This window comes from Drosophila eugracilis, unplaced genomic scaffold (genome assembly GCF_018153835.1).
Source record: "Drosophila eugracilis isolate 14026-0451.02 unplaced genomic scaffold, ASM1815383v1 contig_1497, whole genome shotgun sequence".
In the NCBI taxonomy this organism is placed as follows: Eukaryota; Metazoa; Arthropoda; class Insecta; order Diptera; family Drosophilidae; genus Drosophila; species Drosophila eugracilis.
The window spans coordinates 259,908-323,555 of NW_024572310.1; the positions used below are offsets into that span (position 1 = coordinate 259,908).

The window sequence follows — 63,648 nt, forward strand, 5'->3', positions numbered from 1 at the left end:
ATTGCATCGTTTCCAGATCTTGCAGCTCCTCTTTTCGCCACAGGGAATTTTTTGTTGTCGCAAAAATAGCAAGTGGCCAGTCCGATTGATAAAAATTGATAATGTTTATTTCGGATATATATAAAGGTAAATTAAAGAAACAAAGGTTTTGTATTTTAATATTTATTGAAATATTTTTTTTGTGAAACAGATCTTGTCACAAGTAGTCTCAACTTCAAAATGAATTGAATGCAAATATATATGTTTCATTTATTTTGAACTACTTTTAAAAAAATTCAGAATGTTGTATGTATTGTTTAAAGCACAAACACCACCTTTGACATGATTTTTACAATAGGGAAATCTGTTTCCTCTAAACCGGTTTAATGACGGACAATGTATGTCCTCGACATTAATTAAATGGTGGTTTCCAAAAAACGATTGTAGAAAACGTTTCTTTTCCATTCCCTTACAGATAATTTGTTTTCCAATAGTTATTGCCTTAAGATATCGTCGCGTTTGCGCAAAACTTTCGCCTCTATCGTTGCAACAAATTTTATGATGCTTTTTTGTTAACCAGCTTGCAGTGGTTTGAGATTTTGTATTTAATAAAGTGATATCATAAGGTGGTTCTATAATAAAACTATTATTCAAGTTTGGTTCCTTTTCAACTACTATTCCAATTTCTTTAAGAATAAATTTATTGTTATTGTGTCCCTTGTCCTTATTTCGGGTTAACGTAGGTCATCTCAAATGCGACTTAAAGATTGAACAAACTAAATCCCACATGTGCCCTGATACCATTGTAATGGTGATTGGAGAGGTACTTAGTTTTACACCCGTTACTCGTAGAGTAAAAGGGTATACTAGATTCTCTGAAAAGTATGTAACAGGTAGAAGGAAGCGTTTCCGACCCTATAAAGTATATATATTCTTGATCAGGATCAATAGCGAAGTCGATTGAGCCATGTCCATCTGACCGTCCGTATGTCCGTATAAACGCTGAGATCTCAGGAACTATAAGATATACAAAAATGAGATTAACCATAAAGATTCTTGAGGTCCCTACGCAGCGAAAGTTTGTTACAACATCCTGCCTCGCCCACTCTAATGCCCATAAATCACGAAAAACTAAAATCAGTGAAATATCAGGAACTATTAGAGCTAGAAAGTTGAAATTCAGTATGTATTATATAATCTTTAGATGCCAGCGCATCTTAGAGTGGTACTATTATCCGGTCACACCCACCCATACGCCCACCAAAGAAACCGTCAAAAGACGGTTTCGCATTTTCAAGAAAACCTGATATCTCGGTAACTATAAGTGATAGAAAGTTCGGATTAAGCATGTAGATTTTTATGATGCCCCAAATGCGAATTGTTTTTTTCCTTCTAGCCACGCTCACCCTAACGCCCACAAAACCCGAAAAACCAAAAATGTCGGGAACTAAAAGAGCTAGAAAGTTAGGCTCAAGAATACGTATTTTAGGGTTAACACTCCATTTCTCACGAGTTTCTATCCGGCCACGCTTACTCTAACGCCCATAAACCACGGAACACTGTGGAGTCTATAATAATATTATGAATGCCTTCGTTTGACGTTGTATAACTTATTTCTGTTTATATCTATCGATTTACCAAAGATTATTCAAATCGGAACATTATTTCGGTATTTATGAAGAAATTTAGGTTATAAGGCCTCACATGGGCAGTGACGTCACTATCAGTTACTCGACATGCTTTCTCAGACAATAGGTGGTGCTTGGGTTATTTCCACTAGCAAAATGAATACTTTAAAATTGTGTAAAACAGTAACGGGTATCTTATAGTCGCGGCACTCGACTATAGCGTTTCCTCTTGTTTTTAACTTTGAAGCCTAGAGACTTGAAAAATAATTTATTTTTTAAAGTAAGTGAACTTCTTTTTAGAGTAGATCCTCTTTTGATTGGTTGATTGGCAAGTAAATAAGATTATGTGGTGCCACATTCATTTTATAGCCAAGAGGAACATTAATACCGAATTCATGTAACGTATGATTAGGTGTATTATCTATATATGAACCACTAATTTTGTTACATTCCAAACGAATAGTATTAATTTTTAAAATATTGTCAGTATGATCCAATAGATATGTTTTTGTTGGGTGAGGCTCTAAAACTCTTTTATCAAAACCAAAAAGTTGGCCAATTGATCTTTCCTTATTAAAGTAAACCGGCTCCCGAGTACTGGTTATTTCCACTTGAAGAGTATTGTTATTGCTTTTAATTTTAAAAGATTTTTCAATACCATAATCTTTAAGTTTTTTATAAATATAATCAGTTATATCATTTACTTCATAGGATCGAGTAGGAATGGTGATTACATTAGTTCCAATATGGAAGAGATTGTTTTTTTCGTCTATATTTGAGATTGAATTGTACATATTAAAATCAATTAATGCACACTCAAGGCGTACATCCAATTCGATTGGTGAATAATGCTTTGTATTTATAACAGAACTATTTCCATTCAAGGACAAGGTCACTGATCTAGACATAATGAAAACTGTTGTTAAACTGTGGAAATGTTTATTTTTAATCTATTTTTATACCAAATCCAATAACTTTTTTAAATCAAAATAAATTGATCAAAACCTTTTCCATATCTTTCATTATCCATATCGTTATCTTTACTTATAAGCAAGAATTCAAATTTATCCTCCCAACATATTTTACAAATTTCCACGAATGTGTCGAGCCCCATATCTGTATTACTATGATCTCTATATATATGTCGCATATTTAAATCGTCTTGTTTAAACATTATAATAAAGTTTGCATTGTCACGAATCAAATGTTTAGGTATATGGGTATATGTTTGACATAAATAAAAGGAATCAATATTCTTATGACGACCTATACAAAAATAAGATCTTATGTTGTCTTGATTTTCACAAGCTACATCATCAAATATCATAATAAAATTATTTTTTGCTTCACTGGGGTCTAATACACCATCGTTATGAGAGAAAGTATGATATCTCATTCCTTTAATAGGTTTTATTAATTTTTCCAAGTACTCATATTTAGGTTAATATAAGCTCTTAGAAAACACGTAAATATTTTCGAATTTCAATCCGTTTGGACTCTCTATCAAACTGAGCATAATGTTGGTTTTACCACAATTTTAAGGTCCAACAATGAGAGCTCTTATTGTATTAGGTAAGAGAGAACTATGTCGTGGGGGTTGTTTTTTCTCGATTTCATCGTTGATATTTCTAACGATAATATTTTGTTTTTGTCTTATTAAACGCATTCTTAAAGCTTATGTACCTCATTTAATGAGAAATATTTGATGATTAAACATTAATATAATGGGGAAGCGTTTTTATAATCGATTCGTTAGTGTTTTCAATTGTAAACGAGGGTGTGGTCTTGTCAACAACTTAATTAATACATTACCGCCCATAAAGCAGGATATAAATTTTGTGGGCCGGGATCACAGTTAGAAAAACGTTTGAAACGAGGTGATCAAGGAATAAATAAACTGGATGTGGCTTGTTAAGAACACGATATAGCATATTCCCATAAAATGGATTTACATGAATGTCACATTGCAGACTCTATATTAATTGACAAAGCTTGGTCACGTGTAAAAGCACCAGACAGTACTCTTGGTGAAAAAGCAGCAGCATATTTGGTGACCAACATTATGAAAGCAAAGAAAAAATTTGGAATGGAAATATCAAAAACAAAAAAAAAAGAAAGGGAAGACGGCGAGGAAAAAAGTAAAGATGACGAATCTGTCGACTGTTATTACCGCTGCATTTCATCTGCCATATATAAGGGCGACCTTATATTAAAACCCAATCTTTGCTATAATTCCCACAGTCCCACATGAGGAAGCTGCTGGAAGTGGACATAGAACATGCTCAGAACCTTCTGGAGGAACTTAAGATACACCATAGAATGGCCAGGAGCCTTGATTTTTTGGGCTCAGTCCTTAAGGTCGTGGCGGGTACACCCGATTCGGATGATCTAAATAGAGTTAACACCAATCAAGCATCGCTTATCGAGGCTAATAATAGACAGTTTATAATTAACACAGATACACAGAAACACATCAATCTACTCACAGACACAGTAAACAAGATCCTCAGGGAGAAAAAGGACGGGCTTGTTGATTCAGGCCATTTGTTCGAAACACTACTAGCCAGAAATAGAATGTTAATATCTACGTGACGGACGCGGCCCAGCAATCTGGAACCCCTTACAATTGTGGACCATGGAGTAATAATCATCAACGAGAAACTAACGAGGATTACCATCGATGACGGTCCCACAACAACTATGGTTGGGACCCACCTCATCACCTTCGAGAAAAAGGCGGTGGTCAACGACTCCGTGTATTTGAACCTCAACTCCAACGTGAATAAGAGCCCGGGTATTGCGGCCTCCCCCTTAATTAACATCACGGGACACGATCACATACTGAGTCTGCCAATGTTACAGCAGATGAACGAGCATAACCTGCGTTTAATGCAGGAGCTTAGAGATGACGTGTCGGCTGGAGGTTCCCCGAGGATTTTGTTCGCCGCAGGAGTCGCCGTCAGCCTCGCACTATGCGGCTTGGTCCTGCTCCAACAACACTGCAGGCGCAAACGAGAGGCATCCCAGCTACAAAGGTCCATCGACGAATTGGCTGCCAATTTAAGGGGGGAGTAGTTAACAACCAACTCCCAGCTTAGGCTGAGCAGGCCAATTCTTATTCCCCTTATTAATATTATATTATTATTATTATTACACTTTCCTCTCATTCATGGTCCACACTAAATTGGGTCCACCTTGTGGGCCCTAAGCTGAGCCAGCACATTGTACCGTTCCGAGCCGTGGCTCCGTTTCGTTGGCTGACTGCGATCGTATGACTTCTGCAAAATGTGAAGGTCGGCGTCTGCCGCGGGCAGCCGGCTATGCATGAGCTTTTGTTAGTTCTTAAGTTTAGTTTTAATTTGGATTTGGAATAGAGAGCACTGGCTCGATTATAAAACTCCGGCCTCAGCCGTTACATTTATTCTATTTATTGAATTTGGTTATCGTGCCTTAAAGGCCATAACAACGGGGATAAGTATCTCCCACCGTAAACTTCGGAAGAGGGAAGGAAGTCGAAGCGACTACCCGACTCCCCGGTGGCTGCCATCCTGGATGGCCACCAACACCCAACCAACCGGCTCTACCTCAGCCACGAGCCACCGCCAGACGGCACTAATAGTTACATAATTCGGACGAAGGAAGGAAGTCGAAGCGACTACCCGACTTTTCAGTGGCTGCCATCCTTGGTGGTCACCAACACCCAACCAACCGGCTCTACCCCTGCCACGAAGGCACCGCCAGCCGGCACGAATAATTAAATAATTTATAGGTAAGTATATGTATGCACTTGAGGCCTAGGTTGGCGCAGTGGACTGTGGACTGTATAAATGGAGGAACAAAAAGCTGTGTGGTGTAAAAAAAAAACACTGATTGGGAAACAAATATTACGCCAGCGACGGACTGTTAAATGAATTTAGGAATTTTTGGAAATAAATCACACCGGCTGGCCAATATTAATTATGCCTTATTTTTGTCACCACACAATTTCACTGTTCACTTGGTCAATTTTTCGCGGATTAATTGCACCAAAAAAATGAAAATGTATGGTTGTATGTGTGTATATTATATGTATGCACATATGCCTCGACCGTTGGCAAGCGAATAGCGGAATAGCATATAATGGGGAGGCCGAAAACGGCGAGGAATATGGCGGCACACAAAACGGAGACGGATGGAAAAATTGGCAGCATTTGAAGACGAAGAACAGTAGAAAATCTCACACTGCCGTTGTGTCGGCAAACTCGGACTTGGAGTTGTCACGGAAGGAAAACAAAATCTTGCAGCAGTGTGAACGAAAAAAAAATGTCGCACTTATCTTTTGGCGGAACACTGCCGGGAACTTCTGTTAGAAAAGGTATCCAGAATATCCAAAATATCCAGAATATCCAGAAAATCCGGCTCTGAGGACCAAAATGTTTTAGTGGGGCGGTGTTGCCACAAAAAGATGCCTCTTGATTGCAGATAAGATGAAGTCGGGGGCGTCGTGGAGTAAGCCGTCAGCTTTATTCACTTCATACAGAAAAACTGACTTAACTTAGCTTAGCATAAGAAAAAAGACGATCGCCGACGGCCGACCGCTGCAGTTGGACCCGAGAGAGCGAGAGTGCAAGATTGTGCAGAGAGGGGCGAGGGCGGATGCGCTCTTCAGCGCGGATGTGCTCTTCAGCGTGGATGCGCTCTTCAGCGTGGATGAGCGGCGGCACAATGGCCCCTCATGCGAATATGCATCCGAATTGATACGTTTTCACACGTAAATTAACTAAATCTCCGTTTTGATCTACGATGCGTATGGATACTCTCTTATTTCATCACAGTTGATTGGCAAGTAATAATAATAAAATAATAAACTGTTATCAGTTTATTTAAATTTAAAAAGTTATTAGATTTGGTATAAAAATAGACTAAAAAACGAACATTTTGACAGTATCTTCAATTATCCGTATCGTTATCTTTACTTATAAGCAAGAATCGAAATTTATCCTCCCAACATATTTTACAAATTTCCACGAATGTGTCGAGCCCCATATCTGTATTACTATGATCTCTATATATATGTCGCATATTTAAATCGTCTTGTTTAAACATTATAATAAAGTTGGCATTGTCACGAATCAAATGTTTAGGTATATGGGTATATGTTTGACATGAATAAAAGGAATCAATATTCTTATGACGACCCATACAAAAATAAGATCTTATGTTGTCTTGTTTTTCACAAGCTACATCATCAAATATCATAATAAAATTATTTTTTGCTTCACTGGGGTCTAATACACCATCGTTATGAGAGAAAGTATGATATCCCATTCCTTTAATAAGTTTTATTAATTTTTCCAAGTACTCATATTTAGGTTGATATAAGCTCTTAGAAAACACGTAAATATTTTCGAATTCAATCGATAATGGGTTCAAAGAAAGACGTGAAAGTACCAAGTATAATTAATGTACCCAAAACTGGTGGTTTTTTTTACCAATCGTACCTATTTTGACAGCCCTAAGTGCCCTCGGTAGTTTAGCTAGTGGAAGTGCCGCAATTGCAAAAACAATAAACAACGCTAGAACGGCGAAAGAGCATATGGAGGAGAAGAAACGACATAATAGAAAAATTGAAAGTGTTGCTGTAGGAGAAGGGTTATATCTGAAACCGTAAAGAACAGGTTATGGATTCTACCTAAAACCATATAGTAAGGAATATGGTATTAAGAAGCGAAAAAACTAATATGTCAGCTAGCCAATAGACCACTTTCAAATATAGACATTACAACTTTTGCTCAAAAATATATACCAAATTTTCGAGGAGTATATATGAGGGATTTACTTCCACGATCTCCAAGAATTCGAGAATGTGGTATAGTAAACCTAGATGATTCACAATCAAGTGGTACACGTTGGGTCGCATATAACAAAAATAAAAATTATATACATTATTTTGATAGTTTCGGAATAGTTGGGAAAACAAAGACAATACAACTGCGAGAGAGTTCAACATTTTGATACATACAACTGTGGTCATTTATGTCTTCATTTCTACTTTCCTTTGTCAATGGAGTGAGGGTATAACCCATCGTTTTGATTGGCTTACACTTAGGTCGTAGAGGGAGGGTGCAACAAATGTGTCGTATAAACGTTTGTATGTGTGACTTCTGGATTGTATAAAAATCGGGGATGTCTACTTCAAAATTCACAGTCCAAGTTTCGACTTTACATCCAACAGACGTTGTACAAGTGAACAAAAAAAAAACAACTGCTAAACAAAAAAAAACAAAACATCTGCTAAACAAAATGGTTGATGGGAAATTTAATATTCATAAAAAGAATGATAATTTATATTTAGAAATAAGTAAATAAAATATAAAAAAAAAAATAAATAATAAAAAACCAATATTTTATATTACGTCGAATAAATACAATTTTAAAATATATATAAACAATACATTTTTTATTTCATGGGATGGATGGGGTGGATATAAATATTAGAAGTTATAGTTTCCTGTAAACAGCATAGATCGAGTAACTGAAGAGTGATTACATAAAGATTATATAAGTTTTTAAAATTTACTTTATCTAAATTTATGCAGGTTTCAATAATGAATGTGTTAGCTCAGTTAACAAAAGCGAGATCTGCCTTGAAGAGAAAGTTTGATGACCTAAAACATGTAAAGAATCAAAGTGTTATAGAGTTGGAGGAAACATTTAAACGTATTACAAAACCTTAACATGAACTTGTTAACGAAAATAAAAAGCAAACATTTTTAAAAACAAATGTATGAGCCAAGGTTAAATTATACGAAAATGAAAAGAAATGAGAATGATATGACAGATGACGATGATCTGTACTATACAACCAATGGGAGACAACATCAGACAAAACGAAACTTATCTCAATACCGATCTATGAATGATTGTGATTCGTATAATGATTTCTTTTCACAAACAAATGTTTTTGAAAAAGGAAAGAAAGGCGAAACATATAAAGATGATGTGGAAAAAGTGAGTGAGCCGGAAGATATATCAATGCCTACAAAAGAAAATGAAATAAGGGAAAATATAAATATAAAAGACGAGATAAATAATAAAAACAAGAGGAAACGCTATAGTCGGGTGCCGCGACTATAAGATACCCGTTACTGTATTACAAAATTTTAAAATATTATTGTGCTAGTGGAAATTCACAATGCGCTACCTATTGTCAGAGGAAGTATGCTGAGTATGCTTATAGTGACGTCACTGCCCATGTAAGGCCTTATAACTTAATTTCTTTATACACAGCGAAATAATGTTCCGATTTGAAAAATCTTTAATAAATCGATAGATATTAACAGAAATAAGTTAAGTTAAGTTAAGTTAAGATATTAACAGAAATAAGTTACACAAGGTCAAACGAAGGCATTCATAACAATATTATAGACGCCACAGTTTTCCGCGGTTTGTGGGCGTTAGAGTGGGCGTGGCTGGGTGCAACTTCGTGGCAAGTTGCAGAGGCATCTTCTTAATAGGTGCTCCTAAGCAAAATTGTGTAAATCTTATAGTTTTTGAGATTTTTGCATTTTTGGTTTTTCGAGTTTTGTGGGCGTTAGAGTGGGCGTGGCTTGATCGGAAAAGAACAATTCGCATTGGGAGCATCATAGAAACCTACATGCTTAATCCGAACTTTTTATCTCTTAAAGTTACCGAGATATCAGCTTTTCTAGAAAATCCGAAAACCGTCTTTTGAGCCTTGTGGGCGTATGAGTGGGTGTGGCCGGATAGTAGTACCACTATAAGATGCGTTGCCATCTAAAGATTATACTATGTGAAATTCAACTTTCTAGCTGCAATAGTTCCTGAGATTTCAGCAATTTTAGTTTTTTGCGATTTGTGGGCGTTAGAGTGGGCGTGGAAGGATGCTGTAGTAAACTTGCGCTGTCCCGGGACCTCAAGAATCTTCATGCCTAATCTCAACGTTGTATCTGCTATAGTTCCTGAGATCTCAGCGTTCATACGGACGGACGGACGGACGGACGGACGGACGGACGGACGGACGGACGGACAGACGGACATGGCTCAATCGACTTCGCTATTGATCCTGATCAAGAATATATATACTTTATAGGGTCGCAAAAGCTTCCTTCTATCTGTTACATACTTTTCAACGAATCTAGTATACCCTTTTACTCTACGAGTAACGGGTATAATTATGATTTTAATATCAGTCATTTGAGTCGGAAAAATATATTGGACAAGGCTTACGGACCTTAAAAAGCTTTAGATAATGTATTAACATTAGGGAATAGTCAACTAAAAATTAATGATAATAAGATTCATTTGTCTAGTGGAATGAGTTGCGAGCTAACTCCTGGTCTGTACTCTCTTATATTTCATAAACACCCCCAAAATTATAATGATCATGATTTGAAAACATATAAAAATATTGGAAACAAATATTCACAGATTAGGTTATAACGTGAATAATCGAATTAAAGGTTCCCGCGCATTTAAATATACTAAAATTATTAAAAAAATAATAAACAATAATGAAAATCCTACAACATCCACTCCACTTCGTACGAAAACTGGTTTAGGTTATATGACTCTGGAGGAATAATAACCAAATTATATATATTGGAATGATGTGAATGAACTAGTCGAACGGTTACAAATTTTAGTGGCGTCAAAAACAGCGGGTAATCACAATAATGATATTTTCTCAATAGTAGAGGAACTGCGAGAGGAGGGAATTATTGTTGTTGTAATTAGAGTATATATATGAATCACAAAAAAGATTTTTATTTATAATCATCATGTCTGTTGACAAGTTTGGACATTTTTCTAATGATAGGGAGCGATCCGATTATTTAAAAAGACGTGTTAAATTAAATGGAACTTTTTTAATTGATACTGATGGTAATCTTAACACTCAAAATAAAAGAGTTAAAAACGCTATTAAGCCCTTAGATGATAATGACTTGACCACAAAACAATATACAGATGAGTGTGTCAGAAAGTTGGGGGAAGACCTAAGAAATCTTGTAAGTCGAAGTATTAATCGTCGACTTACAAAAATTTTAAATCTTGAAAATAAAATAGAGGTCTATAACAAGAGAGCAGATAGTACTGGTCAAATATTTGAGAAAGTTCTTGAAAAGATACAAGTTATTGAGGACTATATTTTTAAGTATGTCACAAAACCGACAGCGATACCAAAAAAGACAACAATTGAAATAGAAGGTGTAGCCTATACACCAATTCAAAGAATATGATTAATCGAGCAATTGTAAATGAGTTGCACGGACCGTCTCGTAAACATTTTCAACGTATACGAGTCATTACGAAGGGAATAAACGATCTGTGGCAAGCAGATTTGGTTGAAATGGGGGGTTATTCAACATCTAACAAGGGTTATCGTTACTTATTAAATGTAATTGATAGGTTTTCTAAATATGCTTGGGGTGAAGCACTACAATCAAAAAGTGCCAATGATGTTTCCCAAGCAATGGAGAAAATCTTAAAATAAGGTCATGGAACACCAAAAAACTTACAAACAGATGATGGAAAAGAGTTTTTTAATACAAAATTTAAACAATTAATTAAACGTTATGATATAAATCATTATTCGACTTTCAGCACTCTTAAGGCATCAATTGTCGAGCGTTTTAATAGAACACTTATTGTTTTTTTGTTTTTTCTTATTATAACATATAATTATATTTAATAAATATATTTACATATGTATTAATGTACAATTTTATAATGTGTATACTAACAATTTTAATAAAATATTATATGTTTTTTACAATTTATTTTTGTTTTACCTTTATTTACCACAATCTCATAAAATCAATCAAATAAAAACATTTCCAATTCAATTGACTTATAAAATAATTCTTGTTCTATGCTTACTTGCTTATCTCTAAGCTCATTTAATGTATTGACATCTGTATTTCTCCCATTTATTACATCTCTTAAGAATATATTTTCAAGTTCTAAGAAATTGATACTATCCACAATGTCCTTTTCCATTAATCTTTTATGTTTTATTGATAGAGTACCATGATCATCGTGATTTAATATTGCAAACTCTGTTTCATTATGTTTACATTTTCTTTTACTATCATTAGCAAAAAGCACATTCTTATATACCCTATTTGTTGATATTTCGTGTGCACTTGATCTTAACATTGTCCTACTACCATATAGTGAAGTTCCAGTGAGTAATACATTTTTATAATGATCCATAGTTAAATTTCTGGAACTCACACCTTTTGCTTTATTAACAGAGTTTTCAGCTTCATCTATTTATACCCGTTACTCGTAGAGTAAAAGGGTATACTAGATTCGTTGAAAAGTATGTAAAAGATAGAAGGAAGCTTTTGCGACCCTATAAAGTATATATATTCTTGATCAGGATCAATAGCGAAGTCGATTGAGCCATGTCCGTCTGTCCGTCCGTCCGTCCGTACGTCCGTCCGTCCGTCCGTCCGTCCGTCCGTATGAACGCTGAGATCTCAGGAACTATAGCAGATACAACGTTGAGATTAGGCATGAAGATTCTTGAGGTCCCGGGACAGCGCAAGTTTACTACAGCATCCTGCCACGCCCACTCTAACGCCCACAAATCGCAAAAAACTAAAATTGCTGAAATCTCAGGAACTATTGCAGCTAGAAAGTTGAATTTCACATAGTATAATCTTTAGATGGCAACGCATCTTATAGTGGTACTACTATCCGGCCACACCCACTCATACGCCCACAAGGCTCAAAAGACGGTTTTCGGATTTTCTAGAAAAGCTGATATCTCGGTAACTTTAAGAGATAAAAAGTTCGGATTAAGCATGTAGGTTTCTATGATGCTCCCAATGCGAATTGTTCTTTTCCGATCAAGCCACGCCCACTCTAACGCCCACAAAACTCGAAAAACCAAAAATGCAAAAATCTCAAAAACTATAAGATCTACACAATTTTGCTTAGGAGCACCTATTAAGAAGATGCCTCTGCAACTTGCCACGAAGTTGCACCCAGCCACGCCCACTCTAACGCCCACAAACCGCGGAAAACTGTGGCGTCTATAATATTGTTATGAATGCCTTCGTTTGACCTTGTGTAACTTATTTCTGTTAATATCTATCGATTTATTAAAGATTTTTCAAATCGGAACATTATTTCGCTGTGTATAAAGAAATTAAGTTATAAGGCCTCACATGGGCAGTGACGTCACTATAAGCATACTCAGCATACTTCCTCTGACAATAGGTAGCGCATTGTGAATTTCCACTAGCACAATAATATTTTAAAATTTTGTAATACAGTAACGGGTATCTTATAGTCGCGGCACCCGACTATAGCGTTTCCTCTTGTTTATAACTATAAACTTTGGAGCATAGACCTATAAATTCACTCATTGGTTTTCCATTCAACTCATCTTTAAAATATCCTAACCTCTTTTTATTAACTTTTTTAAAATTACATTAATCGATTCTTCTATCTGAATAATCGGATGTATCAAATTTTGATTCAATATCACCACGAATATCATCAGTTTTTATAGTATAGATAAATGAGGGTGTATCCATGTAATTTAAAACCAAATTTTCTTGAAATTCGGGTTTCATGTATTGGTAATGAAAATCATACATTTTCCACTTTGATAAGTCCAATACAGCAAAACCCAAATACATTGGCTTATCAAATACCACAGAAACATTGTTTTTTTGTTTCGACCGATTTTATGAACATCTGTAGACTCCCATGTAGTTACCAATTTAACCTCTACACGTTTTTAAAGGATTTTCCATAGTTTTCCCATAGACCGAGTTGTTCATTAATTAAAAAAAAATCTTTTTTAAGGCAATATGCGTTTTAGCCAAGGTTTTTGCAAAAATTGAACTCTTCTATGAATCTTTTTTAATATTAACCCATTTTGTATGCATTGCTGCAAATTTCTATAATAAATTACATAATTTTTTTTGTTCCCGAGGTCAACTATTAATTTTTTAACTTTATCCTCCTTAGGTGCAAAACTGTTTGACGGCCAAAACGGAAGATCATTATGTATCATGAAGGCGATTGGGGTAAATTAGATCTACTTCCAAAAAATATCCATACTCACTATCAATAGATATGTTATGTATATCAAAATTTGTTAAGTCGTTCGGGGACCCTTTATATGGAAGAGGTTGTGACATTGCCAAACCATATAAATTGTTTACATCCAAATACATTAAAAATTATGATTCCTTTGTTGGATCAAAATCTGTTAAGTATTTATTATTTGCCTTTGTATGTCTATGGCAACATTGTACTAAATGCTATTTTGAATAAATCTATACATATCGATATCTACTAATAACTCTAGTTGAATATTTGTGGTCTTCAACATGGCTGCCCAAGATAAACCTGGTGTAGTAAAAAACTGAGCACTGGGTCTAATGAATAAATTTGTAAACATATTTTTCTAAAATTTTCAAATATATCAGTCAATAGGAAAACATCAGTTTTTAAATACAACTCTAGATAATCCTTTAGGCTTGAACAAGAAAATTGTGACCAAACATTATATGCGTGTTCAAATGATCTTGAGAGCATTCCTTTTCTGTCAAGTTACTATAGAATGCTGCTCTTGATGGTAGAGAAGTTTCCTCAGTCGACTAGCTGAATATAAATATTCATGAGGAAAGATACCCTTTCTAAGCATAGGCCGGAATTCTTTTTCATTTTTAAAAAATGTTATTACTGTATTTAACTGATCATCAATTAAGTAAGAAGCAAGGGTATCTAAACTTAATGGCATAAATCTGAATGTGTCAAGAAATCGAATTTCAAAATTGTTTCCATTTGAAGTTTTTATGGTTTTGGACACCGAAATATATTGTCCTTTATTTACTGGGATTGCATTAATACTATACTATTAATACTATACAACCATATTTAAAAAAATTATGGAAAAACACTGGTATAAATTTATATAGTCTATACTCCATGTTCAGATGAGGGGCTAATGTGCCGCCGAAGAAGAGCGCGTGAAGAGCGCATCCGCGCTGAAGAGCGCATCCACTCTAAAGAGCGCATCCGCGCTGAAGAGTGCAACCGCGCTGAAGAGCGCATCCGCGCTGAAGAGTGCATCCGCCCTCGCCCCTCTCTGAACAATCTTGCACTCTCGCTCTCTCGGGTCCAAGTGCAGCGGTCGGCCGTCGGCGATCGTCTTTTCTTATGCTAAGTTAAGTTAAGTTCAGTTTTCTTGTATGAAGTGAATAAACCAGACGGGCGATTCGACGACTCCCCCGACTTCCACCACAATCAAGAGGCATCTTTTTCCGGCAACACCGCCCCACTACAACATTTGGTCCTTCGAGCCGGATCTCCTGGATATTCTGGATACTTTGGATTCTGGATATCTTCTTCTACCAGCAGTTCTCGGCAGTGTTCCGCCAAAAGATAAGTACGAAATTTTTTCCGTCTCCGTCTCTCTGCCGGTCTTCAGCAGTGGTCCGAACATAAAATTTCGTTCACACGGCTGCAAGATTTATTTCCTTTCCGTGTCAACTCCAAGTCCGAGTTTTCCGACACAACGGCAGTTTGAGATTTTCTACTCTTATTCGTCTTCATATTCTGCCAAATTTTCCATCCGACTCCGTTTTGTGTGCCGCCATATTCCTCGCCGTTTTCGGCCTCCCCGTTATTTGCTATTCCGCTATTCGCTTGCCAACGGTCGAGGCATATGTGCATACATATAATATACACACATACAACCATACCTTTTTCTTTTTTTGGTGCAATTAAGCCGCGTAAAATTGACCAAGTGAACAGTGAAACAGTGGTGACGAAAATAAAGCATAATTAATATTGGCCAGCCGGTGTGATTTATTTCAAAAATTCCTAAAGTCATTTAACAGTCCGCCGCTGGCGTAATATTTTTTTTTCCCAATCAGTGTTTTTTTTTTACACCACACAGCTTTCAGTTCCTCTATTTATACAGTCCGCAGTCCACTGTGCCAACCTAGGCCTCACGAGCATACATATACCTACATATATACATACTTGCATGCATTCCATATATTTTCTGCGTCCAATTTCAGGGAATAAATAATTATAAATTTAACTGAAATAAAAATTTTTATAAAAAAAAAAAAAACCGGCATTTCACTACAAATCTGATTGTGTCGCCTAAGTTCACAACCTCGCCGGCTCAGTAGCCGTGTTGTGTTTTTTTTGGTGCTGGTTTTTTCCTTCGGGGTGAATTCCGAACGGTACGTGTCCATTCTCCGTGCCCTTAGCGCAGCTTCCACTCCGCATCAGGCAACATCCGCCTACAATCTCACCAAACCTCGTCTACTTCTGGGTTGTTGGGCTCCTGAAGTTTTGTTTTCACATTCGATTTGTGCCGCACACGATCTTCCTTTCGACATCGGCGCCGCTAGTGCCTACTAGTTCCCTGTGATCGCAATCCATCCGCGATTTCACCGTTCTCATCACTTTAGTGTGACCAGCCACCGCTTCGAACGAGACCCCTATTGCGCAAGTCAGTCGCCAAGCGCTGACCAGCTAATTGACTTTTGAGAATGCCCACGGGAGACGACAAAAATCCGCGTCCGATCCCATCCATCAGTTTGAACAGATCTCAATCCGCATCTCCGCGGACGCCTCTTTTGAAGCCTAAGGCGACCAGGGCCATTCAAAGGGCAAAGAGTGACGAAAACGTCAATACAATCCCCGATCCTTCACAGAGGCAGACTCGCTCCGTTGTAAAAATGGCTCAAAGTGCGGTCGACGTGGCGCTGAAAAAGTTCATCGCTACGACAGATCGAATTAGCCAATTTGAGGCCAACATCAATACCCCGGGAGGCCCAGAAACAAGCTCCCAATACATGTGCGAAGTCCATCGAGACCAAATTCGGGCACTTTGGGAGAAGGTGGAGAAGTGCTATGAGAGCTGCTCCGATTTGCTCGCCGTGTCCGACGACAATTCGGCCACCTCAGCAGTGCTGGAATCGAAGTACAGCTACTGTTACTCCGTATATTCGAGGTGTATTGCCCAGCTTCGGGAGAAAATTGCCTCCCAATCCACGCAGGCTTCCGTCAATGTCCACACGCCCGCGTCTACAGGCTGTCGGTTACCTCCAGTGGATACCGAGGTCTTTGCGGGTGATTACCTTCGGTGGCCCACCTTTAGAGACTTGTTTGCGGCCATTTATATCCAAAACTCGCGGCTCACCCCGGTAGAGAAGTTGTTTCACTTGCTGTCCAAAACAAGTGGTGACGCTCACGCCATTGTTGCTAAGGCTCCGCTTACCCATGAGGGGTTTGTCGCAGCGTGGCAAAGCCTCACAGACCGTTTTGAGAATCGGCGGCTGTTAGTCAATAGCCAGTTGAAGATCCTTTTCAACCTCCAGGCTATTTCTCAAGAGTCCGGGGTCGCGCTGAGGGAACTGCAAGCCACCATTCAGAGTTGTCTGACAGCCCTAGAAATGTCCGCCATCAATGTTGAGGCGTGGGATTGTCTCCTGGTCTTTATGATTTCCTCGAAGCTCCCCAAGGTCACACTTTCTATGTGGGAGCAATCCGTACATAATAAGGCCGAAATTCCAACATGGAAGGAGTTAGATAACTTCCTGACAGAGCGCCATCGCACTCTGGAGGCCATCGACGACGTTAGGCCTAGTGGCTCCGGGCAATCTCCGCCAAGGTCGGGACTCCCTGCTGCCCCTGCACGGAGGCTCCATTCGTACGAGACTCGAGTGGCTCCGGGCCAAAAGGGATGCGACCTCTGTTCGAGGGAAAACCACCCTATCCGCTTATGTCCGCGTTTCCTAGAAATGAACGTGGACGGGCGCTCCGACTACATTAAGAGGAAGCAGTTATGCTTGAACTGTTTTGCTCGAGGGCACCAGCAGCGAGACTGCACGAGCGCCCATACCTGCTTCACATGCCACAGCCGACAGGTGTGTTTCGCCTCCGGGTCTGGAGCCGTCCTATTGGGCACTGCCCTTATCAACGTGTGCCATCTGGGGTGCAGTTTCCAGGCACGAGCACTGATAGACTCAGGGTCCGAAGCGACGTTCATAACTGAACGACTGTTCAACCTTGTCAAGCTTCCCTTCAAGACTATTCAAGCCCAAGTGTCCGGTCTTAATCAGACCATTGCCGCGCAGTCTACTAAATTGTGCCATTTCTCCATTCGGTCGCCGTCGAGACCCGGGCTACAATTAGAGACTGCGGCTTACGTTCTTCCGCAGTTGGCAGGAAATCTGCCATCATATCCGATTGCGCGAGATCGCCTCAAGGGGCTGCCCGACATTCCCCTGGCGGACCCCAACTTCTTTGAAAGCTCCCAAGTCGATGTGTTAATAGGAGCTGACATTCTTCCGTCCATTCTCCTCGGTAATACCAGGGCTAACATCTGCGGGTCACTTCTCGGTCAGGAAACCATTTTTGGATGGGTGCTGACAGGCCCATTATCTCCAGCCAACCCTCGCAGCGTGTCCGTTTTTTCCACACGAGTTGCCCGTAGCCTCGGTGACTCGCTGGATCAGCTACTCACCAAATTTTGGGAGGTGGAGGATGTGCCCACTCAGATTAATTCGGAATCGGATTCAGTTTGCGAGCACAATTTTGTCCAGACGACGAGAAGAGACGAGTGTGGCAAGTACGTTGTGACGCTCCCCTTACGCGACCCCGAGCAGAAGGGTTCCGAGCTGTCAGCTTCACGGTCCTTTGCTCTTGCTCAGTTCCTACGTAATGAGCAGCGCCTGAAGAGGGACCCGCCCCTTAAGGCCCGCTATGACTCGGTAATACGGGAATACATCGACTTAGGCCACATGACCGAGGTCATAGTTCCGCCAGTAATATTCAGCACGATGTCGCCACGTCCACGCAGCGCCCAGTCACTGGAGAGCAGATGTACTCGAGGTACCCAGTCCTACCGATGCCGAGTCTGCAGTGGGATCCATCCGCTGAAGAAGTGTCGGCGCTTTCTACGTCTCAGTGCCGAGAAGCGGCTCCGGGCGGTTCTCGTGAACCGGTATTGCTCCAGCTGCCTGGCTCACGAGCACTCCGACGGATCGTGTCGGCGTGGGGACTGCTGTAGAACGTGTGGTCAGGATCACCACTCGCTGCTGCACCTCGTGGAGAAGCCACGGTCTCGGCGGCAGCCGCGTCAAGAGGAGCACAAGTCACGGAGCGCGGGAGACAGTACACGGAGTGTCTCAGCTGGCGCTCGGCCGTCGTCCGCCAACTCCCGGCGTGGTTCGGTTGCTTCGCGGCCTTCGTCTGCCAACTCCAGGCGCATTTCGGTTGCTTCGCCGCCTTCGTCCGCCACTTTCCGGCACTCACAAGCCGATCCATGGCCATCGACTTCCCGGCGCTCGTCGGCAGCTCCTCGGCATTCTTCCGCCACTGGCCGGCAGGCTTCAGATGCTCCACGGCCTTCGTCCGCCACTCATCGGGTGCCGTCCACCGCTCGTCCGCCCGCGTCATCCGCGCCTAGGCAATTTTCCGCTTCTCGTCAAGAGCTCCCGAAGGACGCGGCCGCTGCGCCCACCCTATCGTCGCTGCTGCAGCGGAACAGCGTCAATGTGTTGCCGACCGCGATAGTGCGCATTGACACCGGGACCCGGATCTTCGACACGGGGGCCCTTATCGACCCGTGTACGCCCTCAAGCTGCATCGACGCATCGCTAGCGGCGAGTTTCCGTCTGCCCACTACCAGCGTGGGGGACGAACAAGTATGTTCGGCCACCGTGGGTTCCAAAATGGATGATAGCGTACGGCTGGAGGTCGCTTTCAAAATCGAGCCTCACATGCGCGTTCATACGCCGTCTCGAGAGCTGAGCGAGGCGGTGCGTGCCCACTTCCGAGGCGTGACATTGGCGGATGAGCGGTTCTATCTGCCAGCGACGATCTCCGTTGTCCTGGGCGCGGACATGTACCCGCGGATCATGCAGCCGGGCTTCCTGAAGATCCAGGACGGGCTGCCAGTGGCCCAGAGCACCGTTTTTGGATGGGTCGTGTCCGGAGCCTGTCACCAACCGTAGCGACGAGGGAGCTGTTGCAACCCGAGTGATTGCAAGGGGGGCGGGATGTTCAGATGAGGGGCTAATGTGCCGCCGAAGAAGAGCGCGTGAAGAGCGCATCCGCGCTGAAGAGCGCATCCACTCTAAAGAGCGCATCCGCGCTGAAGAGTGCAACCGCGCTGAAGAGCGCATCCGCGCTGAAGAGTGCATCCGCCCTCGCCCCTCTCTGAACAATCTTGCACTCTCGCTCTCTCGGGTCCAAGTGCAGCGGTCGGCCGTCGGCGATCGTCTTTTCTTATGCTAAGTTAAGTTAAGTTCAGTTTTCTTGTATGAAGTGAATAAACCAGACGGGCGATTCGACGACTCCCCCGACTTCCACCACAATCAAGAGGCATCTTTTTCCGGCAACACCGCCCCACTACAACACTCCAAGTTACATTTAGAATGAGCTGCATCCCTAAATAAACCTGTTAAATGGCAATGATCCCTAACTCTATCATTTAATAATATTTTTTTTTACAAATATGACAATTTAATGAATCCTGAAATTCAAACTCGTCTTCAAGAGTCATTATGATTGGTTTAATTTTCCGTTTTGGCCGTCAAACAGTTTTGCACCTAAGGAGGATAAAGTTAAAAAATTAATAGCTGACCTCGGGAACAAAAAAAATTATGTAATATATTATAGAAATTTGCAGCAATGCATACAAAATGGGTTTATATTAAAAAAGATTCATAGAAGGGTTCAATTTTTGCAAAAACCTTTGCTAAAAACGCATATTGCCTTAAAAAAGATTTTTTTTAATTAATGAACAACTCGGTCTATGGGAAAACTATGGAAAATCCTTAAAAACGTGCAGAGGTTAAATTGGTAACTACATGGGAGTCTACAGATGTTCATAAAATCGGTCGGAAAAAAGAATGTTTCTGTGGTATTTGATAAGCCAATGTATTTGGGTTTTGCTGTATTGGACTTATCAAAGTGGAAAATGTATGATTTTCATTGCCAATACATGAAACCCGAATTTCAAGAAAATTTGGTTTTAAATTACATGGATACACCCTCATTTATCTATACTATAAAAACTGATGATATTCGTGGTGATATTGAATCAAAATTTGATACATCCGATTATTCAGATAGAAGAATCGATTTATGTAATTTTAAAAAAGTTAATAAAAAGAGGTTAGGATATTTTAAAGATGAGTTGAATGGAAAACCAATGAGTGAATTTATAGGTCTATGCTCCAAAGTTTATAGTTATAAAATAGATGAAGCTGAAAACTCTGTTAATAAAGCAAAAGATGTGAGTTCCAGAAATTTAACTATGGATCATTATAAAAATGTATTACTCACTGGAACTTCACTATATGGTAGTAGGACAATGTTAAGATCAAGTGCACACGAAATATCAACAAATAGGGTATATAAGAATGTGCTTTTTGCTAATGATAGTAAAAGAAAATGTAAACATAATGAAACAGAGTTTGCAATATTAAATCACGATGATCATGGTACTCTATCAATAAAACATAAAAGATTAATGGAAAAGGACATTGTGGATAGTATCAATTTCTTAGAACTTGAAAATATATCCTTAAGAGATGTAATAAATGGGAGAAATACAGATGTCAATACATTAAATGAGCTTAGAGATAAGCAAGTAAGCATAGAACAAGAATTATTTTTTAAGTCAATTGAATTGGAAATGTTTTTATTTGATCGAGATTGTGGTAAATAAAGGTAAAACAAAAATAAATTGTAAAAAACATATAATATTTTATTAAAATTGTTAGTATACACATTATAAAATTGTACATTAATACATATGTAAATATATTTATTAAATATAATTATATGTTATAATAAGAAAAAACAAAAAAACAATAAGTGTTCTATTAAAACGCTCGACAATTGATGCCTTAAGAGTGCTGAAAGTCGAATAATGATTTATATCATAACGTTTAATTAATTGTTTAAATTTTGTATTAAAAAACTCTTTTCCATCATCTGTTTGTAAGTTTTTTGGTGTTCCATGACCTTATTTTAAGATTTTCTCCATTGCTTGGGAAACATCATTGGCACTTTTTGATTGTAGTGCTTCACCCCAAGCATATTTAGAAAACCTATCAATTACATTTAATAAGTAACGATAACCCTTGTTAGATGTTGAATAACCCCCCATTTCAACCAAATCTGCTTGCCACAGATCGTTTATTCCCTTCGTAATGACTCGTATACGTTGAAAATGTTTACGAGACGGTCCGTGCAACTCATTTACAATTGCTCGATTAATCATATTCTTTGAATTGGTGTATAGGCTACACCTTCTATTTCAATTGTTGTCTTTTTTTGGTATCGCTGTCGGTTTTGTGACATACTCGTACTTAAAAATATAGTCCTCAATAACTTGTATCTTTTCAAGAACTTTCTCAAATATTTGACCAGTACTATCTGCTCTCTTGTTATAGACCTCTATTTTATTTTCAAGATTTAAAATTTTTGTAAGTCGACGATTAATACTTCGACTTACAAGATTTCTTAGGTCTTCCCCCAACTTTCTGACACACTCATCTGTATATTGTTTTGTGGTCAAGTCATTATCATCTAAGGGCTTAATAGCGTTTTTAACTCTTTTATTTTGAGTGTTAAGATTACCATCAGTATCAATTAAAAAAGTTCCATTTAATTTAACACGTCTTTTTAAATAATCGGATCGCTCCCTATCATTAGAAAAATGTCCAAACTTGTCAACAGACATGATGATTATAAATAAAAATCTTTTTTGTGATTCATATATATACTCTAATTACAACAACAATAATTCCCTCCTCCCGCAGTTCCTCTACTATTGAGAAAATATCATTATTGTGATTATCCGCTGTTTTTGACGCCACTAAAATTTGTAACCGTTCATTCACATCATTCACATATATAATTTGGTTATTATTCCTCCAGAGTCATATAACCTAAACCAGTTTTCGTACGAAGTGGAGTGGATGTTGTAGGATTTTCATTATTGTTTATTATTTGTTTAATCATTTTAGTATATTTAAATGCGCGGGAACCTTTAATTCGATTATTCACGTTATAACCTAATCTGTGAATATTTGTTTCCAATATTTTTATATGTTTTCAAATCATGATCATTATAATTTTGGTGGTGTTTATGAAATATAAGAGAGTCAATAGGAAAACATCAGTTTTTAAATACAACTCTAGATAATCCTTTAGGCTTGAACAAGAAAATTGTGACCAAACATTATGTGCGTGTTCATAATCATCTTGAGAGCATTCCTTTTCTGTCAAGTTACTATAGAATGCTGCTCTTGATGGTAGAGAAGTTTCCTCAGTCGACTAGCTGAATATAAATATTCATGAGGAAAGATACCCTTTCTAAGCATAGGCCGGAATTCTTTTTCATTTTTAAAAAATGTTATTACTGTATTTAACTGATCATCAATTAAGTAAGAAGCAAGGGTATCTAAACTTAATGGCATAAATCTGAATGTGTCAAGAAATCGAATTTCAAAATTGTTTCCATTTGAAGTTTTTATGGTTTTGGACACCGAAATATATTGTCCTTTATTTACTGGGATTGCATTAATACTATACTATTAATACTATACAACCATATTTAAAAAAATTATGGAAAAACACTGGTATAAATTTATATAGTCTATACTCCAAGTTACATTTAGAATGAGCTGCATCCCTAAATAAACCTGTTAAATGGCAATGATCCCTAACTCTATCATTTAATAATATTTTTTTTTACAAATATGACAATTTAATGAATCCTGAAATTCAAACTCGTCTTCAAGAGTCATTATGATTGGTTTAATTTTATACAAGTATTCATCATTCACTTTTGATAAATCTTGTACAAGAGAGTCTACAAAATTTGATCCTGCGTTTCTACCTGTTTTTATTACAAATTTATCTAGCTTAGAATCAAAGGCACAATTAATATAATAAGCATAAGCTATAGGTATATGAGAGTTTAAATTGAATAATTTTGGGCTTACTTCAATATTTCTGGGCTCCAGTGCACATTCAAAGTCGGCGTACACGACGAACGGAACCTCAAGCTGCTTGCGGCATTGGGTAAACTCCAGAGCTCGCTTGTGTAATTCCGGTAGCTTGGAGACTTTTCCGCTCAGATCCAGAGAATTCAGACAAAATGCTTTCCATTTTCTATATTTCGGATATAGGTCATAGGAGTCCAAGATCATTACATTACGTTTGGTGTGTTTGGTGTCATTGGAAAGCATTTTATACGATTGTAAGTTAAAAACTGCAACTTTTCATTAAAACGCTTAAAAATAAATTTCCACACCTCCGCGCACAAGTAGATATCAGCACACACTTGAGTTCGCAGCTCCGCGCACAAGCAGACCCGAGCGCACACTTGAGGGTAGGGGTGAGTTCCCAGGTGGACTCACCCAAGAGATAGCAAAGGGTCAGGTCTTTCAGAAAACCAATGGAGGGAGGATCTTATAGAATACCTGAATCAGGCGCACACATTCATACTGAGTATCCGTGCATATAAGTATATAAAATTTTAAATTCAATTCAGCTAAACATAAAACTGATGTATTATAATCAGCCTATGTCCTATGTTCTAGCTACTAGAAATATCTTAGAAACATGTTCTCAGAAAACAATTACTGCAACCTTACTTGTATCTCTTTTCTCCTTACTTACTGAAATCGAAAAAAATCTGAAATTTGAATAAACAACTTGAAACATTGACTTATACTTGACAATTTTATTATGGTGCGTCCATGAACGTATATCGGTTCTCCATATCGTTACATTTTATTACTTCTTTGAACACGTGCACTGATTTTAAAAACTATAATTTATGGGTTTATGATTTCTGTGCCAGAATCCATACTGACTAAAAGGGCCTGCGGGGTGGTGAGGGGGAATCCTAATCACAGGAGCCGACTGTTAATGGGTTTCGGGGTGGGGGAAACCATGTTTTAATCACTAATGTGTGTCCTTTTTATCTATGTGTTGGAATGGATCTTCCTCATCGGTTCCACAAGTCACGTTTCCACACACATCTGGGGTTCCCACTCAACCATACACACGCACACACGTAGACAGAGGCTTACATTATAGAAATTGACAGTGTGTTTTGAGAAAATTCAACCACTTAAGATGTTCCCAATCCTTCTAATTAGGGTCAGGAATTCATTTCAATATTCCCAAATAACGGATAGGGAGTCGGAAAACTAATCATGACACAATCGTCACATTTTATTACTTCTTTGAACACGTGTACTGATCTTAAAAACTATAATTTATGGGCTTATGATTTCCGTTCCAGAATCAATACTGACTATAAGGGTGGTGAGGGGGAATCCTTATCACAGGAGACGACGGATAATGGGTTTCGTGGTGGCGGAAACCATGTTTTCAGCACTAATGAGACAGCTTAATAGCCCATAAATCTGTGCCAGAACCAGCATTATTAATCTACTGTTGTAATAAAAACTCCACTTGATTGATGAACTCGGATAATCTACCTGGAGTTCCATCAAAATATTGTAGCTCCTTCAGTTCAGAACTTGTGATATTTTGTTTACTTGTAGAATTTTTGGTGAATGTCTTTGTTCGGTTATTTCACTTTTAAAATTAATTAAAATTCTTTGGTATTTTAGAATTTTAGTGAATGTCTGCGACTACGTTGTGTCACATTTCTTTTAGTTTTTGCACTTTTAAAATTAATTAAAATTCTTTGGTATTTTAAAATTTAGGGTTTTCACTTTTAAAATTTATTAAAATTCTTTAGTATTTTAAAACTTTAGTGAATATCTGCGACTACGTCACGGTTCTTTTAATTTTTATTCACTTTTAAAATTAATTAAAATTCTTTAGTATTTTAAAACTTTAGTGAATGTCTGCGATTACGTTTTGTCACGGTTCTTTAATTAGGGTCTGCGATTTTGTCACGGTTTTTTTGCAATTAAGGAAAGCGATTCTTTTGCGGATCTCAAGTTTACACTTCGCCGGTCAAGGATACAAGTTGTAAAGAAGTCCTTGGTGACCAGTACCGAATTTAACTTCTTGAAATCCTAGCGGCTGCGCCAATGAGATATTTCGTATATGGATTCAGAATAAAAATAAACTTTATTTTATTTTTCTTTATTTTATCACTATTTTACACGAAGTATATCTTAAGTTGAAATTCACTGTCATAACAAGTCGTATGTCTCAAACTAAACTCCACTGAGTTGAATTAAATTAAGAACTGATGTTGAACAAGAACTGTAGTAAACTGTTCTTGAACGTGATCTGTAGTAAACTGATTTGATTTTAAGTCTTAATTTATAATGAAGCCTTGGTTCTGGACTTTTACGTTTCTTATGTTCTCTGAGAGAACTTTCTTGAAGCTAAGCTTAGATATTTTGTATTCAAGTTCATTTCTTTTGAATATAAGATTTCTCTTTCTAAATGTCCGTAACAGGACTCCTAATCTGGCCTTTATCGGCTATGGAAAATTTCGGTATAAATGTTTAGTATAAGCTAGAGTCTGGTAATACGACTCTTTCGTTTTCGATCTGCAGTATGGGAAAGAATTTTGGCACTGCGATCTATGCTTACAGATGTTTACGTCTGGGAAAGTTTACTTTAGAATTTTCCACTGTCGGCTTTACGAATATAAGTATGGGAAATTTCTACTCTTGATTAAGTTTACAAATAAGTATTGGAAATTTCCACTCTTGATTGAGTTTACAAATATAATTTATCTATGTCTTACTTATGATTAAAGTGGAGGTGATGAGGTTACAGATACGTCACTATATATAATATATATTCTGTATTCGTCCCTGTTTTACCCAGGTTAGGAAATTAGGTAATAGAATTAATCTTTTGTGTAAGTAAATCGTAAATTAAAGTGATACAAAAAAATGATGAGTGAATATGTTTTTTTTTCACGAGGAGTTGTACGCGGCCCCTAACAACAGGACCGCATTTTTTTGTATGCCGACAGATCCAACTATCATGGTCCTACTCACGACTGGGGAACCCGACAACTAGCCGGAACCCGATGGTTGAACCCCCGATAAGAAGTCAAAACATAAAAATAGTCTATTAAATCGAGAGCATAATTTAAATTTTGTTTACAATTAACTAATTTATTAGTAATTGCATTTTGTTAATTAGAAAAAAATAGCTACTACGTTTTTAGTATAGTAAAGGTGTGCTTCACTCCCATGCTCTGAGTGCTTATTAGTTTTCGTAAATGCTCGATTCATAAGGACTTGCTCGACGATAAGCTTTGAAATGTCATGAAAGCGTTAAACAAAGAAGATAAGCTTAGTTTGTATACCCGTTACTCGTAGAGTAAACGGGTATACTAGATGCGTTGAAAAGTATGTAACAAATACGTCCGTCCGTCCGTTTCAACGCTGAGATCTCAGGAACTATAAGAGATATGAAGTTAAGATTAAGCATGAAGATTCTTGAGGTCCATACGCAGCGCAAGTTTATTTCTGTATTCTGCCACGCCCACTCTAACGCCCAAAAATCACGAAAAACAAACATATGTGAAATCTCGGGAACTATTAGAGCTAGAAAGTTCAAAATCAGTATGAATAATCTTTAGATGTCAGCGCATTTTATAGTGGTTTTATTATCCGTCCACACCCACACATACGCCCACCAAGCTCAAAATACGGTTTTCGCATTTCTCGGTAACTATATGTGATAAAAAGTTCGACTTAAGCATGTAGGTTTTTATAAAGCCCTTTATGCAAATTGTTTATTTCCGATCAACCCACGCCCACAACGCCCGCAAGCCCCGAAAAACCAAAAAATGCGAAAATCTCAGGAACTATAAGATCCAAAAAGTTGTGTTCCAGTGCCACTTGGCCCTAGTTTTCATCCAGCCACGCCCACGAACCGCGGAAAACTGTGGCGTCTATAATATTATTAATAATGCCTTCGTTTGACCTTCTATAATTTATTTCTGTCAATATCTATCGCTTTACCAATGATTTTTCAAATCGGAATATTATTTCGCCTCACATGGGCAGTGACATCACTATAAGATAGTCAACATGCTTTCTCCGACAATAGGGGACAGATAAGTAAAAACAGATAAGTATGAGCACTATAGAGTTGCGAAAAGAAGATTCTCAGTGCATCAATTCTTTTCGATTAAATAGAAAAAATGCCAAATATATTTTTGATAAATATATATATTCAATAACATAAAAAAGATAAAAGAAATTTAAATATAAACGAAAAAAGAGTATAAAATTTCCATTACTGCAAATGCACTGGTTCTTGCTAATCGAAACCCCTCTACTTTAAGCTGGGGATAGTGGCAATTTTAGACACTGTTCTATGTTCGTAGAGAAACCGCTGAGTGTTTCTTTGTTTGAATATATAATTCCACGTGTTGAAACCATCCTTAAAAGATTGAAGCATATTGCTAGACGATGGAAGATCAGCCGACAACGGTATAATTAGTGATATTGTCACGTGACTGCTTCCCAAGATCCTGTTGAGGACTTCTTCGGGTCGGCCCGTAACAGGTATGATTTTCATAGGCAGATTTTAATTTTGCGTAAGAAATTGAGCTACTCTTAAAAAAACGATACGCTTTCTTTTGGAAATCATTGCTTTTATTTTGTTCAACTGTAGTTTTCCTGCATGATAAGATTGGGAGTGCGTGCATAGCAAGGCATGTGTATTTTCCCCAAAATATTGCTGGCCTTGATCATAGGCCAATGTATGTTCTCACTAATCTGATTTAAAACAGCTCTTCTTATCTTAAAATCTCTCATTAGAAAATGACATGTTACCGTTAAATAATTGTCATTTGTCCTTGATGTCCATCCGTCGGAAGTGATAGCGTATTGTCTTACCCTGCTGAGAATGTCCCTGAGCTTTTTATCCATATGTACAATCAAGTTTGTCAATTCGACATCATTTAAGGTTCTGCTGATGGGTAAGGAGTACTGCTCATTCGGGCAGTGGACATAATTAAAAAATTCCTGCGTCTTTCACAATCCTGAAAGGATGTAGATCAGTAGTAATCATCGCAATAAGAGCCGTATCCAGTGAAGCCTTTTGGGATGAGCCGTATTCATATACTTTCGGCTGTTTATAATCGAATAAATCTACAATTGTTCTTGCCGCTCTTAGAAGGCATAACACAGTCGGATGAGCTCGCGTTAAATGGTAAAAGTCCTTCATTAGAATATAACATGTTAGCGTTAAATAATGGTCATTCATGTTTGTCAATAGGACATCATTTAAGGTTCTACTGCTGGGTAAGGAGTACTGCTAGTTCAGGCAGTGGACAAAATTAAAAAATTTCTGGGTCTTCCACAATCTTGAAAGGCTGTAGATCTGTTGAAGTCATCGCAATAAGAGTCTTATCCAGCGAACCCTTTTGGGATGAGCCGTTTTCATATTTTCTTCAATTGCTTTTGCCGCTTTTGGAATCCGCACAGTCGGATGAGCTCACGTTAAATGGTAAAGCAAATTTTTTTTAGTATTCCCTCATTTAAAATAGATTCAGAAATTGGACTTCGCACATTTCCGCTTGGGATGATTTTGTTGTACCGCATTCAAAAAAGTTTATCAATCACGAAATTTCTATAAAATTCAATGTCACATAGTATAAAAAAGTAAGGTGCTCAAACTTTTAAAAAATAAGAAATCGAATAAAAAAAAGGACAAAATAAAATTAAAGAAGTTTTCTTCCCGGATAGAAGATGTTTCCAAATTTTTGGTAACTCAGCAGTTTGAAAAAGCACTGATCTGTCCTAAAAAAGGACAAATTGGCCACATTGCCACCAATACACAAAAATAATATTGAAATGTAAAAACCGATTATTTTTAGTTATCTAATTATTTAAAATCACTGCGAGAACAAGTGTATGCTGAATTATCTCTTTATCTGGAGACACGCCAAAATAAGCGTATGCAAGCTGGTCTCGTCTTATATTTTGTTCCTCACCGCTGTAGAAATGCAGTCGCGTCGCTGAGAGAGTTTGCCGATGCGAAAGGATCGCTGGCCTAAATGCTACCCTGTCGCAAGAGTGCGATTCCACTCCGGTGGTCGCTCTGCCACTAATGGCAGTCACCATCTAATATCATTCCTTTCTCAAGAGTGTTCCGTCAACTCTCTATTTAATTGCCGCCATATGCCAAAGCAATCGTTTGGGAGTTGCCTACAGTTATTAACAACACTGCTAGCCAAAGTCGCGTAGGTCAGTTGTAATTCCCTTGCAGCCTGATAATAAATAAGTAAAGCGTTATAACCGTTTGTCGAAATCACAAGGCATAGAATCACCCACCTACATAAATTCCATTTTGTAGACATACTTCTTATCTGAAGAATATTTTATACAATTTATACAAATAATCTGCCAATGGTTTAATAAGAACTTGCAATAAGATTGTTGTAATTTTATGTTGATCAGTTACGATTCGCTGTAAGCTCAGCAGCCCGATCTTTAAAAGTTCTAGACTCGCAACTCGCTCAAATATCTCTGTCTTATAAGCTTCCTTATTCTGGTGCTGATAAGGTATGGGTTTTAACCCATTGTAAACTCAATGGCTCGAAGTTTTCTTCTTCTTTTCCAAGCAAATCAGAAATGTTACAAAAATCCGAGGCAAACTTCTTAAAACTTTTTACATATTTACAATACTGTTCGCACTCATTATTATACTTTATTCTTTTATCAGTAAAGCTGGGGTTTTCAACTCGTAGTCCGTAATTATCTTCTGTAAACACCCCAAATCTTTGAAGTTCCTTCATCTTAATGGGAGAGTAAATTAGAACAGTTGCATTTCCTTTGCATATGATTATTGATTCGTTGCTATTAACAACATGTGTATAATCCCTAATAACTAAATAACTAAACACTTCTTCAATAAAAATATAGGCCAAAAATATACGGAAAATGTCAAAATATTCATATAGCAATGATTAAACACAAATATTTAACTGATGTTTATAAAACATATAAAATGTTTGGACAGCAGTGGATTCAGCTTTCAAAATAAACCCGTTTCTGATTTTTACAGACAATATATATTTGCTGCATAAAAGAGGAAATATACATATATACATATATACACGTTTGGATTAGGAAAAGCCCCCGCTACTTGGTGCATCACTTTTGGCTTATAATCCTTCTGCACCGACAGGCGTGGAGACCACTTTGATAATAATCAGAAAATAAGTTAATTTTTTAAACTGCGTATCTGTAATTTCATGCTATTGAACACAAAGATTGAGCATGGGATTAAGCATTACTTTGTCTATTTTCTGGTCATCTCAAATGAGACTACAAGATTGAGCAATTAATTTTTAAACTATGTATGTATTCGACATGACTCCGTTTCTGTTAGCGCAGCAAGTCCTGATGACGTTAGGCCTGTGCAAAAACTCTTTCCAGACTGACTCTCAATTGGTAATTTGTCCTTTCACCGTTCTTTCTGCCTTGTCACTCATCACGTCTCACTCAGTAGAGCTCTCTGTCTCAAACCCTACCACGCTCTCAGAAAATATGCTCTTAAGCCTATTTTATGTTATGACTATGTTCGCTGAGTTCTTATTTAATTTCCGACACGGCCATCTTTCATTTTAGCAGTTTGTACTTTTCTGTCCGAACATTTGACTAACCAATTGTTCATTACACAGTTCCAGGGCTCTAGCCACAACTTTGTGACGCTATGCACCAATGTGCTACAAACTACTTTTAGTTCCTCCGTTCACAGTCCAATGTCAAATTGCTTCTTGAATCTAGCCCCTGTCTATGATGTTCCTTGCACATCTCTTTCAGAGATTGCCATTTTCATCGTCGTCAAGATCACCAACTAGCTCAGACAAGACTTCTTCATCTGGTAGTCCAGATATAGGATATTTGTATGTTCGTATACTATTCAAAGACTTTAGCAAATAACGGTCACCATCTAGCAACTCAAGCCCAAAAAAAGGTCCCTTGAACTTAGGATCCAATTTCGTCTGATGCCGTTTTTCACCAATCTTATATTTTACGACATGTGCCTTTTTATGATAAACTCTTTCCTTTTCATATTTAGTACTCTTAACCAAATTTTAATTTCCTTTTGTTCTTGCTTCCCTATAATACATTCCCAGTGGCCTTGCTTTTTAACTTAACCATAACAATAGTGCGGTGAACTAAGTCACTCGGTTAGTTGTGCATTTCAGGGTAAAGCCTCCTGCCGTGAACGCTCACTTGTTTCTACGGTATCTCTATCTTAGGTATGGGATGTAATTTCATCTGCATTTTTCATGTCATTGGCTTAGACTACTTACAAGTCAAACAATTTTCAACAAATTTCTTTATATTTTCAAATTAATATTGCTCGTATTGTCTAGACTTTTCTGCCAACCCAAATGTATAATAGCCTCATGTTTTTGGTTAATTACGGACCACCTGAATGCTCTTGGTACTGCTGGTGAACACCTGTTCTTCCTCTGAATAATACTATATAGAAACCCACCTCTAATTAAATATGTTCAGGCTATGTCCATCTGCATTTCGTCGGTGTTCAGCCCTGTAATAATTGCCATCAAGCTTTCATTGCGTTGCTGTTTTCATTTTAGCCAATCGTCTGTTATTATTGTAAAATCCACCCGAACTTCAACTGCTCTGCAATTATTAGTTGGTGCTGCCACTGGTATTGGGTTACGTCACAGACAGTCTACATGAGCCATCTGAGTACCTTTTCGATATTCTACACTGAAATCAATCGACTGCATATACGCCCACCACCTATGAACTCGTGGGGTTAACTCTACCTCCGTACGACTAGCTTTCAGGGAGTTTAATCTGTGTGTACCACAAATTGTCTTCCACTGAGATAGTGCTTGATATGTTCAGTTGCATTATATATAGCTAATGTCTCTAATTCGTATGAGTGATACCTGGATTGTGAAGGCGTAGTGGCACTAGCATCTTTGTGCAATTCAATTGGATATTAAGGATCAAATATGGTTAGTACCGGTTCACTTGTATTCGAATTATCTTTTGACTAAGTCGCCCAAAGCGCTAACGATTGCAAGTGTTTTCCAGTCCAAATAGCATGGCTAAAAATTCGTACTACCCCTCAGGAGTAATGAAAGCCGTTCTTTATAAAGACTATAATGACTATAACTAGCCATTTATAATGACTATAATTAGCCATATCGTGCATCCTATGGTGGTACCATTATCCGGCCAAGTTTTGGTTGCTTTTTGACTGTTGTTGATCTCGGATTCAATCAACAGCCAATATCTGTCAGATTCCTTTCATATGCAAGAAAATTTTTTGAATAACAACATTAGATTATCCGGTTTCTTTGCCCAACGCTGGTTCAAAAAACTAGGTGTTGATAAGGAACTAAAGAAAATCAAAGTCTCCAAATGTTTGACAGCAACAAAACAAAACAATTATTTCGGAATTTATTAAGAAATGTAGTTTATAAGGCGTCACATGGGCAGTAACGTCACCACCGGTTATTAAACTTGCATTTTTGGCGCTTCGTTAACTTTCGCTAGCAAAATAAATATTTTAAAACTGTATAACAAAGTATCTATATATATATCTATAGTCGCGACACTCGAGTATAGCGTCCTTCCTGTTTTATTTTATTTTTTCAAGGAACCAAGACAAACTGGATATGACAAAGCCAAACGGATCTTGGAAAGAGAAAAGGGTCTCTCTCTTAGTTTTCTCTCCCTGTTACGAATCTTTTGTTATGTATTCTATTTATTAACTCACTTACTTGCAGACGAGAGTGTGCGGTTGTAAATTAAAGGTATAATTAAAGAGTTTTATTATTTGGCCAATCGAGGGGGATTAATATTCACGATAAATATTAAACTCAACCAAAAGTCTTTTTCATTAACATTTATTCATATAAGGCACACGTGGACAGTGACGTCATTGTCCGTTATTATTATTATTATTATTATTATAAAAGGTAGAAAAGTTTACAAAACTAGACTAGCTTAATGATATAGCGCTGGCTACTGTGGCCTTCGGCTATGTGAGTTTTTGGTGCTTAAGTCTTAAGGGATGATATATATACATGTTGTGTCTTAACTTAATATTTAATCGTTATCTATTTATTCTGTACATTATTTTTCTTAAGTTGGGCAACTAGTCTTATTAAATGTTTATATTTAGATTTTGTGGTATAATTGTGTTGATTTTAGGAAAAGTAGTATTTTATTAATGTTTTCTGGGTTTAGGCCATTGAGGAGATGTAGCGGGTTGGAGTTCTGGAAGATAGTTTGCTTTGTTTGCAGGAGAGGTGGACATGTGTTTAGTATGTGGTGTAGGGAGAGGTTGCCTTGACAGAAAGGGCAAGGTGGTGTTGGAATTTGGTTCAGATAGTGTTGGTGGGTGAGGCTGGTGTGTCCTAGACGTAGTCGGGTAATTTTAGTTTGGTCGAGTCTATTCCAGTTTGGGTAGGTTTGTCTAAAATGGTCGCTAATATGGTGGCTATTGGTGTTGATGGATTGGTACCATTGGCTACAGTGTATTAAGTTTTGGCTTTGTCTTGCCTTGAGTTCAGATTTGAGTTGACTTTTTATATCAGTAGGATTTATATTGGCTGTAAAGATTAGTGGGCTTTTGTTGGTCGATTTTGCTGCTTGATCTGCTAGTTCGTTTCCCGTAATGCCTGCATGGCCAGGAATCCAAATTAATTTTATTTTTGGGGCTAACTGTGTTAAAAGTGATCTTATTTTATTTGGGTAAATATTATTATTGTTTGTATTTTTAATTGAGTCTATTGCTGCGAGGGAGTCTGAGCAGATTACATATTTGCCTCTTTTGTTTTTTATAATTTTGATAGCTTCGAGAATGGCGATGATTTCGGCTGTTAAAACAGAGGAGTATGGTGGTAGGATTCCACAATTTAGGATGCTTGTTTCCGTTGTAATGGCGTATCGGTTATTTTTGATCCGTCAGTGAATATAAAGTTGTGTGATTTAAGGTTTGATTTAGTGTCTTCGTATATTTTCTGATATATTTCTTTGGGTGTGTTGCCTTTTTTATGTAGTCGTATGGATGTGTCTATAAGGTTGGGTAGGTCCCAGGGTGGCTTGAGTTTGTTTAGTTTTTGTGGTTCGAAAGGTAGGTGAAATTGTTGGCAGAGATTCATTATACGGTCTATAATTGGTGGAGATTTCTTTTTAAGTTTACTTTGTTTTACGAATTTGTGAATTGGTGTGTCTTTGGAATAAATGAGGTTTTTATTTAGTTTGGCTGTTTGCAGATCTCGTTTTAATTCTATTGGAGGAATATTGGCTTCTTGTAGGAGGTTATTTGTTGGAGTAGAACGAAAGGCTCCGAGAGCTAGGCGAATAGCGGAGTTTAGGGGCGGTTTTAATTTGTTAAGTGTAGTTTTGGGTGCGTGTCCGTATAGGAACAGGCCGTAATCTATTTTTGCAACAATAGTAGCTTTTACCACGTTAATTAATGTGTATGTGCTGCAGTTAAACTTGAGACTGGATAGGCATTTTATTATATTTAGTTTTTTATGAAGTGCAGGTATAAGTTTATCTATGTGTGTGTTCCATTTGTATTTGCTGTCTATATTTATTCCTAAGATTTTTAACGAGTTTACTGTGGGGATTTGCATGCTATTGAATGTAACGACACAAGTGCAGTTGTGCTTTTTGCAAATGTGGAGGTGTTGGCACTTTGATAAGGATAGGGATGCCCCGGAATATGAACCCCAGTTTTCTATGTCATTTAGAAGGTTGCCTAGGTTAAAGCTAATATTTTTCTTTTTATTAAAGTTAATTATGAGAAAATAGTCATCAGCGTATGCATTAAATTTGATTTCCTTGTGTAAGGATATTATATCGGACAATTTATTAAAGGCTATGAGGAATAGTATAACGGAGATTGGGGATCCTTGAGGGATTCCATTGAATAAGGGTAGTGTGTTGGATCTGTGTTGACCGACACGAATTATTATTTTTCTGTTAAGCATAAAATTTCGGACGTAATTTATTATTTTCGGCCCTGTTTTCCATTCTTGAAGTTGGTCGATAATAGAATGCACACCTACTCGGTCGAAGGCTTTTGAAAAATCAAGAGTGACGAGTGAGCTGTGTTGGTGTGACTTCGATATGAGATAGTCTACGTAAAGTAGACTGTCCGAAGTCGATTTGCCTTTTTTAAATCCAAATTGGTTTTTATTTAGCAGATTGTTGTAAGTTGCAAACCACCAAAGTCTTTTGGCTATGATCTTATCTAGTGTTTTTGCTAGGCAACAGTTGAGGGAGATGGGTCTGTAGGAGGTGGTTTGAGTTTTGTCACTGTTTGGTTTCAGGATAGGAATTATAAGGCTAGTTTTGAAGGCTTGTGGTATGTGAGTATCGAATATTTTGTTAAATAGGGCTGTTATTCTGTTTTTGTAGTATTGGAGCTATTTTTGATCATTTGGTAGGAGATTCTGTTGAGTCCTGGGGCAGATCCTTTGAGGGTTTGTAGTGCTGACGCTAGTTCGAGGTTTGAAATCTGTTTTTCTATGGATTGAGCTGATGGGGAGGGTGAGTAATCTACATTATTGTTCCTGTATTTGTTGTTTCGAAAATGTTCTGGGAAGTTCATGTCGTGTGACAGGTTTGAAAAATGTTTAGCAAAGATATTGGCAATTTCGTTATTAGTTGTAGTTACTTCGTTGTTGTCTGGGTTTGTTATGGCGTGGATTTGTTTATCTGGGTTAAGTCCGCAGAAGAGTCTTATATTCGCCCATATTTTGGATGAAGGGGTTGATGGTTGGATGGTTGAAGTAAAGGATCTAGAGGCTTCATTTTTACTATTTTTTAAGGTGTATCTAAATTTTGCATTTTTATGTCTGTAGTCTTTGATGTTTTCTAGTGTTATATGGCGGTTGAGTGTTTTCCACGCTTTTTGTTTTTCTTTTTGTAGCTGGTCGAGATTTTTGTTCCACCATGGAACTCTGTAGGGGTGGGTATTTGATGAGGTTTGTGGGATGGAAAGGTTTGCGCTAGATAGAATTATTCTGTTAATTTGGGCTGCTTCTTTGTTTACGTTTTGGGAGGTTGGGTATTTTTCGTTTGATTGTTGCGTAAATAAGTTGTATTTTTCCCAGTTGGCCTCTTTTAGCTTAAAGAAGGGTATGTTGAATTTTTGTGTATTAGTTGATGGAAATAGGGTGATGATAATAGGAAAATGATCGCTACCATGAAGGTCATTCAGTATTTCCCACTTAGTGTGGGGGGCCAAAATTGGAGAGCAGAGTGTGAGGTCTATGTGTGTGTAAGTGTTGTGAGTTGAAAAATGAGTGGGAGATTTGTCGTTTAGTAGAATAAGGTGTGCATTGTCAATAAATCTTTGAGTTATTTTTCCTCGTGTGTTTGTTGTTGGTGAGCCCCAGGAAGGATGCCAACCATTGAAATCCCCCATAATTAGTGAGGGTGCTTGTTGTGTGTTAAATGCGTTTTGGAGTGTCTGGATAGTAATGTTTTTGGTGGGAGATATGTATGTTGAAGATATGTTTAATTTTAGTTTAGATTGTATATTTATGGTTATTGTTTCTAGGTCGTCTGTGGTGTTAGGGGTAGTGTGTTGAATTGACTTATGAACTAAAAGTGCTACGCCGCCAAATCTGTTGGTTGCTATGTTTGTTGATAGTTTGTAGTTTATTGGGATTGGTATATTGTTAGTGTGGTATATTGTTAGTGGGTTTCTTGGAGGGAAATTATATGCGGTGAATGTTTTTTGATGAGAATAAGGAGTTGGTTATAGTTATTTACATATCCTTTTAAATTCCATTGAATTATTATTAATGACATTTTAGTGAAGGTGAAAGTTTGTAACTTAACTTTATTAGTAGTATTAACGGTTTAAGTTTAAGTCTTACTTGGAGTTTAAGGTTCTATATGGATTCGCTGTCGCTGTTGTTGGTAAGTTGGTTTTTGTTTAGCGCTTTGGTCTTAGTCTTAGATGCTTTAAGATTAGCGGTTAGGCTTTTAGACTTATCTTTATGGAAGATTTTTATTTTTAGTGAGTCTTCTGTGAGTTGTGACGAGAATGGTGTGGTTAGTTTTCTGGTATGTGTGATGCAGTCAATAGCCATGTCTTCTAGTTTGTCGTAATCGTGGTGGTGATGGCGTTGAAGAGTTTGGCTTGATGGTAGAGTTGTTTTGACTAAACCGGTAGATGTCGTATTTAATGGAGAAGTTTGGGTTCCTGATGTGGGTGTGGTGTTCGATTTTTTATGTTGTGGTTGTGTTGTGATTGTGTGTGTATTTATATAAGTATTCGATGATTGAGGGTTAGTTGTCATCTGAGTTGTGGCGTTTGCAAGTGTTTTGGCATAGGTGTTCCTCAATTGAGATCCGTGTCGTTCGAAGTAAATGCGATGGGCAGTTTTGTGATCAACTTTTTGTGTGGTTTTAATAGCTGTTAGTTCTTGATTTTTTATGAAAGTGGGGCATTTGCGGACGGTTGGGCTGTGCTGATGGTCAAGTTCTGGGCTGTTTTTGCAGTTTAGGCATTTTTTTTCGTTTTTGCATGTTTCATTGTCGTTTGTGTGTTTTGTTTCTGAGCAATTAATGCAGGTTTCGGAGCTTTTGCATATTGGTGCTGGGTGACCAAAGCGCAGGCATTTTCTGCATCGGAGAGGAAGTGGGAAATACTCTCGTACACGCACTGTTTCGTACCCGATTCGCAATATTTCTGGGAGTTTGTGTGTTTCAAATGTTATAATGATCAATCCGGCTTCAACAAGAGTGGTTGCTGCTATCAGAGTTAGTGTTGCGGTTTTGTCGTTTCATTATTTTTTTTACTTCGCTTACTTTTTGTGGTTTTAGTTCTTGTAAGATAGTTTTTGAGGTTATTTTTTTTTTTTTTTCTTTTTTTTTAAATTTTTTTTTTTATTTTATATAATTTTTTTTTTTTCTTTTTTTAATTTTAATTTTATTTTTTTTATTTTATTTTTTAAATTTTTTTTTTTTTTTTTTTTTTTTTTTTTTTTTTTTTACATCACTCGACTATAGCGTTTTTTCTTATTTCTGTCGCTAACAAGCACTTTCGGGTGTCCATATTGTTCACCGACTTCGGCGCTTAATTTACTTGAAATTGTTATCAGCAAAGTTTTGGCTTCGCCTTCTTTTGTCTTTCAAAAGTATTTTACAAGCATGCGAAATTCCTTTTATCAATTTCATTTACAATAATTCAAAAACTAAAAAAAATGTTAACCGAACCTCCCAGGAAAAACATTTATTTTAATTAATATTATATTAACTTTTATTTAATCTTCGAAGTAGAAGAGACACTATTCACCTCGTTATTTTATGTCATATTCAAAAGATGTACGGGTGATTACTTGGCCCAAAGCTGGTGCTCAATAAGTCAAAAGCAATAGTGGTACTTCCAGTGACGACGATCGATGGCTCACTGCAATAGAAACTGGAGGAATAGAAAATCAAAAAATTTTAAAATAAGGAAAGAAGGTCAACATTGTTTCTATAATTAATCACACGTTACGAATATAAACTTTATTGAAATGCAAATTACCCTTCAAAGCGGTTCCAAAAAATATAAAAACTAGAAGATAAAGTGCTTCATAAAAAAGGAAACCATCAATCATCGGTCTTTGTCATTGAAACCAAGCTATTTTAAAGCTATTAAAGTTTACAGTAAGAATACAGGTCAATTGTAATTTCCTTGTAGCCTGATAATAAATAAATAAAACTAAGTGATTTGTAAATGGTTTAATATAGACTTACGATCAAATTGTTTATTATTTCATGTTGTTCAGTAACGATTCGCTGTAAATACTGCAGCTCGATCTTTAAAAGTTCTAGACTCGCAACTCGCTCAAATACCTGTGACTGATAAACTTCCTTACTATGGTGCTGATTCGTTATGGTTTTAAACCGATTGTAAGTCCCGAAAGCTCTGTTTTTCTGTGTCGACATCTTTTCCAAGAAAATCAGATATGTACCAAAAATCCGATGCAAACTTCTTAAAACTGCTTACATATTTAGAATACTGTTAACAATTACAACAGTAAAGCTGTTGTATCTAACTTGTAGTCTGTAGATATCATCTATAAACAGCCCAACTCTTTAAAGTTTTTCCATTTTAATGGGAGAGTAAGGGCTTTAAACGTAAACCCATTTCTGATTTTTACAGATAATATATTTGCTGACCTTATTTTGGTGGATTTTTATTTAAATTGAAAACTCAATTCCAGTCCAGTTTGATAATAATATTTAATAATTTCATTTTTTTAGCTGCGTATCTGTAATTTCAAGCTAGTACATTCAAAGATTAAACAAGAGTTATAGCATTGGTTTGTCTATCTTCTGTTTCATATCGGACAGACTTTTTTTTTATATCGCTCCGCTGCGAAACTAAAAAATACACCACAAATAGCCGAATGCTATTTTGCCGAAAGACGATCAGATCATGTGCTTTGGAAATGATCAATTACAAAGGGTTTTAATTACTAAGATAAGTGATAATACCGTTTGTTACAAATAAAGCAACGTGTAAGAACGTAAGCTTTGTAACAAAAAAGCCATAATGAGCAGGACTCGGCAGCAAAAACAAGACGAACGTCGGCTTGCATTTTTGTCGCTTTGTCAACTTCCGCTGGCAAAATAAATATTTTGAAACTGTAAAACAAAGTATCGGGTATCGATTATAGCGTCCTTCCCGTTTTATTTCATTTTTTCAAGGAACCAAGACAAACTGGATATTTTGGTATATACACATAATACATATATAATCAAACCAAAATAATCACTAGCCTAACTATCACTATATTATATAAATGAACAAACACAAACAATATTGTGTTGTGTGAGATGGTGACAAAGCCAAACGGATCTTGGAAAGAGAAAAGGGTTTCTCTCTTAGTTTTCTCTCCCTGTTACGAATCTTTTGTTATGTATTCTATTTATTAACTCACTTACATGCAGACGAGAGTGTGCGGTTGTAAATTAAAGGTATAATTAAGGAGTTTTATTATTTGCCAAATCGAGGGGGATTAATATTCACGATAAATATTAAACTCAACCAAAAGTCTTTTTCATTAAAATTTATTCATATAAGGCACACGTGGACAGTGACGTCATTGTCCGTTATTAAAATGGTTTAAGACAGTCACATCACTCGACTATAGCGTTTCTTCTTATTTCTGTAGTAAACAAGCACTTTCGGGTGTCCACATTGTTCACCGACTTCGGCGCTTAATTTACTTGAAATCGTCATCAGCAAAGTTTTCGCTTCACCTTCTTTTTTCTCTCAAAATGCCGTATTTTACAAGCATGCAAAATTCCTTTTATCAATTTCATTTACAATAATTCAAAAACTATAAAAAATATTAACTGAACCTCGCAGGAACAACATTTATTTTACTTAAATATTATATTAACTTTTATTATATCTAAGAAGTAGAATAGACACTATTCACCTCGTTATTCTATGTCAAATTCAAAAGATGTACGGGTGATTACTTGGCCCAAAGCTAGTGCTCTATAAATTAAAAGCTCGATTAAAGATCGATGGCTCACTGCAATAGAAACTGGTGGAATAGAAAATCAAAAAATTTTAAAATAAGGAAAGAAGGTCAACATTGTTTCTATAATTAATCACACGTTACGAATATAAACTTTATTGAAAAGCAAATTGCCCTTCAAAGTGGTTTCAAAGAAATAGAAAAGCTAGAAGATAAAGCGCTTCATAAAAAAAGAAGCCATCAATCATCGGTCTTTGTAATTAAAAATAAACCATTTAAAAGATATTAAAGTATACAAAAAGGATAGAGGTCAATTGTAATTCCGTTGAAGCTGATAATAAATAAATAAAACTACATAAGTGATCTGTAAATCGTTTAATATGGACTTACGATAAAGTTGTTTATTATGTCATGTTGTTCAGTAACGATTTGCTGTAAATACTGCAGCTCACTCTTTAAAAGTTCTAGTCTCGCAACTCGCTCAAATATCTCTGACTGATAAACTTCCTTACTCTGGTGCTGATTGTTTATGTTTTTAAATCGATTGTATGTCCCAATAGCTCGTAGTTTTTCTATATCGACATCTTTTCCAAGCAAATCAGATATGTTATAAAAATCCGAGGCAAACTTCTTAAAACTGTTTACATATTTAGAATACTGTTCGCACTTATTCTTATACTTTATTCTATTATCAGTAAAGCTGGGGTTTTCAACTCGTAGTCCGTAAATATCATCTATAAACAGCCCAATTCTTTGAAGTTCCTCCATCTTAATGGAAGAGTAAATTAGAACTGTTGCGTTTCCTTTTGATATGGTTATGGATTCGTTGCTATTGACAACATGTATATCAGCCTTATACGAATAATAACTAAACACTACTTTCGTAAAAATGTTGGCTAAAAATATACGGAAAAAGTCAAAATAATCATATAGCAATTATTAAACCCAAATATTTAACTTATGTTTATAAATAATATAAAAGGTTTGGGCAGAAGTGGAGTGAACTTTAAAATGAGACCCATTTCTGATTTTTAAAGAAAATAAATTTACTGAACTTATTTTAGTGTATTTTCTTTTAAATTTGAAAACTCAGTTTGAATAGGCGTTTTAGAAAAAAATGTAAGAATTTTAGAAAAAAGGAGGAAGTATACACAGACGTTTGGATTATATAGAAAAAGCCCCCGCTTTTTGGTGCATCACATTGAGAATATAATCCTTCTGCAGCGACAGGCTTGCGGTCCAGTTCGAGTTATAGCATTGCTTTGCCTATCTTTTGGTCATCTCAAATGCGACTTAAAGATTGAACAAACTAAATCCCACATGTGCCCTGATACCATTGTAATGGTGATTGGAGGGGTACTTAGTTTTACACCCGTTACTCGTAGAGTAAAAGGGTATACTAGATTCTCTGAAAAGAATGTAACAGGTAGAAGGAAGCGTTTCAGACCCTATAAAGTATATAAATTCTTGATCAGGATCAATAGCGAAGTCGACTGAGCTATGTCCGTCTGTCCGTCCGTATGTCCGTATAAACGCTGAGATCTCAGGAACTATAAGATATACAAAAATGAGATTAACCATAAAGATTCTTGAGGTCCCTACGCAGCGAAAGTTTGTTACAACATCTTGCCTCGCCCACTATAATGCCCATAAATCACGAAAACTAATATCACTGAAATATCAGGAACTATTAGAGCTGGAAAGTTGAAATTCAGTATGTATTATATAATCTTTAGATGCCAGCGCATCTTATAGTGGTACTATTATCCGGTCACACCCACCCATACGCCTACCAAACTCAAAAGACGGTTTCGCATTTTTTAGAAAAGCTGATATCTCGGTAACTATAAGTGATAGAAAGTTCGGATTGAGCATGTAGGTTTTTATGATTCTCCCAATGCAAATTGTTTTTTCCGATCAAGCTACGCCCAACTATAAGAGCTAGAAAGTTAGGTTTAAGAGATGCCACTGCAACTTGCCACGAGGTTTCATCCGGCCACGCCCATTCTAACGCTCACAAACCGCGAAAAACCGTGGCGTCTATAATATTATTATGAATGCCTCGTTTGACCTTGTATTATCTTTTTCTTTTAATATCTATTGATTTACCAAAGAGTTTTTAAATCGGAACATTATTTCGCTACTTATGAAGAAATTTAGGCTATAAGGCCTCACATGGTTTGTGACGTCACTATCAATTACTCAACATGCTTTCTCCGACAATAGGTGGCGCCTTGTGAATTTTGTTAATTAATTAAAATTATGTAAAACAGTAACGGGAATCTTATAGTCGCGGCACTCGACTATAGCGTTTCCTCTTGTTTTTTGTTATTTCAAGGAACCAAGACAAGCTGGATCTCTTGGTATATACATTATATTGCCACCAAAAACCAAGGGACCCTCCAGAACTGGAAAAATGTCCTTTGGTCCGATGAGACAAAGATTGATTTGTTTGTATGTGATGGTAGATTTTATGTTAGATGCCCAAAAAACACAGCATTCGATCCCAAATACACCAAAAGGACGATCAAACATGGAGGTGGCAATATAATGCTATGGGGATGTTTCTCTGCTTCAGGTGTTGGTCCACTATATTGGATACAGGACAATATCTGTGCTACAGACAATTTAAACATAATGATGGATGTTATGTTAACATATGCCGAAGATGAAATGCCTTTGAAGTGGGATATTATTAAGGATAACGATCCAAAAGACACATCGTAGCTTGCTAAAAAGGGGATCCTGGACAATAAAGTCGGTGTTATGGATTGGTCAGCTTAGTCACCCGACTTAAACCCTGTTGAGCATTTGAGGGGCATTCTTAAAAAACGTTTAAGTGGTTTTAGGCCAAAAAATAAGGAGCATTTGTGGAGAAAGTCCAGGAGGAGTGATACTCCATTAAGCCAGCAATATGCTCCAATCCTGTGGAGTCTATGCCTCGTAGGTGTGCTGGAGTTTTAGAAATATCATGGTAATGCAACAAAATATTAAACCTGAAAACATTTCATTAATTTTGCTAAGCTAGTCAATTTGGATGACGATAAGTCAGTTCGTTTCTATTTTTATTTCCAAGTCAAAAACAAAGCTAAATGAATAAAGTTAAATGCATTTTTGTTTTTTAGTATGTAAGATAGATGTATATAAATAAAAAAAAAAAATAAAAATATCCACTCATCACCACGTTCCTTATTAAAAATACGTATTCAAACCCAAAGTGAAAAATCGTTTCTATTATTTTTTCCATCACTGTATTATACTTATGGTTATATTATATATCCATAATCAAATCAAAATAATCACTAGCCTAACTATAACTATATTTACATAAGAGAATTTTGTTAATTTATGTTTTGACTGATAAAATTTTTACTGGGTTTTCCCAATTCTTTGCAGCAAATACTGTTAGATAGCAAATACACAGATAAAAACGAAGAACGAGAAGACACAATAAGCAAAAACTTTTCTGAAAATAAGGTTTAATTCTATTTTATCTTTACTCATACATTCTGCAACAGTGTGAATTTTGAGGTGGCGTATTGAAAATGCAAAAGTCACAATGATACATAAACACAAACAATATTGTGTTGTGTAAGTGAGATGAGGACAGAGCCAAACGGATCTTGGAAAGAGAAAAAGATCTCTCTCCCTGTTACCAATCTTTTGTTATATTCTCTTTGCTATTATTAGAGTGTTTTATTATTTGGCAAATCGAGGTGGATTAATATTTAATATATATATATTTTTTTTTCATTTTGTATGGAAATGCCGGTCTCGGTGCTCTGGCTCTCGGTTTTTCGGTTTCATTACCAGTTTTCTCTTCAATCGACGTAGTCGGAGTTTTGTTGGGTCGCGTTCGAGTGGCAATGACAGGTATTCATCATTAGAGGAGAACCAGATTCCAGCACTTAATCATGACGGACAGATATGCCAATGGAGTCACAACCAGTCTAGTTGAGCCCACAAATGGACATACACCGTCCGGGAATCCCAGCGAGGGAGAGGAGAAGATTGTCCTGAAACGGAAACTGACACTCATCAATGGAGTGGCCATTATAGTGGGAACCATCATTGGATCGGGCATCTTCATCGCACCCACTGGAGTCTTCATATACACCGAATCCGTGGGAAGCTCCCTTTTGATTGGTTGACTTGTGGAATTCTTTCAACAATCGGAGCTCTTTGCTACGCCGAACTGGGAACGAGCATTACCAGATCTGGAGGGGATTATGCCTATCTGCTGGTATCCTTTGGACCCCTAGTGGGCTTTCTGAGGCGTTGGATAGCTCTGCTTATCATCCGGCCAACCACGCAGACCATAGTGGCTTTAACTTTTGCCCATTACGCTGCCAAACCATTCTTCCCGGATTGCGATCCTCCACAGAATGCAGTGAAACTGCTAGCTGCCATTTGTCTAACTCTGCTCACGGCCATCAACTGCCTGTCGGTGAAGGTTTCTATGAAGGTTCAGGATGTGTTCACAGTGGGCAAGCTCCTGGCCCTTATCATGATTATTCTTGCCGGACTTTACTACATGGCCACGGGCAAGTTGGAAAACTTTAGCAATCCCTGGGAGGGTATTTACAGTGCCCGCAACATTGGCTATGCCTTCTACTCTGGTCTGTTTGCCTTTGGCGGGTGGAACTACTTGAACTTTGTAACGGAGGAGCTGCAGGATCCATACAAGAATCTTCCGCGTGCCATTTGGATAGCCATGCCCCTGGTCACGGGCATCTATGTTCTGGTCAATTTGGCCTATTTCGCAGTGGTCAACAAACCGGAGATGCTCAGCTCGTTGGCCGTGTCGGTGACCTTTGGTAACCGAGTGTTTGGACCTCTGGCTTTTATGGTACCCATTTTCGTGGTCTTGAGCACCTTTGGAGGCGTGAACGGAGTACTCTTTACCTCCGCCCGACTATTTGCAACTGGAGCTCAAGAGGGGCATTTACCAAAGTTTTTCCAGCTGTTCCATGTCAAGCAACAGACTCCCATTCCCTCCCTAATTTTTACATGTCTGATGTCGCTGCTCATGCTGCTTACGGATAATGTCTACCAGTTGATCAACTATTTCAGCTCAGTACTCTGGCTTTCAGTAGTGGCCAGCATAGCCGGAATGTTGTGGCTTCGGCATAAGAGGCCCGAATTACCACGCCCGATTAAAGTCAACCTTGCACTGCCCATTATCTTTATGGTGAGCTGCGTGACGTTGGTACTGCTCCCCAATATGGAGGAGCCAGGTAATCTCTTGATTGGTATAGCCATCACTTTGGCAGGCATTCCGTTCTACTACGCTTTCATCGCCTGGAAAAAGAAGCCCAAGTGCTACGGAAGATTGTCCAACTCCGTGGTGGAGATTTGCCGGGCCATCTTCAATACCACAATAATCGAATCGAATGAAGCGATAAACTAGATATATATATGTATATATTACCCACCCGTATAGAACTTGTGCATTTAGTTATATGAGTATTCGAAAACACTGAAAACATGTTAAATTTTAAAACAGTTTTAAGCGAACTCTCCCCTGCCCCATTTGTATGATATTTTCGCTAGGCAATTGGCATTCCTCACAACGAAATCGGCATTGATTAGAATTTAATTTTTAAAGTGTATATGTATGTATTTATTTGAGATAGCTCTTCGATTAACAGGTTTTATACAACCCAAGGCCTTTTTTGGCTGACATCCCACTAAATTTTATGGTTAGGTGCCACAATCCTAATTCCTTTTTTAAACACAATCAGGAAGTTATTGAATGCGCTTTGATGGGAACAAACTATATAAAACTGTGACTTGTTTAGGGAAGCTACACAGCAGTACAATAAGCAACATATTAATGTTTTAACTTAACCGCTTAGAAAATAAATGTATTATTGCAAAAAAAAAATTAAATTCACCCAAAGTCTTTTTATTTATCATTTATTAGATATAAGGCACACATGGACAGTCACGTCATTGTCTGTTATTATCCAGCAGTAGTATACGCTAGCAAGCTAGACAATTGTTGAAAGACAAATAGTTATTTTAAAATGGTCTAAGACAGTCGCATCACTGGACTATACACTTTCAGGTGTCCATATTGTTCACCGACTTCGGTGCTTAATTTAATTGAAATTGTCATCAGTAAAGTTTTACGTCGTTATTCTATGTAAAATTTAAAAGATGTACGGGTGATTACTTGGCCCAACACGGTTGCTCAAAAAGTTAAGAGCAATAGTGGTACTTCCAGTGACAACGATCGATGGCTCACTGCAATAGAAACTGGAGGAATAGAAAATCAAAAAACTTTAAAATAAGGAAAACAGGTCAACATTGTTTCTATAATTAATCACACGTTACGAATATAAACTTTATTGAAAAGCAAATTGCCCTTCAAAGTGGATTCAAAGAAATAGAAAAGCTAGAAGATAAAGCGCTTCATAAAAAAGGAAGCCATCAATCATCGGTTATTGTAATTAAAAATAAACCATTTAAAAGATATTAAAGTATACAAATGGATAGAGGTCAATTGTAATTCCGTAGAAGCTGATAATAAATAAATAAAACTACATAAGTGATCTGTAAATCGTTTAATATGGACTTACGATAAAATTGTTTATTATTTCATGTTGTTCAGTAACGATTTGCTGTAAATACTGCAGCTCACTCTTTAAAAGTTCTAGTCTCGCAACTCGCTCAAATATCTCTGACTGATAAACTTCCTTACTCTGGTGCTGATTGTGTATGTTTTTAAATCGATTGTATGTCCCAATAGCTCGTAGTTTTTCTATATCGACATCTTTTCCAAGCAAATCAGATATGTTATAAAAATCCGAGGCAAACTTCTTAAAACTGTTTACATATTTAGAATACTGTTCGCACTTATTCTTATACTTTATTCTATTATCAGTAAAGCTGGGGTTTTCAACTCGTAGTCCGTAAATATCATCTATAAACAGCCCAATTCTTTGAAGTTCCTCCATCTTAATGGAAGAGTAAATTAGAACTGTTGCGTTTCCTTTTGATATGGTTATGGATTCGTTGCTATTGACAACATGTATATCAGCCTTATACGAATAATAACTAAACACTACTTTCGTAAAAATGTTGGCTAAAAATATACGGAAAAAGTCAAAATAATCATATAGCAATTATTAAACCCAAATATTTAACTTATGTTTATAAATAATATAAAAGGTTTGGGCAGAAGTGGAGTGAACTTTAAAATGAGACCCATTTCTGATTTTTTAAAGAAAATAAATTTACTGAACTTATTTTAGTGTATTTTCTTTTAAATTTGAAAACTCAGTTTGAATAGGCGTTTTAGAAAAAAATGTAAGAATTTTAGAAAAAAGGAGGAAGTATACACAGACGTTTGGATTATATAGAAAAAGCCCCCGCTTTTGGTGCATCACATTGAGAATATAATCCTTCTGCAGCGACAGGCTTGCGGTCCAGTTCGAGTTATAGCATTGCTTTGCCTATCTTTTGGTCATCTCAAATGCGACTTAAAGATTGAACAAACTAAATCCCACATGTGCCCTGATACCATTGTAATGGTGATTGAGGGGTACTTAGTTTTACACCCGTTACTCGTAGAGTAAAAGGGTATACTAGATTCTCTGAAAAGAATGTAACAGGTAGAAGGAAGCGTTTCAGACCCTATAAAGTATATAAATTCTTGATCAGGATCAATAGCGAAGTCGACTGAGCTATGTCCGTCTGTCCGTCCGTATGTCCGTATAAACGCTGAGATCTCAGGAACTATAAGATATACAAAAATGAGATTAACCATAAAGATTCTTGAGGTCCCTACGCAGCGAAAGTTTGTTACAACATCTTGCCTCGCCCACTATAATGCCCATAAATCACGAAAAACTAATATCACTGAAATATCAGGAACTATTAGAGCTGGAAAGTTGAAATTCAGTATGTATTATATAATCTTTAGATGCCAGCGCATCTTATAGTGGTACTATTATCCGGTCACACCCACCCATACGCCTACCAAACTCAAAAGACGGTTTCGCATTTTTTAGAAAAGCTGATATCTCGGTAACTATAAGTGATAGAAAGTTCGGATTGAGCATGTAGGTTTTTATGATTCTCCCAATGCAAATTGTTTTTTCCGATCAAGCTACGCCCAACTATAAGAGCTAGAAAGTTAGGTTTAAGAGATGCCACTGCAACTTGCCACGAGGTTTCATCCGGCCACGCCCATTCTAACGCTCACAAACCGCGAAAAACCGTGGCGTCTATAATATTATTATGAATGCCTCGTTTGACCTTGTATTATCTTTTCTTTTAATATCTATTGATTTACCAAAGAGTTTTTAAATCGGAACATTATTTCGCTACTTATGAAGAAATTTAGGCTATAAGGCCTCACATGGTTTGTGACGTCACTATCAATTACTCAACATGCTTTCTCCGACAATAGGTGGCGCCTTGTGAATTTTGTTAATTAATTAAAATTATGTAAAACAGTAACGGGAATCTTATAGTCGCGGCACTCGACTATAGCGTTTCCCCTTGTTTTTTGTTATTTCAAGGAACCAAGACAAGCTGGATCTCTTGGTATATACATTATATTGCCACCAAAAACCAAGAGACCCTCCAGAACTGGAAAAATGTCCTTTGGTCCGATGAGACAAAGATTAATTTGTTTGTATGTGATGGTAGACTCTATGTTAGATGCCCAAAAAACACAGCATTCGATCCCAAATACACCAAAAGGACGATCAAACATGGAGGTGGCAATATAATGCTATGGGGATGTTTCTCTGCTTCAGGTGTTGGTCCACTATATTGGATACAGGACAATATCTGTGCTACAGACAATTTAAACATAATGATGGATGTTATGTTAACATATGCCGAAGATGAAATGCCTTTGAAGTGGGATATTATTAAGGATAACGATCCAAAAGACACATCGTAGCTTGCTAAAAAGGGGATCCTGGACAATAAAGTCGGTGTTATGGATTGGTCAGCCTAGTCACCCGACTTAAACCCTGTTGAGCATTTGAGGGGCATTCTTAAAAAACGTTTAAGTGGTTTTAGGCCAAAAAATAAGGAGCATTTGTGGAGAAAGTCCAGGAGGAGTGATACTCCATTAAGCCAGCAATATGCTCCAATCCTGTGGAGTCTATGCCTCGTAGGTGTGCCGGAGATTTTGAAATATCATGGTAATGCAACAAAATATTAAACCTGAAAACATTTCATTAATTTTGCTAAGCTAGTCAATTTGGATGACGATAAGTCAGTTCGTTTCTATTTTTATTTCCAAGTCAAAAACATAAAATTTGACTTAAATACATTTTTTTAGCTAAATGAATAAAGTTAAATGCATTTTTGTTTTTTAGTATGTAAGATAGATGTATATAAATAAAAAAAAAATAAAAATATCCACTCATCACCACGTTCCTTATTAAAAATACGTATTCAAACCCAAAGTGAAAAATCGTTTCTATTATTTTTTCCATCACTGTATTATACTTATGGTTATATTATATATCCATAATCAAATCAAAATAATCACTAGCCTAACTATAACTATATTTACATAAGAGAATTTTGTTAATTTATGTTTTGACTGATAAAATTTTTACTGGGTTTTCCCAATTCTTTGCAGCAAATACTGTTAGATAGCAAATACACAGATAAAAACGAAGAACGAGAAGACACAATAAGCAAAAACTTTTCTGAAAATAAGGTTTAATTCTATTTTATCTTTACTCATACATTCTGCAACAGTGTGAATTTTGAGGTGGCGTATTGAAAATGCAAAAGTCACAATGATACATAAACACAAACAATATTGTGTTGTGTAAGTGAGATGAGGACAGAGCCAAACGGATCTTGGAAAGAGAAAAGATCTCTCTCCCTGTTACCAATCTTTTGTTATATTCTCTTTGCTATTATTAGAGTGTTTTATTATTTGGCAAATCGAGGTGGATTAATATTTAATATATATATTAAATTCACCCAAAGTCTTTTTTATTTATCATTTATTAGATATAAGGCACACATGGACAGTGACGTCATTGTCTGTTATTATCCAGCAGTAGTATACGCTAGCAAGCTAGACAATTGTTGAAAGACAAATAGTTATTTTAAAATGGTCTAAGACAGTCGCATCACTGGACTATACACTTTCAGGTGTCCATATTGTTCACCGACTTCAGTGCTTAATTTAATTGAAATTGTCATCAGTAAAGTTTTACCTCGTTATTCTATGTAAAATTTAAAAGATGTACGGGTGATTACTTGGCCCAAAGCGGTTGCTCAAAAAGTTAAAAGCAATAGTGGTATTTCCAGTGGCGACAATCGATGGTCTCTCTTTTCGATAAGTTATGTTATTATATCAATAATTAATAAAGCTACTGCTCTTTTTAATCGTCCAAATCACACTGATTTTTTATTTTTAAATCTGCCCTTTTAAGGCTGAGACCTAACTCTAAGTACATAGATTGGAAGACACATGTCATGGTCAGCATTTTCGGCTGCGACTGATGTTGCGACAACTCCAAAAATGCAGCCGGTCACGTATACGTTTAAGAAAATGATTCGTCAGCATTATGGCTCCCCTGGCTGCTCCAGCAGATAAGAGTTAATATTCCGCTTTCCTCGGCAACTGCTGCTCAACGCCATTAGTTTGTATTGTTTTATTATGATCACGCACTCGGGGGCTTAGGCGGGGTTAATGATAGAGCGGAGCTCGTAACTCTTCCCTCCCCAAGTCGGAACGATGGCTATAGAGCAGGTATAGCCTGGGTTACAAAAGGTTCCGGGGCGGCAGTTGTCAAGATGACCGTTTTCCTTTTGCATGTCCAAGCTGTAAGTGTGTCCAAAATACAGATTGCGATTACTAGAGGTCGTCCCTCTGTCGATGTAGATCTCCTTGGTTGGCAGGGTTTGCAAGGTTAGTGTTTCGGTAGGTGACTTCAACTCAAGAGGGCACCAAATAAAAGATGTAATTACCAAATCAATCGTGACTATTCTTAATGATGGCTCAGCTACCCATCATTTTACCCACAACTCCGGCTATTGACTTTACTTTAGCATGCGCATCATTTTTCCCTTTCTGGAAGTGTTCCGTAAAATTCTCTCTTTATGGAAGTGATCACTATCCTATAGTTACACACATACATTTGGAAACCAATCTTAAAAACTTTCCACCACCTTCGAAATTCAAATTAGATAAGGCAAATTGGAATCTGTACCGCGCCGAATGCAAAGTCAGCTTTGATTTTCGTTTAACGACAACCCAAATCTGATTGCAGCCAGAAACATAAAAGGAATTAAAGCAGCAGCTAATGAAGCAATCCCGCAAACCAAACCCTGTCCATATCAGCGAATTGTTCCTTGGTGGGGTCAAACGCTTCAAGATGTAAGGAACCAAAAGCAATCCCTTTGGCATACTTAAAAACAAACTAGGAGCACTGCTGCTTTGATCTCTAATAGGAAATCCAATGCCCTATTTAAATACAAATCTAAAATTCACATCAAATATGAGCCCTTTATCTTCTACTAAGAAGACATGGTCCGATCTAAATCGCCTAATTGGTATCTCCTCATATAGCCCCAGGACAATTAAATATAAAGATAAAAACTGCATCACTCCACAGACATTTGCGACGCTTTTGGGAACTTTTGGTCTGGCTATTCCAGGAACGACAACTTCTCCCATCAATACAAGACCCGCAAAGAAAAAATTCTCTCGCAAGATTACACAGTAACAAATTTGTCCGCATCTGCTACTGGTCTCGACTCTAATTTTACCCGTAGTGAGCTTGAATATGCCCTTCATTACGCGAAAGGTAAAACTCCCCGGTATAGACCGGATTTCATACCCAATGCTTAAACAGTTGCCCTCCGAAGCTAAGTACCGCCTATTGGAAATGTACAATGAAATGCTTGGTAATGGCTCCTACCCCACGTCTGGAAATCCGCCATTATAATCCCAATTTCAAAACCTAATAAACCAACCCACGAAATATCTTCCTTTAGACCCATTTCCCACCTTCCCTGCTTAAGCATGACTCTTGAAACATAAACTTATCAGCCCCCACCAAACAGCGTTTAAACAACAGCATAGCGTTCTTGATTGTCTTCTGCATCTCCACCATTATGCATCTGATGCCCTTTCCACCAAAAATCATGATACCATTCTGGCAAATGATTTCAGTACTGGATCAACTTTTCACGTGGGGGGTAGATCAAAAGGCCTTCAATTTATCGAAGGCTTTCATGATCAACCGTTCAATCCGAGTAAGAGTAAACAACACTCTACCTAAGTTCTATACTCTGCACAACGGCATCCCACAAGAATCGCTCTCTCTGTGTTGTTGATCATGATTGACTTCCAATCCTTAAATAACATAATTTTAAGTAATACGCATATGAACCTTTCAATCTATGCAGATTATGCCATTATTTTTAGCAAATGTAAGAATACCAATTCACTCAACAATAGGTTCACAGATATTTAAAAATATATGAAATCCAAATATGAGGAAACACTTACGGTGCTACCCTTGCTACTCTTAAATAAATGTAAACTCTTTCATATTTGCAACAAACAACACTGTACATATCCATCATTATTTTTTAATAACATAGACATAGAACTTATAGCATTTCTTAAAATTCTCGGCCCGACTTTCGATAAACGACTCAAATTCAAACAACTTTGTATAGAACTTATGGAAAAACTTATCAATAGGCTTAACATTATAAAATTCTCTACAACTAAGCGCTCATTTATTTACCCACAACACTTACACAAGCGACGAGAGCCCTGATGCTGTCCAAAATCGAGCATGGCCTCCCCTATCTAAGGATGGTGTGCGCCATCTAACCTAAATAAGATAAGTCATCCCGTCTTCCCCATGGAAATTACGCTCCTCGTCCATTGACACTTCACTCCATGTTTTGCAAAAATCTAGGACACCAGTCACAACGTTTAAGCAGCTATTCCAAGAAGTTACCGACAACTACTCTGATCGGAAATGGTTTTATGCGGCGGAAGCCAAAACCTCTTTCGCAGTGGTAGACGAACGCGGAATAATTATTTCGTGGGGCCTGCTACCTCACCGCTTCTCGGCAGAAGCAGTAGCCATTATTAAAGCAATCAAATTTGTCCTCGAAATAAAAGGAATATATATTATCTGCAGTGACAGTCTTTCCATCCTGCAAGGATTCCAAAACTTCTACAATAACAGCAACCTCCTATGTGAAATTCGTCACCTCTGCATACAAAATAGTGCAAAAATTAAGCTACTATGGGTCCCAGTGCATATAGGAATATCTGGAAACGAGTTAGTCGATAAAGCAGCAAAGTTAGCCGGATGGGCTTTTTTTTTTTTTGTTAATTTATGTTTTGACTGATAAAATTTTTACTGGGTTTTCCCAATTCTTTGCAGCAAATACTGTTAGATAGCAAATACACAGATAAAAACGAAGAACGAGAAGACACAATAAGCAAAAACTTTTCTGAAAATAAGGTTTAATTCTATTTTATCTTTACTCATACATTCTGCAACAGTGTGAATTTTGAGGTGGCGTATTGAAAATGCAAAAGTCACAATGATACATAAACACAAACAATATTGTGTTGTGTAAGTGAGATGAGGACAGAGCCAAACGGATCTTGGAAAGAGAAAAAGATCTCTCTCCCTGTTACCAATCTTTTGTTATATTCTCTTTGCTATTATTAGAGTGTTTTATTATTTGGCAAATCGAGGTGGATTAATATTTAATATATATATTAAATTCACCCAAAGTCTTTTTATTTATCATTTATTAGATATAAGGCACACATGGACAGTGACGTCATTGTCTGTTATTATCCAGCAGTAGTATACGCTAGCAAGCTAGACAATTGTTGAAAGACAAATAGTTATTTTAAAATGGTCTAAGACAGTCGCATCACTGGACTATACACTTTCAGGTGTCCATATTGTTCACCGACTTCAGTGCTTAATTTAATTGAAATTGTCATCAGTAAAGTTTTACCTCGTTATTCTATGTAAAATTTAAAAGATGTACGGGTGATTACTTGGCCCAAAGCGGTTGCTCAAAAAGTTAAAAGCAATAGTGGTATTTCCAGTGGCGACAATCGATGGTCTCTCTTTTCGATAAGTTATGTTATTATATCAATAATTAATAAAGCTACTGCTCTTTTTAATCGTCCAAATCACACTGATTTTTTTTTTTTAAATCTGCCCTTTTAAGGGCTGAGACCTAACTCTAAGTACATAGATTGGAAGACACATGTCATGGTCAGCATTTTCGGCTGCGACTGATGTTGCGACAACTCCAAAAATGCAGCCGGTCACGTATACGTTTAAGAAAATGATTCGTCAGCATTATGGCTCCCCTGGCTGCTCCAGCAGATAAGAGTTAATATTCCGCTTTCCTCGGCAACTGCTGCTCAACGCCATTAGTTTGTATTGTTTTATTATGATCACGCACTCGGGGGCTTAGGCGGGGTTAATGATAGAGCGGAGCTCGTAACTCTTCCCTCCCCAAGTCGGAACGATGGCTATAGAGCAGGTATAGCCTGGGTTACAAAAGGTTCCGGGGCGGCAGTTGTCAAGATGACCGTTTTCCTTTTGCATGTCCAAGCTGTAAGTGTGTCCAAAATACAGATTGCGATTACTAGAGGTCGTCCCTCTGTCGATGTAGATCTCCTTGGTTGGCAGGGTTTGCAAGGTTAGTGTTTCGGTAGGTGACTTCAACTCAAGAGGGCACCAAATAAAAGATGTAATTACCAAATCAATCGTGACTATTCTTAATGATGGCTCAGCTACCCATCATTTTACCCACAACTCCTTCACGGCTATTGACTTTACTTTAGCATGCGCATCATTTTTCCCTTTCTGGAAGTGTTCCGTAAAATTCTCTCTTTATGGAAGTGATCACTATCCTATAGTTACACACATACATTTGGAAACCAATCCCAAAAACTTTCCACCACCTTCGAAATTCAAATTAGATAAGGCAAATTGGAATCTGTACCGCGCCGAATGCAAAGTCAGCTTTGATTTTCGTTTAACGACAACCCAAATCTGATTGCAGCCAGAAACATAAAAGGAATTAAAGCAGCAGCTAATGAAGCAATCCCGCAAACCAAACCCTGTCCATATCAGCGAATTGTTCCTTGGTGGGGTCAAACGCTTCAAGATGTAAGGAACCAAAAGCAATCCCTTTGGCATACTTAAAAACAAACTAGGAGCACTGCTGCTTTGATCTCTAATAGGAAATCCAATGCCCTATTTAAATACAAATCTAAAATTCACATCAAATATTAGCCCTTTATCTTCTACTAAGAAGACATGGTCCGATCTAAATCGCCTAATTGGTATCTCCTCATATAGCCCCAGGACAATTAAATATAAAGATAAAAAACTGCATCACTCCACAGACATTTGCGACGCTTTTGGGAACTTTTGGTCTGGCTATTCCAGGAACGACAACTTCTCCCATCAATACAAGACCCGCAAAGAAAAAATTCTCTCGCAAGATTACACAGTAACAAATTTGTCCGCATCTGCTACTGGTCTCGACTCTAATTTTACCCGTAGTGAGCTTGAATATGCCCTTCATTACGCGAAAGGTAAAACTCCCGGTATAGACCGGATTTCATACCCAATGCTTAAACAGTTGCCCTCCGAAGCTAAGTACCGCCTATTGGAAATGTACAATGAAATGCTTGGTAATGGCTCCTACCCCACGTCTGGAAATCCGCCATTATAATCCCAATTTTAAAACCTAATAAACCAACCCACGAAATATCTTCCTTTAGACCCATTTCCCACCTTCCCTGCTTAAGCATGACTCTTGAAACATAAACTTATCAGCCCCCACCAAACAGCGTTTAAACAACAGCATAGCGTTCTTGATTGTCTTCTGCATCTCCACCATTATGCATCTGATGCCCTTTCCACCAAAAATCATGATACCATTCTGGCAAATGATTTCAGTACTGGATCAACTTTTCACGTGGGGGGTAGATCAAAAGGCCTTCAATTTATCGAAGGCTTTCATGATCAACCGTTCAATCCGAGTAAGAGTAAACAACACTCTACCTAAGTTCTATACTCTGCACAACGGCATCCCACAAGAATCGCTCTCTCTGTGTTGTTGATCATGATTGACTTCCAACCCTTAAATAACATAATTTTAAGTAATACGCATATGAACCTTTCAATCTATGCAGATTATGCCATTATTTTTAGCAAATGTAAGAATACCAATTCACTCAACAATAGGTTCACAGATATTTAAAAATATATGAAATCCAAATATGAGGAAACACTTACGGTGCTACCCTTGCTACTCTTAAATAAATGTAAACTCTTTCATATTTGCAACAAACAACACTGTACATATCCATCATTATTTTTTAATAACATAGACATAGAACTTATAGCATTTCTTAAAATTCTCGGCCCGACTTTCGATAAACGACTCAAATTCAAACAACTTTGTATAGAACTTATGGAAAAACTTATCAATAGGCTTAACATTATAAAATTCTCTACAACTAAGCGCTCATTTATTTACCCACAACACTTACACAAGCGACGAGAGCCCTGATGCTGTCCAAAATCGAGCATGGCCTCCCTATCTAAGGATGGTGTGCGCCATCTAACCTAAATAAGATAAGTCATCCCGTCTTCCCCATGGAAATTACGCTCCTCGTCCATTGACACTTCACTCCATGTTTTGCAAAAATCTAGGACACCAGTCACAACGTTTAAGCAGCTATTCCAAGAAGTTACCGACAACTACTCTGATCGGAAATGGTTTTATGCGGCGGAAGCCAAAACCTCTTTCGCAGTGGTAGACGAACGCGGAATAATTATTTCGTGGGGCCTGCTACCTCACCGCTTCTCGGCAGAAGCAGTAGCCATTATTAAAGCAATCAAATTTGTCCTCGAAATAAAAGGAATATATATTATCTGCAGTGACAGTCTTTCCATCCTGCAAGGATTCCAAAACTTCTACAATAACAGCAACCTCCTATGTGAAATTCGTCACCTCTGCATACAAAATAGTGCAAAAATTAAGCTACTATGGGTCCCAGTGCATATAGGAATATCTGGAAACGAGTTAGTCGATAAAGCAGCAAAGTTAGCCGGATGGGCTCCATGCCATAAATTATACTTGGAGTACAGCAGGACATCGGGAAAAATATCAAGCACATACTGCTCGAGATCGAATTGGAAGACTGGTCGTCATTCATCCACTGGTAAAAATAATCTAACCCCGAAATAAAGGCAACCAAATACCCTGCGTCGTGAGACAGAAGGGAATGCGCCATTATCACTCGATTAAAAACTGGACACAAAAAACTCACACACAAGCACATACTAAACGGCTAGAGACGGCAAAACTGTCCTAACTGTGGGGATGAACTATCATTCAAACATATACTAGATTCATGCAGACACTATCATACACTTAGGACCAACCTTTTCGGGCTTACACCGCCCTCAAACATATTAACTACCTTTACAACTACTAAATTAAACCTAATAATATCTTTCTCAACGAAAAGTAAAATCATACACCTAATTTAAACAGCACAACATGCTTTAACTCTTATTAAGCCATAAACCTTCACTGACACAAATTGTTATATTAATTATCGAGTCGATGGCCTTAGTAGCTAGTTACTCCTCTCTATAATTAGTTATTATATTTTTAATATTTTTATGTATACTAGCCAAAAGTAAATAAAAAAATAATAAGAACTGGGATCTGGGGTATCTGTGCACCTTCTGTGGTGATGCATGTTGCTTGCTTGCTGTTGAGTAGCTTGCTGAGGCAATCCAGGTTGTTGGGTAGGGCCGGTGTCTCACATACATGTTTGTTGGTCTTTTTAAAATCTTAATTTCTCTCTGGTAATGGAATTAATTGTAAATGTCGTACTTATTTCTGATAAAATGGGGGTTTCAATGTTTTGTTACATTTCATGTTCTAACTGAATTTCCACGTTTTTATATGTAAAAGTTTGCCTAATTTCCTTGATTTCTAATCCAGAATCCAATATGTATTTTGGTCTGAGATTAAGCTTCGTAAACAGTAAGCTTTCTGCGATATTACTTAGATGGTTATATAGTAGTTCTATATTAAAATTTAATCTTGCTATTATCTGAATTGTCGCAACCATTTTCGTTCTGAATCTAGTTCTTTAAAAATCCTGTTCTGGTAAGAGTTTGTAAACTGACTTATAATTTCTTGTTCCTTGTTAATGTGACTCGCAATTTCTGTTAATTTAAGTAATGTTTTTCTTTAAAAATCTTTGTTTACCTCCTTTGCTTTCATTAATTTGGTCAAATCCATGTTGAATGTAGCTTCTTCATTGGCATCGATGTTGCAGGACACCACCTTTACTGGTCCACCTAAGCGATTAATCAGTCCCCTTTTTACTCTGCTACTAGAGGGCGATAATGCGAACGTTACTTCGTTATCTAGTGAAACTTTATGTTTTGAAAACCGCGGAGTTATTTTGTACTACCGAATTGTACTAACGCGGGGGAACCTGCCCTACATTCGTTTAGATGTTCTGTGCGTCTGTGTGTGGTTTCTTCGTTTCTTTATGTAAGGGTAGAGAACACTTTGAAATTCATCTTACTTACTCAAATAATCATGGTCATTGTTGAACTTGATGGTTTCGTCAAAAATGTGGGTTCGCCCGCTGAAGAGTTCAAACGGTATAAGGTTAGTACTGGAATCGATAAAATTTTTGTATGTAATGATGGTCTCTGTAAGTATTTCGTCATGGTCCTGCTCTAGTTTTAGTTCCTTCCTTTTGTCCAATACTATTCTATAAATCTCCGTTAGTGTGGAGTGCAGTCTCTCGACTGTAGCATTGCTACTTGACTGTTGGAACGATGTGACATGTAATTCTATATTATATTGGAAAAGGAAATCCAAGAATACAACCCCGCAGAATTCATCTCCCTGATCGAGAAACAGTTTCTTGGGTACACCGAATTGGCAAAGAAATATTTTAAAGGCCTTCGTTACGTTGACTGAATTCCTACTCAACAGTGGGTAAGCCTGAGTGCATCTACAGAATTTGTCTATGACCGTCAGGTTGTAGTTGCCGTTAATAGTATAGATGACAGTGTGTAATATGTCTAGTGGTCCGTCAGGTATTAGGGGTAGTGTGAATGGGGGTTCCTGTGGTTGTAGTAGATTTCTCATTTGGTGTTGCTTAATTTCATTCGTTCCCCTATGGTTATTGTAAATGTGAAGAGATTTTATTATTTCTACATTTGGTTCTTCGTTCTATGGTTATTTAAGGATAATCAAACTTCTGCAGATCTTGTAAAGTTTTTTGTCCGTAAAATATTTACGGTAAAATTCCTGACTTAATTTAATAGTATCAGTTTTGTTTACTTTTAGGGCGTTGGTTACGTTATCTAGGGTGAAAAAGGGTTCTGTTATCTGCCTACGAATTTTATTTTGATAAGGGATGCTCAGTGAACAAAAGGATTTGTTATCCGTTTTAAATATGGTCTGAAGGTTGAACGCATTGTGTGGGGTTTTTGTTTCATGGATTGTGCATAAATTCGGTTCTACCAGCTTAGTGCATCCGCTACAACATTTTGTGAGCCCTTCTCATGTGCTAGTTCGTAGTCATGCTCGCTCAATATGTCTCTCCATCTAATTAGTTTCGCGTTTGTCCTTTAAAGTTTTTCAGTCCCAATAAGGGTTTATGGTCAGTAACCATCTTAAATTTATGCTCATACAAATAGGGACGGAAGTATTGTATTGCCCAAGTAATACCCAAGTAGTAGTAAAATGCGGCTTATGGGCAATTAAATGTGACATTAATGATTTTTCTCAATTAACTGTGACATTAATGCTTTTTATCAATTAAATTTCTCCCAACCCAAAACCAATTATCTGTCTTTCGGTCCCTTCCATCAGAATCCATTCAAGTTGTTTATCCTAATAAAGTGTCACTTCACACTCATGCATTCGATTTTTAAACATTTTTTGGGCGAATGTTACGGCATCCATTGCGCACGTTACTTTAACAAAAAAACATGTGTTTATTTTATTGTTTCTTTATTTCAGTGTTTTTGTTTTTGTGTCTTGTTTTTAGTTTTTAATATATGATGAAAATATTAATTATTTGTCTAAAAGCAGTTATGTGAGGTCTTCTTTCCTGAGTCATCAATCTGTTATAAGGTTATATAGTCTGAAGTACTTTTTGTATTTTTTAATTTCTTCTTATTCTTTTTTCGCGATTATAATAGATGTTCATAATGTTTGCTGCCTCCCTTTCGTACTTAAATTTTTTATGACATCCACAAGTATCGATTCCTTCCGTAGCTGAGTCCTTACTGCAGATACTTGTTTCCAGGTGAACGCCATGGATGGAAGTTATCATTTTAACTTCTTCACAGTCAAGTAGTTTTAAATTAATAAGGAGAAGTCGCAGATAGTGAGTATTTTGTACAACTCCGTCAAACTGTTTGAGAAGCAATTAATTTTGATTCGAATACATAGTGTACATTCAAGACGTTAAGTCTTAAACATGATTCTCTTTACCGCCTTCTTGCCGAATTTATTCTAAAATTTGCAAGTTTACTTCTTCTTTTCTACCCTGAGATACGTGTGTAAGAGAGTCTATATATTTTCCTTCCCTTCCCTTACTCAGAAAAAGTAGGAGAACATTTTTTTTCATTTCACATAATACGTTTATTTATTAATTATTGATACAATGAAATTATTTTTCTAGCTCTATTCCTTTGATTTACATAGAAGAGGCATGCGCTTGTTTCCAGTTTCGAATCTGTTTTACAGAATATAAAGTGTTCACCACATTTCATTGTTTTCAGATCTTGTGGACCTTGATTCATGAACATCACTTTTGTTTTAAGAAGGTATTGGAAATGATTTTCAAATATCTTCCCATTAAATTGTTGAAAAAATTATCAATTTCTTCAAGAAATTTCATTATTTATTGAAATGGTTTTCGAGAAACAGGTCTTGTCACTAGTGGTCTCAGCTTCAAAATGATGTGAATGATGTAGATGTGTTTTGTTCACAAACACCACTTTTCACATGATTTTTACAATAAGGAAATCTGCTTCCTCTAAACCGGCTTAATGATGGACACTGTTTGTCCTCAACATTAATCAAATCATGGTTTTCAAAAAATGACTGTAGAAAACGTTTCTTTTCAATTCCCTTACAGATAATTTGTTTTTCCAATAGTTATTGCCTTCAGATATCGTCGCGTTTGTACAAGACTGTTTTCTCCATCGTCCCAAGCAATTTTAAGATGCTTATGTGTTAACCAGCTTGCAGTGTTCGAGATTTTGTATTTAAAAATTTGAAATCATATGATGCTTCTATAACAAAACTATTAGTCAAGTTTGTTTCTTTTTCGAATACTACTCCGATTTCTTTAAGAATCAATTTATTGCTATTGTTAAAGAAACCTTGAATATCAATTGATACAATATCTTTAATCATTTTTAAAAATATTAAACAACTCGTTGTACTAATCCGTTCATGGGGTTATATTCGACTAATCGATCGTGTATGAGTAGGCAATAAGCTTGGGTATTTTCGTTACTTGTTGTCTTCAGTTCAGTTGAAATTCTCACGTCAATAGGACCAGATTTTACTATTTCATTTTGTTATGATAGAACAATTACGATAATTGGAGCTTTCATTTTGAATTTCGTTGGTGCTAAAAATGGCTGTGACTCACGATTGTAGTAACTAGATTGAAATCTTGTCCTTATTTTTGGTTAACTTAGGAGTTCCAACTACGAAATGCAATAGGTAGGTTTACACCACTTTTAATAATATCATACATCTCAATTTTTGCAATGTCACTGGGTGTCACATGAGGAATTATTCAGCTTATATTGGTCATTTCCAATTTAAAAGTTTGTTCCAATCTCTTTTTTTCAAAAACACCATCTAGGTTTTTGGTTAGCATTAGCACAAGTTCATGTTTACAATTCAACAAAACCTTTTTATAGTCTTAAGCAAATTCCAATAAAATTTTAATGGAACAGAAAAGTTAAAGTATGCTCTATTTGAAAAATAATCTCCACTACTCCATCTAGAATTTAATAGATTTTTACTTTGAAGGTTATCAAGTGATACAAAATTTTTAAGTGTAGCTGTTATACCGACAAATCGAGTTCTATCAATCTCGCATCCATTTATTTCGTACTTGAGTTAAGAGTTGATCCTCTTCCTATTGCCTTACAATTAGTAATGCTTGGTTGAGTGTATGAACCAGGTCTTTTATTATAAATCATCATTGTTTTAGTGGGGCGGTGTTGCCACAAAAAGATGCCTCTTGATTGCAGATAAGATGAAGTCGGAGGCGTCGTGGAGTGAGCCGTCAGCTTTATTCACTTCATACAGAAAAACTGACTTAACTTAGCTTAGCATAAGAAAAAAGACGATCGCCGACGGCCGACCGCTGCCAGCTGAGACACTCCGTGTACTGTCTTCCGCGCTCTGTGAACGGTGCTCCTCTTGACGCGGCTAGCGCCGAGCCCGCGGCTTCTCTACGAG

At 37.2% G+C, this 63,648-nt stretch overlaps 2 protein-coding genes and 1 pseudogene across 5 annotated transcripts; 1 reads left to right on the forward strand and 2 right to left on the reverse strand.

Moving 5' to 3' along the window:
• Nucleotides 1–38,861: 38,861 nt before the first annotated feature.
• On the reverse strand, nt 38,862–41,933 carry LOC108113481 (intraflagellar transport protein 20 homolog). Of its 4 annotated transcripts, none has more exons than XM_017224067.2 (2): nt 41,485–41,933; nt 38,862–39,023 (listed from the first exon to the last, which is right to left on the reverse strand). In XM_017224067.2, the coding sequence occupies exons 1-2, from the start codon at nt 41,860–41,862 to the stop codon at nt 39,021–39,023; spliced, it is 381 nt and encodes a 126-aa protein (XP_017079556.1). In that variant the 5' UTR covers nt 41,863–41,933; the 3' UTR covers nt 38,862–39,020. The 4 variants fall into 4 exon arrangements, with proteins under 4 accessions (XP_017079556.1, XP_017079554.1, XP_017079553.1 ...); XM_017224065.2 differs by having other exon boundaries at nt 38,862–39,035; XM_017224064.1 differs by lacking the exon at nt 38,862–39,023 and adding an exon at nt 39,304–39,547.
• A 2,986-nt stretch (nt 41,934–44,919) lies between these two features.
• LOC121530413 lies at nt 44,920–46,548 on the forward strand (annotated as a pseudogene).
• Nucleotides 46,549–47,663: 1,115 nt separating this feature from the next.
• LOC121530419 (intraflagellar transport protein 20 homolog) lies at nt 47,664–48,127 on the reverse strand. The gene has a single exon (XM_041819494.1). It carries the CDS (start codon nt 48,054–48,056, stop codon nt 47,664–47,666), a length of 393 nt encoding a protein of 130 aa, XP_041675428.1. The 5' UTR covers nt 48,057–48,127.
• Between the last annotated feature and the right edge of the window lie 15,521 nt (nt 48,128–63,648).

What these genes read in the sequence shown, in the direction of transcription:
- LOC121530419 (XM_041819494.1), bottom strand. Translation starts at nt 48,056, where the DNA reads ATGGAGGAACTTCAAAGAATTGGGCTGTTTATAGATGATATTTACGGA.
- LOC108113481 (XM_017224064.1), bottom strand. Translation starts at nt 41,862, where the DNA reads ATGGAGGAACTTCAAAGAATTGGGCTGTTTATAGATGATATTTACGGA. An exon ending in ACATAATAAACAACTTTATC is followed by an intron (nt 39,548 to 41,484) that starts GTAAGTCCATAT and finishes TTCTTGGAAAAG; the next exon opens with ATGTCGACACAGAAAAACAG.